The sequence below is a fragment of the Saccoglossus kowalevskii genome, chromosome 7, assembly GCF_978046115.1.
Source record: "Saccoglossus kowalevskii chromosome 7, keSacKowa6.1, whole genome shotgun sequence".
NCBI classification, from domain to species: domain Eukaryota; kingdom Metazoa; phylum Hemichordata; class Enteropneusta; family Harrimaniidae; genus Saccoglossus; species Saccoglossus kowalevskii.
In genome coordinates, this window is record NC_140647.1 from 8,544,118 (window position 1) to 8,616,206 (window position 72,089).

At 35.3% G+C, this 72,089-nt stretch overlaps 1 protein-coding gene across 1 annotated transcript; it reads left to right on the plus strand.

Annotated features, from left to right (window-relative positions):
• Positions 1 to 7,204: 7,204 nt before the first annotated feature.
• Positions 7,205 to 24,921, plus strand: LOC144344642 (G protein-coupled receptor 54-like). The gene is made up of 3 exons (XM_078006522.2): positions 7,205 to 7,795; positions 12,003 to 12,138; positions 24,131 to 24,921. Exons 1-3 carry the CDS (start codon positions 7,457 to 7,459, stop codon positions 24,919 to 24,921), a joined length of 1,266 nt encoding a protein of 421 aa, XP_077862648.1. The 5' UTR covers positions 7,205 to 7,456.
• The last annotated feature ends 47,168 nt before the right edge of the window (positions 24,922 to 72,089 follow it).

Genomic DNA, 72,089 nt, shown 5'->3' on the forward strand with positions numbered 1-72,089 from the left:
CTGAACTGTGCTCTCAAAAGTACGAGACATTTACAAACACATTGATCAATAGATGGTTTGGCGGTGGATTAAACTCAGATAAAACCGTCGTACTCGGATTCCTTTGCGGCCTTGACATTTAATCCCAGGTTGGTCCCATAAAAGTCGAGCTCGAGCTTTATCCTATCCATAACTTTCTGAATTTATTTCTAGTTGATTGCCGGAAATACAATTTTGTCCTGGAAGTATGGGGATCCGATTCATTATTTTTAATTGTTTTACCCTTGACATTTAAATGTCTGTTTTTGCGTATTCAAAACAGATCCATAGTTGAATCAATTTGGATTTCGCGGCCTGTGGTTATATGGCTATTACTATGGTAATCCTGTTCGTCAAACGCCAACGGATCGAACTCACAATTAACGTATCAAACCATTTAGTCTGGAAACTAACGAATCAATAAAGTTCAACATTTTAATTGTCCAATTTGTTGATGTGCTGTGGGTAACGGGTACAGAAATCTTTCATACTCTCATAAATATGCATGAATAAAATAGAAAAAAAATTAAATAATGAATAAAGAGACTAACAACTACGATGGTACCTTCTGTTATGACATTTCTAAGGGTAGTGGGTGCATTAGCTTGCAATGAATATTATGTTTCTATGTGTATGCATGCAATGTAAATTTACTATTATATACAACATACAAAAAAACTTAGATATTCCAAAACAAAACGGGGTATGTATATTAATTTCGTATTTACTCAATCTATCATGGTTTTTAATTATCATTTCATGTAAATAAATGACATGCATCGTTTAGGTTCATATCAGTTACAAGTTTTACAAGTTTTTACCGTCTACATTTTCATTGACCTTTGTAACGTAGAGATTGATTTTCATCTGTTACATTTTTACGACCACTACACAAAGAACTTTCGGAATGTATTCCTCATATTAATAAAGTTAGAAGTGTGCTTCTAGCCAGATTGAGGTTTATAAAACCGTATCTATCCACAGCTACCCGCATCAGATTTTATGTTATGTTTTTAACTTCCCTCATTTGACTACTGTGGCACAGTCTTGGGATCAATTAAACAGATTATATATAACCTTTTTCAAAAATTGATATAGATGACTGTGATGGATATGGCACGCTATCGTCACTCCGTCATGGCCCACAAATCATTAAATAATCTTGCTCCAAATTATATGAGACATGTTTTAATTGGACAATACTAGCATTACCAGCCTTTGTGTATATATTATATTATAATGTGTTTTTCTGTTCCAATGTGGTATTAATTCAAACAAGGATAGCTATGGGTGTTTTGTTCGTCACATCGTTTCAAACGTAAAATTATGTGTCGAGATGATAACAGACAAATTACAATAAAACTCGTTATTATGCGTGTTTTCATTCGTTCATGTAAGTTGCATTTCCTGAATGTCGTTTTTGAATGTGATTTTCTATTTTTAATGTGAAATAAAAATGCTTTTATCTTTCATTATTGATGTGAATTAAATGGCATAACCGGTATAAAATGTGAACATGATAGATTTTATACAATACAATCCTATGATATGTTTCCCCAGGTTGATGTCAGCAGACACGAATGATTTAATTGGTTATGATTTTTTTTAATTCCAACCTTTATTTTTGAGCGATCATGATCCATTTTTATGAAACTCCGTTGATCGAAGCGTATATAAACCCGGCATGTCGTAGCGCGAATAAATACAGCTAAGAACGCTGTGAAAATGCGCACGATATGCTTGTCATAATAAAACTTATACACTGGTGAATTTTAGATAAACATTTCAATCGTATACTTAGTATTTCTGCAACGTTCCACCGTTATTAGTTTGTCGTACTGGTACACTTCTCTATTATCATCGAACTAATTACATTAGGCCGACATTAATTGTAGCACCAAGGTAGTACACATTAGTGTGTGACAATTATTTAAAGTGTGTTTGTGAAAATCACTGAAACCTGCAGAGAAACTCTTCTCCTAAAAAATCATTTAGTTCGTTATTGCATGTGTTTTAACGTTATTTAGCTGCCCATTATATACTTCATACATTGGCATACGGATGTTTGACTGTGTTCTCTTAAATGGAATAGAAAGTGACGTGCTTCCGCCCATTATGTGTCCCGCTTCAGTTAACTCTCAAACGGATATTACTTTAGTTTTTTTTATGAAATAATTAAGAAATCTCGTCGTTTATTGAATATTTTTTTTATTTCATAGACTTGTAGGCTTGTCATTGTTGTGTGGCAGTTATTGCCTTACTTTTTGTATCGTTTGGTAATCCTAATCACAAGTAATTTTGATTAGAAGTGGAGTCCACTGAGAAATCCATTGATATTGTGTGTTTGATACGTATAGCAAAACCCTTTTTTAATCTCAAGGCACATAGCTTAAACATCACTGGCCTGGAGCAATGATTGAGCTAAACATAATGGGAAAGTAATGTATGTTGTTCTTAGATGTGACTCGAATGTAATGTCAGTGACGATCATCCCATTTATAAAATAGTTAAGAATTTTTTTATAATGAGTTTGCATACACATTCTTAATTGTTTATTCATTTACAAATCCAGTTACATCAAGTTTTTTACGGAATATTGTATCAAGGTTTTGTGAACAGTAACATGAAATTCAACCTGTAGCAGCGAAGGGGTGGGCCACAGTACTAACTTGTTTTAACTCCATTGTGACACTGCGGCAAATATGTATTGAATGAACGTAAGAACATTGCCCTGAATGTTGTAAATGAAGAATATACCTTGTCATTGTGTAGGACTATACTTTGAGAAAGAGAGAATAAGTTAGGAGGTTCACATTTCCGCCTGTGTTCTGTATTGATTTTTAAGTACATTACATATATATGGAATGAATTAACATCTATGCAATGTGGTGTAGACTTTGGTAATTTGGGGATTTTAAATAATTTTAGATAGTCTGGCTGAAATGGAATGTAATCTTAATTATGATAAGTGGTTATATTTGTTAATTAAAATATGTTGATAAAAAGACGGCATTAATTAATAGGAATAATGGCAAGCAGAAAAGTGAATTTAAATACAGTGGCTTTTCATTGATTACGCAACAACCTCTTGAATGACCTGTCCAATATGAGGTCGATGCGAAGAGCATGAACATATATCGAGCTTATGGGCCTTTGAATATTATTAGGTGTTTTAAACTTAAGAGTCTAGGCATTATATATATATAATATGGGTGTCGACTTTGAAAGGCGACGTGCCTGGCACCCGATCTGATTAAATGGGCGTGCGTATGTACGTTGGTACATTGGATGGTACGAGCAGATTATGTGGTTATCTGGGTGAACTGCAAATCTATATGGCTGTTGTGTTGAACTACGCTCAAAAGAAGGTGTGTGCTTGTGCTTGGCATCAACGCCCTTGTGTCTGCATGCGGCTGTGTAAGAATTTAAGGGCCACCATTTCGTACAAACTTTACCCCAGAATTTGCAATCAGTCTACGCCTACGTAACTCATTGAAAGACTGAAGAGCACCCGGTATTGTGACACTGCACACATACACATACACGCTGTGGGAGAACTATTTACAAGTTAATATAATTTAGTGCAAATTTAGCATTATTTTGAAATATATTTATCACCATTACGCTGTAACATGAGGTTGATACTAGGATACCGAAAAGTATGCACGAAGACAGTAGCGGGAGTATCGACTGACGCGCAGCGGAGGTCGACGCGACGGCGTACCGTCTGAGTGCATACTTTGCGGTATCTTCCTAATAACCTTATTAATATTATACATCGTCTCACGACAGTTGCGTTTATTCAGTGGACGCCTGACAGTAGTGTTTAACCAAGTGGACACCTGACAGTAGCGTTAACACCGCGGACGCTTTTTCCCGAGCAAATTTTTAGAGCTATTTGGATTATTATGTAGTGAAAGGTGAGAACGGTTAACATGGAATGAGATAAGAACGCGTCGTTGTAACTATGAAATCCTTTCTCGTTTCAACGATACATAAACCACTGTGACAAACGCACGTAGTCTATGGCAAAGATAGAATGAGGCAATGCTCGGTTGTGCTGTAAACTGAATGTAACCTTTAATGCAAAAAAACAAGCAAAGTGGTGGACACACAATTGACTGTAAAGTTTCCCATAAATTGTACGGTAATTAATTTATTTGTGAGCATAAAACCGTAACTGAAGAAAATTGGATTTGTGAACTCTAATTGTAAATGCACTCCAGACACTTTGTCTCCACGTATACTAAAAATTGGCATATTCGGGTAGAAATCTTTCGAAAGCAACACTTAAAATAATGTACTAAATGGTTGTAATCAATTAACCGCAATACTCGTAATACTTGTAATAGGTAATTTACAACGTTTATATTGTTTATTATATTATTCGTATTATAACGTTTATATTATAATATTCATTTTATAACGTTTATATTGTAATATTCATTGCATAACGTTTATATTGTATTATTAATTTTATAACGTTTATAGTGTAATATTCATTTTATAACGTTTATAGTGTAATATTCATTTTATAACGTTTATTTTGTACCTACCTAAAAGCCATCTATGACAGGTTCCCACTCATTTGAGTAGCAAAACAGGGAAATATAAGTAATTAACGGGAGCTCTGTCCAGTGATTGTAAGCACACGCACACACACTAGTTAGCCCTGGGCTTTTGGGTAACGTACTATGTTTGGATATTCGGTTTTACAATCAATGGTTTGTTAGCAGTTTTTTTTTTAATTCATGCAGCGTTAGTAATTTTGCTATAACGGCGGATAAGCCTTCTCTGTATCGATCAAGACGACACTATTTCTCTATGACCCTGGACTAGAGTTGGATAAGGGATATGTTTCTGTTGGGGAAAATGTCCGCGAATATACATGTAGAAGTACTGACAGGATATATTTAGATATAATTACATGAATGCAAAAGCGCTGTCTAGGTCATGTGATAGAATGCATAATTCATTTTTGTACAGGCCAGAATTGAAGTAAAGTTATAAGGCAATGGAGCCACCGAAAATAAAACTAAATCCTAAAATAGGCAGTGGTCAGTGGTATTTTTTATGCCAGAAATTATTAGATGGATTGGTCTGGCTACCAAATTGTCAATCACAACGATCCGAACAGATGTATATGATATATACATGAATACACTACTATAGAATCAGCATTGAATAGCGGGAATCAAGGTGAGAATTATAATATTAATCAAAAAATAATCTTCTATTTTATTTATGCTACTAAACCTCCAAGTAAGTAAAACAATTGACAAACTTTGTGGTTCCACAGTATGACACAATTTTACTACTACTATTACAATTTAAAATTGTTTGACAAACAAGAATGAAAGGTCGGATATCTAGATATCCCAAGGTTGGTCGTCTCTTTTCGCATTGCGCCAATGCCACGTGACTTCTAGTTTGCGCCGTTAGATGGCAGAGATAGCTTCACCACGTGTCTAATTTTACTAATTAATAAGCTGGTGATGGTATTGTTAATTACTCACCTGGCACTTTTAAATCCACTAGAAGATTATCCATGGATTTCAGAACGTGTAATAGAGGTTATCAGTTTCTCAACAAAAATAATGATTTTTATTTGGCCCAATAGATTCGATGGGTTCTAATTACTTAGAAATATTAAGAATATTGAATTTACTTCATTGGGTAGCATTAAATCTACGTGCATAACATAAGTGTCTACTTTTCACAAAAAGGTACAGCGCTGTCTATTTAAATCAAAGGTCTTATTATAAAAAATAATCACGTGCTAAAATCACTCCACAGTGATTCACAACACAGCTGCCGTTCCACCGACAATAGAGTAGCGTAATAGTATGAACACATTGCGTAAATGACGCGAATGCACTCTATACAAAATTGCAAACATCCGTGGGTTGTTTTAGCAAGTTGGGTTCGTCATGCGATAAAATTGTTAACCTCCTAATAGCATATATTTGGGGAAACTGCGTGTATTGGCACTGACGACGTACCTAGTCATGCGTGGGTGGATGTTTGACGAAACATCTCTCAACTGAGCCTAATTAATGAAGAAGGCGTCAGAAGAATAGGCTTATAATATCTAGAGTTGCGATTCACGCACATCATGTGCACATCACATCACATAATTACATCAAGGATGATATATTACATATATTTTTTTAAGTAGATATAATAATAATACTGGGATTATGTGCAATTTTACGGGACACTTCACCACAAAAGCTTATATCAGCCAGCCCACAACAAACTTCCACTAATTTATGAAATAAAATATTTGTTTTCAGTCTATCAATTGCGCCGGATTAAATTTGGAAATCCAAAACATTGCGACAGAATTTGCACTTACGTTATTAATGAATTATACAACAATAAAAACGTAAATCATACGAAGCATTGCGATCGATATTATGGGGGTACCGAGACATGCGCCATCTAGCTGTAAACGTTGCATTCTCACATACACCAACAATATAGGTTAGAGTTATCTGTGACGTAAAGACTAAATACAGATTACGCAGAATGTTTCATAAGATATCTTATGCTTCACATGGTTAACTAATTCGTAGTAATGGTGAAATGCAGATTTACCTCAGAAAACGGAATATGTTTGATTAAGTCTGTCGTCAACATTACAGTCGACAGTGCTTAGTCTGAATAATTTGTGTTTTGCTGTGTCTTATATTGCGATTGTGGTTTTCATGTATGATGATCGCGCATGAACGGATATGCTGCCTACTGAATAGTTTTGGCAAGTTGAGGGCGGCAGTCTCTCGTCCTGTTAAAACAACGTTAACGTACACAACATACTAGTATAGGCAGGTTGTTGGAACTCGTCTCTCCAGTGTAAACGTATTCGTATGATGCAGCTCATTGAAATATGTTCGTTTGTGAGGGAACGAGTTTATTGAATTTACATAATGAGTCAGGAAAATGAACCGCGTATATAGAATCACATTGAGTCAAAACTAAGTGGACTTGTGTCTAGTTGAGTCTACTGTGCAAAACCACGCAATGTGTTGGTATGGCATTTATACTACTTGTACTGTGTGACGGCTATCGGCTTTTGACAACACGCTGATGAAAGACTTGTGGATTTATCAGGAACGAGTAGACTGTTCATTCGCTGCTGATGTGACCATGTATGCTGTCCGTGCTGTGAATTCGGTTTGTTGAAACCTACTTGAAATGCCTGGAGTTACTAATGCGACTAAACCAAATCAACCAATGCAAGTTCAGAAGATAAACTGATGTAACAAGGTAAACGCAACGCCCCGAATTATCAGTTGTAGAAAGGAACGATATGAAGTGGAGTATTGTGAAGAGGCAGAGATCACGTTAAATCGCTGGTTACATCTAGTATGACATTTAACATACACGGGTGACTGCTGTAAGACTAGGATCGTTGGAGGATCAGTTGTGTGACGATATGGAGTACTATGCGGAATCGTTGTACCTGAATTGGACGTCAAACCATACGAATTTTACTTACAATGACTATGATAACAGTGGTGTTATGGTTGAACTGTGGCTAGTGCCAACGATATTCGCCCTTATTTGCCTGGTAGGCGTTATTGGCAACTCCCTCGTTATCGTGGTGATTATTCGACACAAACAAATGAAGACAACAACCAATTTTTACATTCTAAGCGTCGCCATTACTGATCTGGTTTTCCTGGTAATTTGCGTGCCTTTCACGGCGTTGTCGCTGGTTACAGAGTGGGTTGTTGGTGACTTCATGTGCAAGTTAACATTTTATCTCATATTTGTAAGTACCCTTCCCACATTATTTCGATGATGTTAAGTTATATGTTTTTACTGTTGTCTCCGGGCAATACAGAAACTATTTGCATTAAATGCCGCAGTAGTCTAGAGGCAAATTTATCACATATCAGTGTTTTGACGGTAATTTATGTTTTTCCACGCCGAAATTATTGATCGTATTCATTCTCCTAATTTTCTTCTATCTGTTTAGTATAATTCCATTATCTGTATATTCTCGAAGTGTGTAACTTAATTTTCATTCTCCCTATTCTCTGTAGCTTACAGCGGTTTGCTATATTAGCCATAATAAGTGTTAGTTCCCTTTGTATCTTCCCGCATATGGTAACACGTTGTGTTTTTTTATAATACACCAACGTAGCAAATGTACAGAGAATTGTAAGAATATTAGCATACATCTTGTGTTACATAACCGTTCACTTCACACTGCCAACTCCTAAATTGTGGACACTGAGAGAAATAATTAAATTAATAAAAATACATACATTATAGGATTTACTTTAGGATAATGCTCTCAAACCTGTTTCGATCAACTGCATTATTAATATTGATTTGTTTTTTAAAAAAAATTAATTAAAGCCTTTTAAAAACGTCCATGTCTACTATAAGCAGAGTACTATACTGTATAAGTAATACTACTTACTGTATATTACATCACGTCACGTCACGTCACGTCACGTCACGTGTCGTGTAATTTCATGTCATGGCATGTCAGTAAACAATTATGTTGATTGTTTATCATGTTATAATATTTAGTACACTTCAAGTTCTGTCAATGACGAACTGTGGCATGGAAAATTCATATTAATATATTTTCTGGATAAAAGCAACAATAGATGTGGCATAGTGTATAAAACATCGAATGTTTCATCTTTGAAAGTAAACATTCAGTACGCAGCGCGTTCATAAAGAATCTCGTCTACTTATATGCTTCATAGCGTTTTATCATTAATTTATACTTTTAATAAACTAATAAACTCATTATTATATTTGACTAACAGTTTAAAAATTATGTAAGGTTTCCGGCAATTGAGTGGCGCTAATTGACCTTCCTTGGCGCACTCTTCGTTCTATCTTTACTGCTATCTGACATATTTAATCATCATTAAACGATACAAGAAGCATATTCATGATTATGGAAAACATCGATTTTACTTCTTATGACATTCAAAGTGTGTTGAATTTCATTATATTATTATTAATATAGATATTGTCAGTAATGTAATTATTATTACTATCGTGATTTCTTTTAAAGCATATACAGTAACAAAAAACTAACATCGAAATGCAGTCTAAGTCAATCTCTGTACAAAGTACAGTTATACCCTATACAAAGAATTAATTACATGAAAGCAACGTATTTACGAAACTCTTTAAATTTGCCTATTTTCATTTTACTCAAGACACTCTATATGTAAGCACAATGTGAAACATCACGAATAATTGATGGCAGTTGATGTTAGCGAAAGACTGAAGTATTTATAAGTAATGACACAACTGAGAGTTCTTTAAATCGAATGTACAGGAAATTCATCAGTCAGCCTGCATGCAACGCGATTGAATTAACCTTCGTATATTCGTTTCCCCATTAACAGCGATGACTTATGAATGATAACACTGGCCAAATGTAGTCACAAACATTGTTTGATAACGTACCTAAATGAAACAATCTAAATCACCAGCATGTATTAAATTATTAATTCTAGACTTCATACGCAAGTTCTGAAATTTGTTAATTCACTTGATATGGATTATATTGTTTTATTCTAATAAGATTAAATTACACTAACAAACAAAATTATAAATCCTCACCGTAAAGTGGCGGTTTTATTTTTGCAAATAGTGAATTAATTTTTAATAACATTTTTAATATTATAATTTCACAAAGATTAGAAAATTGTCAAACGAACATTCAGACCCGAAAGACTAATTCTAGAACCAAATCGCTGTTATAAATTTATAACATAACTTGATAATTAGTTGTTTGTCGCCATTTTAAAATTAAACGTTCCTGAGACGTCGGGTAGGCATCGTTTGAACAATATATTCATAAAATACAATATTGAATATGACACTTTCGTAATTTCTAAATAGCACTTAAATGTATTCCCCGCCTGCATATCTTGGCACTATTATGTGCTATTCCTATAATAATTTAAAAGCTTTTCCCAATACAACAGTAGTGCTCAGATGAATGAATACTGCAACTGACGGGAAGAGACGCTTGACCACAAATACAATGTGGCAAATGTTTTCTTGCACGCAGTATATTGTTTTTCCTTAATTATTTCTAGGATCGGTTTCTAAAGTTCAGCGTTTATCACAAAGTGCATGCGCCTTCCAGCTGTGCGCAATCTTAGATGATATTTAGTGGATGCCATTAAATTGGTTTCCATTATCTATTTTTACGATGGTACCCCGAAAAATGTTTATTACTAGTGCACACGTAGACCATGGTGGACTGATAGTGTCATGTATTACAGTTAAACCAAATATTGTACTTTGTAGCTGTTGTTTTGGGAAATGTGAAACCCCATTCATTGACAAATCAAGTGATAATTTAAGTCTGATTTTGGTCATTGCACGGGGAGTGCTTCGAACTTACATCACGAAACATTTGAATTGCTTCATGCAAAGCGCTGAACGCTGGTAATTGACATACATACAAACATTTGTCAATTTCTCAGCATAATTGAATAAACACGGGACATCGAAATGACCATTCTAATGCGTGCATTGGATTGTTAAGTGCTCGAACCGCACATATTTGCTCTAATAGTTAAGGAGGAACTCGAGACGTTGCACCTTGACTGAAGGTTACACAGTTTAGCCAAAGTATAAGGTCGGATTTAAAGTAGTGGTTTACAAGTTATGTAAATATTCCAATGCCAATTGTGCACAGTTATTTGCAGCGTTTGCACTCTCTGTATATTAAAGTATAGATACAAGTTCGTGAAAATTTAAAACCCTAAAATTAAGTTTTTCCTACACACTGTTAACATTATGGAGCCCGACTTCAAGCAGAGTATAACTTTAAAATATCAAAACACTGTTTGACACATTGCTCCAAGTGAACAAAACACATTATCAGGAACTCCGGACTTTTTGTAGATAAATTGGAAAGTACGGGCTTGGATTTAAACTAATCTCATATGTTTACATATCGCATGGACATAATTGCGTCCCCGCACGGGGGGAAACAGTGGTTAGCCCGGTCTAAGGAATGCCTAAACTCATTAAGAATATACAAAAATCTTTAGTCATTTTAACTATAATTACTGATACAGTAACTAGGAAGGTATACTTATTAGCTATACGGTTATAAAAAAATACTAAAGTTAATTCAGAAAATGCAGATTGCATAATAATAAGTAGCACAGAGTCGCATCGTCGGTTCATTTTTTTTTTCGAGAACAATCTCTCCATGTGTGTTCGCATTGTTTGCCAAGTCGGAAATGGCATGCCGAAATAAATAGTTATGAATATAATAGTAAATATTCCAAATGAACATTGAATACAATAGCGTTTTGGGAGCTTAGCCTAAGCTAAGCGTCACCATTCGACGTCACCTTTTGACGTCACTTTCCACAGCAAAATTATTCATTTCATTGTTTAACCCAAGGCGGTCTAGATATAAAACGCAAAACAATATTTTTATGAAAGCGAGTGCCCACAAAAGTGCATCTATACCTTAATACAAATGTAACCGGTTTACAATAGACCATTTTCCGTTCACTGTGAGAATCCCGCGTTATGCGTGAAATCGAACGTGAAAACAGGACAAACAAAGGTCATAGCGTCGTATTTTGGGGGACATTTCCATGTCAATAATGTGCTGTACACATTTGATGATGGGCAATTTCGATTAAGTGAGGATATTCGAATGCAATATTCCTCTGTCAAAGATCGGCCGGTCGATGTGAGCTACGAAATAAAGAAATTCGAGTTCAAAATCAAATCGTTCGATTTTTGCGGCAGACGTTCGACGCGCGTCTTTCATGCATCCCGCGAGATCTCGAAGTTGTACGAAAAATCACCTATTATTCAATGTTAGCTGTACGCCCAGCATCAGGGAGAGTACGGGATCTACTCAGTGCGGCGTAAAGAAACTTATTGTCCAATTAAATAAATAAATAATTAATTAATAAATACATTCCTTCAATATACTAGTAGTGCGTTTTTTATCCAAACAGGTTGTGGTGGAGGCTAATTGTTTCACGTTGACGGCCATGACGATCGACAGATATTGTGTGATAGTGCATTCAATGGCGTCAATGGGTTGGCGAAGACCTAAAGTTGTTCTGGCTATAAGCTGCATCATATGGCTAGGTAAATATATGATTATCTGTATTATTTATGCTTATCAAACCAATGTGAATGCCTCATTGCTCATATCGAGAAGCCATATGAATTTCTAATTAAACTGTATTGCCATCATCTATACTATAGAAAGTGTTATCATAATTTGGTTTAAGTGGTAGTTCTTGAATGTGGTCTTTGTGTTGGTGGGCAATGCAAATTCATTAACCTGGCCACTAAGGCATCATGAGTCGGGACGGGAGTTAACAGATTGTTGACAAGTTGTATCTGATAACATGATGAATGTCCCTAACACCAACTAGTCTGAAAAGTCTACTGATAGTTAAAGTGAATTAAATGTTACGACCGTGAGCAATGTTTATGCAAGTAGAGAAAAACACTATAATAATAGTATAATTCCCGCACATGTGCAGTTCTTTGCGTATATTACAACGGGTATTCAGATTTCCATGATTATTACATTATGATTTTTTTTTCACGAAACTCACATAAACATTTGGTCACGGAAATAATTTTCACGTAAAAATGTCTTGAAAACATTGGTTCATATGGGGTATCGATCTCGCCACACCTGATAAAGTACGGCTACAAGCACATTTACGATAGTCGGGCTTCGAACGTTTGACAGAAACAAAAAAAGGGGGGGCCGAAGTATTACTGCGATTTTTTTCATTTTACTTGCCACCCCATCGCGGGTTGCACGCTGTCACAGTGTATAGAATTAAAATGGGCAATGACATGTACAAATGGCACCTCATTCATGTTAAGTAATATCATAGTAATCTGCATGTGAGTACTGACGGGAAGGTGCCTTTTACTTGTGTCCTATGGTAAACAACCAAATTCATCTCCTAGTAAATGAGAAGTGTTGAGAACAAAGAACCGAGTAAACTGTTTGAAACTAATGAGGGGAACCTTTCTTGCAAATGCTGAAAAGTAGTGTTCCTATAGTTTTCTTTGAATATGTGTTCATGTTGCTTCGCGCATGTGCACTAAATCTAATGCTTTTAATGAAAGATATTTGCCATGAGATGATCAACATGTAAGTATTCAGTACATAACATGAATAGTTCAGTACACAACATATAAATATTCAGTACACAACATATAAATATTCAGTACACAACATATAAATATTCAGTACACAACATATAAATATTCAGTACACTACATATAAATATTCAGTACACTAAATATAAATATTCAGTACACAACATATAAATATTCAATACACAACATATAAATATTCAGTACACAACATATAAATGTTCCAGTACACAACATATAAATATTCAGTACACAACATACAAATATTCAGTACACTACATATAAATATTCAGTACACAACATATAAATATTCAGTACACAACATATAAATATTCAGTACACAACATATAAATATTCAATACACAACATATAAATATTCAGTACACAACATATAAATATTCAGTATACAACATATAAATATTCAGTACACAATATATAAATATTCAGTACACAACATATAAATATTCAGTACACAATATATAAATATTCAGTACACAACATATAAATATTCAGTACACAACATATAAATATTCAATACACAACATATAAATATTCAGTACACAACATATAAATATTCAGTATACAACATATAAATATTCAGTACACAATATATAAATATTCAGTACACAACATATAAATATTCAGTACACAATATATAAATATTCAGTACACAACATATAAATATTCAGTACACAACATATAAATATTCAGTACACAACATATAAATATTCAGTACACAACATATAAATATTCAATACACAACATATAAATATTCAGTACACAACATATAAATATTCAGTATACAACATATAAATATTCAGTACACAACATATAAATATTCAGTACACAACATATAAATATTCAGTACACAACATATAAATATTTAATACACAACATATAAATATTCAGTACACAACATATAAATATTCAGTATACAACATATAAATATTCAGTACACAATATATAAATATTCAGTACACAACATATAAATATTCAATACACAACATATAAATATTCAGTACACAACATATAAATATTTAATACACAACATATAAATATTCAGTACACAACATATAAATATTCAGTATACAACATATAAATATTCAGTATACAACATATAAATATTCAGTACACAACATATAAATATTCAGTACACAACATATAAATATTCAGTACACAACATATAAATATTCAGTACACAACATATAAATATTCAGTACACAATATATAAATATTCAGTACACAACATATAAATATTCAATACACAACATATAAATATTCAGTACACTAAATATAAATATTTAATACACAACATATAAATATTCAGTACACAACATATAAATATTCAGTATACAACATATAAATATTCAGTACACAATATATAAATATTCAGTACACAACATATAAATATTCAGTACACAACATATACATATTCAGTACACAACATATAAATATTCAGTACACAACATATAAATATTCAGTACACAACATATAAATATTCAGTACACAACATATAAATATTCAGTACACAATATATAAATATTCAGTACACAACATATAAATATTCAGTACACAACATATAAATATTCAGTACATAACATATAAATATTCAGTACACAACATATAAATATTCAGTACAAAACATAAATATTCAATACACAACATATAAATATTCAGTACACAACATATAAATATTCAGTACACAACATATAAATATTCAGTACACAACATATAAATATTCAGTACACTAAATATAAATATTCAGTACACTAAATATAAATATTCAGTACACAACATATAAATATTCAATACACAACATATAAATATTCAGTACAAAACATATACATATTCAGTACACAACATATAAATATTCAGTACACAACATATAAATATTCAGTACACAACATATAAATATTCAGTACACAACATATAAATATTCAGTACACAACATATAAATATTCAATACACAACATATAAATATTCAGTACACAACATATAAATATTCAGTACACAACATATAAATATTCAGTACTCAGTATATAAATGTATATAACATATAATTATTCCTGTAAACAATATAATTAACTTTACTCATTTTACCTCTTTAAATAAGTTGATTTTTCCGACAGTGACAGAGTTAGATTATGCTAAAGATTTACACATAACTGATTGCTTTGATTGCAAGTAATTTGGACCGCCGCAGAAAGTTGTGATATCTAAACAACATTAGTTCAAGCATCAAAAATGTGATTCTTACATGGAAGCAACCTACATTTGCCTGGAGCAATGTACTCAGCAGAATATATATTTGTGTTAGTGTCACCATATAAAAAGCATCGATATAAATGGTGTAATAAATTCACCAAGCTCTGAACGACATGTTTATTGTTACATGCCAAAGTACGCACTAAATGTCTAGAATGACCTTTTGTTTCTCTGCAATTTCCTTCTCACGCGGGATGAGATTTGTGTTTGCTATATAATTTAAGACTTTATTTTCTGATATGAATTATCAATGAGTCAATTTGAATGAAATGTTTATTTAATTTAAGTTTAAATTGAAAGAAATGCCAAACCTTAAATTTGTGTAGCAACAAAATTGGGGTTGTTGTCGTTATGTTTACTGGCTATGAAAGCCTCACGATATTCAATACTTCAAAAACAACTCATACAAAATGTCTGATGGGTAACTTTCCGATTTAGAGTTTACAAAATGTCTGACCATTTCCGAACAGTTGTTTCACTAACTGGGTCATCGGACTTGGCCCGCAACTTTACGTATTTTGCCGACGATTCATTAGAAATTCCCCACACTTCTATACAATATATCGGGTGGTGGCTGACGATTTCCCAATTTAATTCATCAACAGAACGATGAAGTATTGGTTTTTAGTTGACAGTTTTTTTTAGCTACTGCAATGATACGATAAAGTGTCGAGATTGTGGATTACGAATTGCCGGCACTATAACGGAAACGCTTAAGCGTCGAGTTAACTATGATCTGCTCACCAACCTTGCGGCGAAACCGCAACCTTACTAGGGAGTCCGAAGCATGCTCCCCTTTTGAAATCTAGTCTCTCTGAAATGCTATTTCCTGCATTTTGAGGGCAAATTTAGCTGACATAAGGGGTTTCAGCTTGATTTTGGAGGGGCGGACACAACCCGAGTACAATACAGTATGGACACAACCCGAGTACAATACAGTATGGACACAACACGAGTACAATACAGTATGGACACAACCCGAGTACAATACAGTATGGACACAACCCGAGTACAATACAGTATAGATACAACACGAGTACAATACAGTATGGACACAACCCGAGAAAAATACAGTATGGATACAACACGAGTACAATACATTATGCACACAACACGAGTACAATACAATATGGAAACAACACAAGTACAATACAGTATAGATACAACACGAGTACAATACAGTATGGACACAACACGAGTACAATACAGTATGGATACAACACGTGTACAATACAGTATGGACACAACCCGAGTACAATACAGTATAGATACAACACGAGTACAATACAGTATGGACACAACCCGAGTACAATACATTATGGACACAACACGAGTACAAAACAGTATGGACACAACACGAGTACAATACAGTATGGACACAACACGAGTACAATACAGTATGGACACAACACGAGTACAATACAATATGGAAACAACACGGGTGCAATACAATATAGACACAACACGAATACAATACAGTATGGACACAACACGAGTAAAATACAGTATGGACAGAAAACGAATACAATACAGTATGGACACAATACGAATACAATATAGTATGAACACAACACGAATACAATACAGGATGGACACAATACGAGTACAATACAGTGTGGATACAACACGAATACAATACAGTATGGATACAACACGAGTACAATACAGTATGGATTCAACACGAGTACAATACAGTATGGATACAACAAGAGTACAATACAGTATGGATACAACACGAGTACAATACAGTATGGATTCAACACGAGTACAATACAGTATGGATACAACACGAGTACATTACAGTATGGAAACAACACGAGTACAATACAGTATAAATACAACATGAACACAATACAGTGTGGACACAACACGAATACAATACAGTAAGGATACAACACGAGTACAATACAGTATAAACACAACATGACTACAATACAGTGTGGACACAACACGAGTACAATACAGTATGAACACAACACGAGTACAATACAGCATGGACATAACACGGGTGCAATGCCGTATGGAAACAACATGAATTCAATACAGTTTGGATACAACACGCGTAAATACAGTATGGACACAACACGAATGCAATACAGTATGGACACAATACGAGTACAATACAGTATGGACACAACACGAATGCAATACAGTATGGACACAATACGAGTACAATACAGTGTGGACACAACACGAATACAATACAGTATGGATACAACTCGAGTACAATACAGTATAAACACAAAATGAATACAATACAGTGTGGACACAACACGAGTACAATACAGTATGGACACAACACGAGTACAATACAGTATGGACATAACACGGGTGCAATACAGTATGGAAACAACATGAATACAATACAGTTTGGATACAACACGAGTACAATACAGTATGGACACAACACGAGTACAATACAGTATGGACACAACACGAATACAATACAGCGTGGACACAACACGAATACAATACAGTAAGAATACAACACGAGTACAATACAGTATGAACACAACACGAGTACAATACAGTATGGACACAGTACGAGTACAATACAGTGTGGACACAACACGAATACAATACAGTATGGATACAACACGAGGACAATACAGTATGGATACAACACGAGTGCAATACAGTATAAACACAACACGAATACAATACAGTATGGATACAACACGAGTACAGTACAGTATAAACACAACATGAATACAATACAGTGTGGACACATCACGAATACAATACAGTATGGACACAATACGAGTATAATACAGTGTGGACACAACACGAATACAATACAGTATGAATACAACACGAGTACAATACAGTATGAACACAACATGAGTACAATACAGTATGGACACAATACGACTACAATATAGTGTGGACACAACACGAATAGAATACAGTGTGGACACAACACGAATACAATACTGTATGGATACAACACGAGTACAATACAGTATAAACACAACATGAATACAATACAGTGTGGACACAGCACGAATACAATACAGTATGGATATAACACGAGTACAATACAGTATAAACACAACATGAATACAATACAGTATGAACACAACATGAATACAATACAGTATGGATACAACACGAGTACAATTCAGTATGGATACAACACGAGTACAATACAGTATAAACACAACATGAATACAATGCAGTATGAACACAACATGAATACAATACAGTATGGATACAACACGAGTACAATACAGTATGGATACAACACAAGTACAATACAGTATAAACACAACATGAATACAATACAGTATGGATACAACACGAGTACAATAAAGTATGGACACAAAACGAGTACAATACAGTATGGACATAACACGGGTGCAATACAGTATGAACACAACACGAATACAATACAGTATGGACACAATACGAACACAATACAGTATGGATACAACACGAGTACAATACAGTATGGATTCAACACGAGTACAATACAGTATGGACACAACACGAGTACAATACAGTATGGACACAACACGAATACAATACAATGTGGACACAACACGAATACAATACAGCATGGATACAACACGAGTACAATACAGTATGGATACAACAAGAGTACAATACAGTATGGATTCAACACGAGTACAATACAGTATGGACACAACACGAATACAATACAGTATGGACCTAATACGAGTACAATACAGTGTGGACACAACACGAATACAATACAGTATGAATACATTACGAGTACAATACAGTATAAACACAACATGAATACAATACAGTGTTGACACATCACGAATACAATACAGTATGAACACAATACGAGTATAATACAGTGTGGACACAACACAAGTACAATACAGTATAAACACAACATGAATACAATACAGTATGAATACAACACGAGTACAATACAGTATGAATACAACACGAGTACAATACAGTATGAACACAACATGAGTACAATACAGTATGGACACAATACGAGTACAATACAGTGTGGACACAACACGAATAGAATACAGTGTGGACACAACACGAGTACAATACAGTATAAACACAACATAAATACAATACAGTGTGGACACATCACGAATACAATACAGTATGGACACAATACGAGTACAATACAGTGTGGACACAACACGAATACAGTACATTATGAATACAACACGAGTACAATACAGTATGAACACAACATGAGTACAATACAGGATGGACACAATACGAGTACAATACAGTGTGGACACAACACGAATAGAATACAGTGTGGACACAACACGAATACAATACAGTATGTATACAACACGAGTACAATACAGTATAAACATGACATGATTACAATACAGTGTGGACACAGCACGGATACAACACGAGTACAATACAGTATAAACACAACATGAATACAATACAGTATGAACACAACATGAATACAATACAGTATGGATACAACACGAGTACAATACAGTATAAACACAACATGAATACAATAGTGTGGACACAACACGAGTACAATACAGTATGGACACAACATGAATACATACTCATAACGTTGTATATAACACAATAAACCAACCTGTGCCAATCGGTGTATTGTAATCACATGCATCTCTATTCGGCGGAGTGCATTTATATACACACTGAGAATGCCTAATTCAGTTAGCAGCAATAACATGAGTGAATTTAATGTGCCATTAAAGGAGTAAGAAGACGTGATTCTCTACATGGATTGATGAGCGAAACAAAAGGTTTGTGATAAGTCAAACGATACTGGACATGAAAGAAGTCCGCGGCCATTGATGGCCTTTCCTTCACTGTTTACGAAATAAAGAATCACGATCGATGCAGCACATTTGTAGTTAAAATAAATCCCATTGGATGTATTCGCGTTATAATAGGTCTGAGCAATATTTATTGTAATGCATAGATGTGATGGAAGAACTTGCAACACCAACTAAAGATACTATCGTTCGTTAGTAAAAGACTGGGATGTAACAGAATAAGTGTATATCACGAACAAATGCGAAATCATGTCTGTATTTGCATTGTGTCATGTATCGATCACAAACATACAGGTGTGCTTAGCCCAATGGAGTGTTTGATATTATAAATTATATACTAATATCTTTGATTTTAATGGATGTTAAATTGGATGTAACGTCATTTTCATAAGACAAGATGCCATCACCTTTTCACGTCTCAGGCCTTTAACGTATATGTGCGTGTAATATGTGAAAGCTTTTAAAAGAGAATGTGACAACCGAGACGGAGTACTAATGCAATTTGTAATCATGGTAATTTTAAATCTCGTCACTACTATAAGTGATCATACGTAATAAAGTCATAATACCCCTTGAGAGATATCCAACAGTATACGATCACTGTGGGATTTTGTCCATCATTAAACGTCCATTGTGGAATTCACGCAATACAAAACAAATCAGTAATATTATTGTTTTAATTTTTATTCTAGGAGCGTACAACTCGGTAGTTATAACAAGCTAGTCACATGATAAAAAGCATGTCTCATTTTTTTTCTTCTGAGCTTGTGTTATAGAAGTAGGACAACATCTCAGATATGGAATCAGTGACTGTATTTTTGGGATCAATTCAGCTGTTTACATTTCTCGCTTGGCCGTTAGGTTAGTACATATGGTTAAACAAAACAACCAAAAACACGAGCACATCTTTTTTTGTGCGTAATATTTTCTATAAGAGATCCATCATGTATCATGGTTGACAGGTTACTTCGGCGTGGTATTTGCATGAAATATATTACTCGTGGTAAACTATTATCATTGCGAGTGATGACAAAACTCAACACTTTTACCTTTTAAAAATATACATTACCATTATTATTTTTATTATTGTACTCCATGCTACGACATTAGTTTACGTCTGAAAGTGTAATTCCCATGACCACAGCCCTTCGGAAAACTTCGGGTTATACCGGCATTACCATGCGGCTATCTGATTGGTTAATGGCACTATTGACCCATAGGTTCAAAGGTCACATGCCGGTCAACTTATGCGTCATGGTGGGTCTTCGTTTTAACCGAAGCAATGGGGTGATCAGAAACATTCGCTCATGATAAAACTGAGTAAAATTTTACTTAAATTTCATATCAAAACAAGAAGTAATTTGTTTGCATGGCATCATAACTGCGTAAGAGGCATCACGGTGTAAGCGGTGTATAACATCGCAAAGTAAGTTAAAAGTTACGTTGTAACTTCGATGATGAGCAAGTATTATTCGTTCCCAGCCACAAAAAAAAACCAACGGGTTTGGAGGCTTACTTCCAATAGATCGCAGCATTCTTGAACGCTATTATTAGCAATTCTATTTGCAATAACTATCAACCCTATTTGTATTACCAATGTAAATTGCATTAACAATCAACCGTGTAATATCGACATATTTGTACTAACAATCAACACGCACAAAGTTTGTCATTAATATAAAGATGCTCGAACTAGACTGTCCGCTTTGAGGTATCGTGGTTGGCTGAGCGTCACTTGGATCAGCCATAAAGTCGAGAACGTTGATGGAGAGAAGTTCTCAATATCATAAAGCTGAACCGTGCATGAATTCGTGATGAACTGACATTATATTATATATGCAATTGTTTGTATCGCCGTGGTATGATGATGATGTGCATGTCAACTTCTGTCAACTAATCAACTACGCGGTGTTTTAGTGATTCCACCGGTATGAGATATTAGTTATGCCAGACACATATGTTAAAGTTGACACGTGAGGGATACGTATTGCTTAGATAATGAATCGAGGTTTGGCCATTTTATATGTAATTGGTGGCTCCTCGCTTCGAGTACTGAAGCGCATTCCTGTAAAGTGTGCATGTAATCTTCTCTACGTGCGTGATCCACTTGAACTCAATCGCTCGTATGTTATGCTGTCTATATATTAAGTTATAATTGCATTTGTATGTAGATGAATAAATGTTGTAGCATTTTCGGGTCATTATTAGTTCCAAAGCCTGTTTCACGTGCTCACATTTAGTCCTTCGTTCTTATATTTACGTGGCTTCTGAAAAAAAACATAACAAGTAGCCTATCCAGGCCATAATCCCACAATGAGAGACTAAATAAGATGGAGTGTTTGCGTCTTAAGGTAGCAGGACTATTATTTGCATACTTGTTTTCATCTTCTAATTGTGACTAAATGACTACAAATAGACCCGGGAAAGTATATATTTTTAGAATCGCCAGACTTCAAGCTTTTCACAAGTGTATTTTGCATGCCCGTATCTGCAATCTACGACGCGTCACTCAATCAAAGGTGAAAAATTACTTTTTCTGTAAAAAAAATAATTACGCATTTATGCTGGCGATAAGAAGTATTTTTTTCGCTTTTCCTAGTTGTTCAATAGTCTGGTAAATTGAATGTGTCTGGTTAGTGTTATTCAAGCAACGCGTTTTAAAAAATAGTGTCCTGAATTTCAATTACTGTTTTAGTCGCATTGCCCCCAACTCAAACCACAACTCGTTGGTAAATAATCGATGAAATAGTTTGTCTGGACACATTCAAGTTCCTCTCATTGTCACCTTAAAGCTGTGAAAATTTGGTGTTAATCCGACGACAATAAGTATACGTTATTTTTTGTTAAAGACCTTGTATTTTGAAAAACATAAACTCCTAGAAAACGTCCATGAAGTAACAGCAAAGATTTTCAAGCTTGTTTATCGGCACAATCAATTTGTTTTCCCATCAAGGTCTGTTTTACCATGTGTAGGGACATCCAAATGTGTAAGGCTATTGGAAACCAAAAAATATAGGAATGGGATAGCTATAATTGGATAAATTCGGCATATGAAAACACCAAAATCAATGATTTTTTTTCAGTGGCTGTGTGACCTTGTGTCTGACACATTCATATGCAAATGACTAATCTGTGAAACAAACAGGGGCGGAGACAAACCACTCAAATGTTTGGAAACACTCATTGTGTGTCAGATAGCTACTGATAACACATCCTAACATTGCTTTGTCTTGAGTTTATCTTTGAAACTTATAGGCACACAGATTAAACCTGTGTTGTTGATTTTGGAAAACACTACTGAGGCTGCCTTGCTTCCCTTCTGAAAATCTATATTTTAACCAACTTACATGACATTCTATGTTATATTGACTTTATCATATGAAAGTTTATGGTGCATTTCATCAATTAATAAATAAATGTGAAAATCGTAATTTTCAACACAAATAATAGTCTCGCTACCTTAAATTTGTACGCCCTCTTTTATTCATTGTATAGTCAAAAATCATTGTGTACTTTAATCAATATTTGCAGTCGCTTTGTCCCAATCTGCCTGTGCGGTTTGGTTGTTCAATTAAATCGCGCGCTCAAGTTATGACCCCCAAGACGATACAGGAAGCGTAGTATGGGTATGTACGTTCAGCTGATGTCTCACCCGGGCGAAAAGGCGACCATGTTCGATGCGTTTGACTGTGGTCTCAATCGTATTTGATGGTCGACCATGAACAATTATGGTCGGCAAATTATGTCAAATACAACGGTGCTGACCATGGTATATGACCATGGTCGTCAAAAGTAGATCATTATTGCGATCGCCAGAACAGTGTTTATGAAACGTTGCGTTTGTCATTCTTGACCCCCCCCCCCTCCCCCCAAAAAAACACCTTCATCAAACTATATCACGTTGTTTGTAACTTCAGTTTCAGCTTCTGTGAATATACCTGTGGCGATGTTCAGAAGAGTAGAATATGTTCCGTGGTATATGGATGAGCCAATGCCTTACTGCATGGAAACATGGCCGAATGAAACAACGTGGCCGCTGGGATTCTTCCTCTTCGGATTAATTGCAACCTACTGTGTTCCGTTAGCTGTCATTGTGATTTGTAACTGCATGGTCGTGCGTCATATATGGAAGTCATCCCAGATCAAACAGTGTGCCTACTTGTCCGGTAGACAGCGGTTGTGGGAGAAACGGCGAGTGAGAACCACCAAAATGATATGCGTTGTCGCCATTTTATTCGGTGTCAGCTGGTTGCCTGTTCACATCCTAGCGATATGCAGTAGGATGGCACCGGCACACTTCACCAACAACGAGACTGCGTATTATGCGCAGTTGACCGCCAACTGTTTGGCATATTCAAACAGTTGTATGAACCCATTCGTCTACGCATTTATGGGGAGCAATTTCAAAAGATGTTTCAAGGAAGTATTTGCAAATCTTTTTTACAGGAGGCAGTATAAAGGTGCAAACATTGTTCTCTCTGAATGCCCAGATTCTGTCCATGCAGATTCTGGAGACCGAATGCATATGTCAAACATCAATAACCACCGGCAAACCCTTAATAGTCACCGACATACCATCAGTAGCCACAGGCACGCGAGTAATAGTCATCGGCAAGCCATTCACAATCACCGGAACACCCTCAATAGTCACCGACAGAATGGCCGAACGGTACAGGCTGCTCATCGAACATTGCATAACGACAATTGAACGTTCGTATGTCGCGGTTTTACGCTGATGGCGAAGTTCCTGAGTCGACCGTCGGTAATTTAAAACTCTTGGATTAAAATTGAATCTTAACTTGAATCTTGGTGGTCAACGAAATCGGTGTATTAGATATCTATGTCTTTAATATATACTGTATACGAAAAGTTGTGCACATACAAGTATTGTGTGTGGAAAACTGATGGATGCACTGTATATCGGATACACATGGATGAACCTGTTCAGACAGTTTTATTAGAACACCGTAAAATGTGACAAATGTTCGACCCTGATCTTCTCAAGTTTGTGTGATACCTTCAAATTGATTGAACATGGTTTCTATCTGTTTGTGTATTGTTACAGTGTTTATTTATTGTATCGAAATTACCCAAATGTGCTTAGACCCTAACAGTCGCAATTTCATTGTCGTTTATGGCAGAACTCCGTTGTGATTTAAAAGAGAATTATGCTATCACGGTCACGTGGTCACGCGAAATCTCCCGATGATGTACATAACTAATGAACCAAAAATATTCATAGATTATGTAATGTATAACTAATTACCAAACGTTATAGCACGGTTGCTATGATACGGAAAGCTACATATCAGTCATGTACAGTTTGTCAATCATGACAATGGTATCAGTACGTATATCCCATAATGATCCTGCCCAAAAGATGGCTAAATCAAATGAACATAACAAAGGTTATGCATGACACTTTTCTTAAGTCTTGACAGTCAGTCAAATTATACAACTGAAACTTTTACAGTCTCATTTGTAGTTAGGTATGGTATTTATTATTATAGTTGTCTCAGACAAAATAAACCGGATTTTCGCGGTGACTCGGCTTTCGCCATTTACATATTGTATTTCTAATCATTGAAAGAACACACAAAAATAAATATGAGACTGTATGCAAGTCTATAGTTGTCTGAGAATTTGTGTAAACACCGCATTCACCACACACTCTCGTCAAACGCCTCCTCGCTTATACTGGTGGATATTTATACCACAGGTAATATTATAATTTTGTAATTTATATCACTGGGAAGTGAGAGTAAAAGTGAGAATTAAGTTCATATAATGCTATAAATGTTCAACGAACCATGCAACGAGAACACTAAATTCTTGTTCGCCGCCGTGGTTACCGTTGATAATCTAATTTAAATTGCCGCCGAGATAACGACACTGCCTCTGGAAAGACTCGCACCATCCTGCATTCTAACTAAATAGGTGTTGCCCAGATTCCACGCTGCCAGCGTCTCGCTAACAGAATGATCTTCATTTAGAAATCTTGCCGTAGGAGTGACGGGTTTTGTTCAACTTCACTCATCTCGTCAGTTTCGGGAGCATTTGACACTCTACACGAATATTGATGTGTAATCACGTACTTTATTATGTCATGGCATTAAACTACTTGCTCTATCATTTTATTCATTCATGTAGAAGTTGGTCTTATTCTTGATCTTAGTTAATAATATCCCAATTGTGCATGATATTGAAACTATGAAAAATAAACAACACATTGAAAAAATGCACTGAATGTATTTTAAAGCGTACATTGAGCGCATCAGTTCGTGAAAATAAAGAAAGCGAACAGATATATGTGTGAGCACTGTTCGCATTGATCAAACCATGGAGGATAATTGCATTCGCCTGACGCCTGACAAATAAGTTTAATATCAAACCACTTAGTACGTTGAATACTCCAAAACCTCGTTGCTCGGGATATGCGTGGCACCTTCTCATTCATTGTGAATTGGTATCGACATCATTAAAATCGCGACTTATAAATTATAAATCCTATTATTGCAATCCTTGTATGTAACAGACATAGTAAATCATCCGGTATGTCAGACGAGATAACATATGATGTATGTATTAAAGGCTCTTTACACTAATTGTTCAAGCTTGGGAACACCGTAAATCACGCACAAATACAGTGCCGGTTTTCCCACGACTGTTAACCAATAGTTATCTCATTCCTGCTAACCAATGGTTCAAGTTGTCAAATTCGCGTTAAGACTTGTGAGAAACTACGCCATGTATTTTGTTGTTTGTCACATAATAAGAAGCTTTTGAAAATTTCTGATATTATATATTCTTGTTGTTGAATGCAATTAAAGCTACTGTATTGTGTCCATATTGTGTATGAAAACCACGTACGGTTTTGTAGGCATTGCATGTCTATATCGCACTCTACAAAGAAATTCAGGCATGTTTTGTTTTTTTTGAAAAGCCGCGGTAATCTCCACAGTATTAAATATCGCAAAGCATTATATTGGTGAACCTTACGAAAATAATGATGCTAACCTCACTTGTATTGATTCAACACTTTATACATGTGTCAGTAGTATTTCAATGTGTCATTTTGTATATGTATAGAATTATTATTATTATCATTATCATTATTATTATTATTATTATTATTATTATTATTATTATTATTATTATTATTATTATTATTATTATTATTATTATCAATCGTCATAAAAAGTTACACGAACTAAATAAGTAAACGTAAAAGGGCGGCAGTCGTCGCGACGCATCCTGTTTTTTCTGTGTTTAACTCGCTTATCAATAAACTCTGATTGCACTGAAAGTCGTTTTTAATATACGAAAATAAACGCTGCCGAAAATTGAAAGAATTGCCAAACACTTATCTGTCCCTGAATCCACGTGTACACAATTTTGTGATATCGAATAGCGCTCGTAGTTCGGTATACAAAGATGGTATTTGACTAGTGCTTCAACATTGCGCCAACTAGCAAGAGAAAAACCAAATACTCTGTTATCTATACGTACGTGCTCAGCTCATACAAGACTGGCTCACGTCGTGATAAAGAGCCTTTTACATTTTTTTTACAAAGAAAGTGAATGCTTGGTCGATAGAAAAGTAAAACTATTTTAGATAAGAATTCAATATGTGCGTTCGTCATGCGTTGAAAAATAGTCACTTAGCCGTAGAATATTGGCAGAAAACGAGTGTGTACAATCGATCTCTATCAACCAGTACGGTTGTTAAAATGCACCTGCGTTTTTCGTCGTAGATTATTTGCCAAATAAAGCGCATGGGTAAACATCAATCCGAACTGAAATGTCTGGGGTCATGGGAGTTAAATATAAGGCATGATGTATATAATTACTCAAAATGCACGTTTTCGAAATATATAGTGACGTTAGATTAACTGTGTGTGTTTGATGCGGTTTTCAATGGTACGTTTCAGGAAAACAGTATACAGTTTATATTGGCCATTCAGCGAGTCACTGTTTGTCTATCTATTACTAGATTCCTGCAAGACCTTATGGATTTCATCTAACTGTGCAATATGTTGTATTGATCAACTGTGTATTTGTAATTGAGGTTTCGTCATTTACAAAATACAGATAGACGTCATCGTTTTCATTATCCTGGATAGATTTAGCGGCATCCAGTGTTTCACGACATTGGTGTTGTGTATGCATTGCGTAACGCTCAGTGATATGCTACGCCGAGTCCGTGAGCTGCGAATGACCGGAATACATCTTTTATTTGGTAAAATTGAATTCCGTTTCTGTGGGTGGGCACTTCATATTGTTAGGAAGAGTGCGTGATTTAAGATAATTGACTTTGTTGTAGAACACGCATACACACATGTATATCAATTCTGATAAATTGTCGCCGTAAGCGTCAATAGCAATGTGTAATTTACATGGGGCCTTTATTTTATTATATGTCTGTTAGTTATATGTATGTGTAGTGTAGCTTTGGTTGTACTGCAGTGATTATCGAATGCACATGACATTTATAGTGCGTGTGCTTGCCAACTGAGCATTGTACACAAGTAGACAACACATAAATCATATCGTGCACACCAATGGAATAGTCACTACTGTATGATACCGACCAATAACAGGTAAATTATATGTTTTATGTAATAAACAACCAAAGTAAAAACTATTTAAATGTAACCTCATCCTCTAGGGTTGTCGATTATGAGAGTTTTTATAAGTGTATATGCCCTCATGCTGTGTGGATTCTAGTGTGTAGCTTGGGGTCAAAGTTCAACCAATAATATATCTGTGACGATATATAATCCTAATCCATCGATCATGGGCCAATAGTTATCAGTGTCAGTCGTTGGCCGACAATTGTGTAGCGTATATTGTTATGACAAGTCAGCCAATACCTAAACCACATGTGTTTGATGTTGAGTGCAGCGACGTCGTCGGGTAACACAGGAAGACGTCTGTGGTTTCTGTAGAATTGGCGTACAAAAAAGAAACGTATTTTCAGATATACTTTTGCACAGTAACCTTTCCCCGAGGTCTAGTGCGAAAATGTACGGCGTTGACTTATTTTCTGGTAAAGAATATATGCGCTTTTAGTCTTTTCCCACTAGATATACTTACAACATTCAGTCACATACATATATATATATATATAGATGTAGAAAGTCAGAAACAGATCGTATGATAACTTCACTTAGATTGATATCTGTAGACGTGCGTGATTTTTGTAATAATCCGAGCCGTAGGCGAAGTACAGACCGTCACGTCTAATAAATCATAACCGCGATGATGGATCGCATGGGATAGTTATGTGTACATCACAAATAAATTAAATACGCTTTCTATCACATCTTGGTTTATCTCGTATCATACGACCTGTTTCTGACATTCTACATTCTACAAATGTACACATTTCCCAATCAACAACATTAAACCATGGTTTTGTTGAGACACACTGTCATTGAAATTCCAATAATTGAATTCTTTCTAACATGAAAGCATAGCATTGTGTTGACATAGTGTCACTTGACTGTTGTGATGGTCGATTTCAAAGGCAAACCTACCAATATCACTACTGCATAGGTTTTCAAAACCGCCTGGTGTTTTTAAATTGTCAAGTTCATGATGAAAATGAAATGAAAGGTATCATACAACAAAGTGCATTGATGTAAAGCCACCCATTTTATTCGCCATAAGTCGTTTGTCATATATTCAGGTAGGCATACAGAATATCCCGTGATTACAAAAATCAGTTTTTAGTCCTACGAAGTTATGAGTTAGTATTATGAGTTAATGATCGACAAAAATCATATTTAGTTGTTTTTTTTCTTTTTCATCTTCTTGTCTTTATTCGTTGTTTATGTAATTGTAAACGTAACTTTACATCTTGCAATATATGTGTGTCCGTTGTTTCATGTAATTCTTAATTGCACATATCTTTACAAATTAAGGTGAAAATAACATTTTTTTCACAGCAAAAACGATCAACACAATTTGGCCGAATTCGTCGTTTTTGTGTGGAAAATCCCTTACATACTAACATAAAAAAAAATCGTTTACAACTTGTCTTTTAGTTTATTATCACGCGTACATCAACTGATTGAGCATTGGTGTTATGATTTGTGAAGCACCGCAAAGGTAAAACTAAACGCAACAGACGCGGAAGAACACAATCAGTGAGGTGGTTAATTCCGGTCATTTGAAACATCAGCACGATTCGAAATCGCATAATCGCTTTTTACACAAATTACGCAGATTATGAAGCGTTAACCCTAGGCTCTTGTAATTTTCTGGTTGCTATCTTAATTGAGCAAAGTGCCTACAGGGATATATTAATAATTTATAATTCAGGATGCATTCAAGTACTACACGTGGTGCATTTTATACCATGGTCCTTTTTAGAAAACATATATCAATTATGCATTTACATTTTTACACATGATCCACAATTCAACAGGAGAGAGGTTGTGCTTGGCGGCCTAGATCGAGATTTCAGGACCGTCGGCGCTGATAAACACTACGAATATACATCACGCATTGATATAGAGACAATGATGATATATATTTACGACAATACAAATAAATACGGTTAGTCAATGCTTGAACTGGCTCAGAAGCGAGAACGTAAGAAAATATGCAGGGACTTGAAGTACTCAGGAATGGGATAGGATGTGAGTGTCCGTTGATGCCTGTAGAATTGGTACGTTGGTTTCACGTCCGTTCCTTGCCGGAGTTGAAGAGTATGCCTTCTCTCCTTACTAAGGTGAACATTGGTAGTCAGCTGTTTCAAATGATTCTTTGTTATATAATGACAATGTGTTTCCGATGATATTAATTAAAAAACAATGACTATGTATGTTTATGCGCAAAAAATGCCATCATTCTGCTAATCATTAGTGTTTGTACAAATTAATTGCTTGATACGGGTATCGTGAATAGGATGCTGACGTTTTAAAACAATTAATTTTATCACCATGTACGTGTGACATAGATAGTATAATCAAAATGAACACATGCACAGCCGGTGATGTGTCGTTACGTGAGAGCGAACTAAACTGACAACCCATGAGAAAGCTTTTGTGTCAAATAAAATATATATAATCTTAATATCAATCTCCTAACAGTTTGTAATATCATCCAACTTGAGATTAAACAATATATGTATTTGTATAACTAACTATATTCTGGTGAAGTCATACTTCCAATATATAAATTCCAATATAGCCACTTAAAAACAGGTCGGTAACCCCAAATATTACGTGACATGGTAAGACTTAAAATAAATAAAAAATAACCTAACGAGCTGAGTGCGAGTTCTTCGTTCCATTCCAGAAATACGACCAAATTGATGTCATAGATACAGACTTTACTTCTGTTATCACTACTTTACAGACTTTCGGGTTTCGTATCGTGTGTTGTATTTCACAAAGTTTGTCCTTCGTTGTATCGCCGTTAAATAACCGGCTTGTCTAAAATTGAAGGTTATGACTGATTTGCGAATAGTATAATTTGCCTTTAATCCTAATACAAACAATGGAATTGATTCTGCCAGCCATTGTTTTTGATATGTATCATTAGGAGTTGAATAAGTTTATCGTGCATGAATTGCATAATTAATTACACGAAATGTCTGCAGATGCAAGTACAAACATTAGGACTTGCTGTAATACCGCGTGTATGTTCCAACTGTGACGACCAACCAGGTTAGACCTAGTGTAATGAGAGAAACGTGGGTAAATTCCATCACACATTAAACGAGAACGCGGTCAAAGCTGATTAACACGATGGTTGGGAGAAATGTATTAAGAACCTAAGGCATGCAGTCATCCAATCTTTTTACGGGAACTCTGCCGATAGAAAGAGTGAGTATTGAATTAAAAATGGTTTTAGTCTAAAAAATCCCTGAATCGAAACGAAATTTTCATAAAATAACTTAAAAAGCATACACAGTGATGTGTTATAACAGATTTTTATTTTTATATTTCTCCATGATATGCCCTTTTCACGGTGGTTTAACTGCACTCTCGCTCAAGTTACGGTTAATGGGGCATCACAATCCGAGGATATTTGTTATAATAACCTGAAACTATTTGAGTTACTGCTAATACGCTCTCTACCAACGCTAGCAGTTGTGTGGTCGCTGATTTATCTTTTAAAGATGTAACAAGGAGAAGTGAGCAGTGTTGTCATATTTCTATTAATGGAAATAGCTACTGGCTACGAACTGCCCTAACAAATGTATTCTGTGACATAAAACACACTCACAAAGCATATGACAAAAACGTGGCATTTTTTTGAACGTGTCGATCGTCGTTGTTAATAATAAAACAAAGTTGCATAACTCTTGCATCTATTTTGCTTGCTTGCTAGTCATACATAACCGTCGACATGTGCTTCATTCTTGTGCGCATGTGCAACAACAACATTATTAAACTGTACATACAATTTAAAGATTTCACCGAACGAATGTGTTGGGCATTGATAAATCATTTGCCAATTTATATATTTACATATATTTACATATATTCAAATATATTGCTAATTAATAATTTAGCTAGCATACATTTCTCATACTGATGAATTTACGCTGTGATAGAGGGTCTCACTATAACAATTTAGTTGGCATACATACCTTATACTAATGAATTCATACAATGATAGAAGATTTTAACTTGTCAATTTAGCTCGAACACATTCCTGATACTACTGAATTCACCCTATGATAGAGGGTCTTAACTTTTTGCCAAGAGCCTATAATATGATTGCACTACGATCCACGAATCAAAAATCAGTACTGTACAACACCAATTTTACACTGACTTCCGATAGTGTGGGCGATTATAGATGACATCAATCTTTTCAAATGTGCCTAATTCCCAGAAACCACAGTAAAAAAACAGCGATACACTACACATAGATTGACGTTATAACTAGCCAAGTGTTGCTCATTATTTGACCGTAACACAACCTTTGGTAAATATGAATCGTGTTTATGTGTTTATTCAGATATATTTGCTATGAAATTAAAACAAAGTTTACATCTTATCTGCAAAAAATAATTGAAAAGTAAGAAGAATCACTTCAAGTATTGAATGAATCCACATAACGTCCAGCTGTCCTTCATATAACAATTAATTTGTATTGAGAAGACAAATCGGATTACAGAAATCAACAGAAATAATCAGAAACCTTACAAGATTATTTCAGTGTGTTATCCAATTATGGTATTAGGTAATTATTACGCTGTGTTCTTAATAATATAAATTTCATTTAAATATTTTAGTTATACGGCTATATATGTAAAAACTGAATGATGGCATTAGTTCGGGCACTGCGGTATTCAAAACAACCTTACACACTGACATGTCAATCTGTTTTCGATTCATCATGTAATCAACCAATTTACGGCAATTTTCACCAGAGCATATCGAAAAACGTAATGTGACTTAATAATGATGATTGTTGTCTGCTATTAGGACAATAGGTGCATACTTTATATTGAACGTAGAAGGTTTATTTTGGCTGTCGTTCTATCTTCCATTTCCGTTCGAGGTCTATCAACCTAATGACAAATCAGCAGTATCGTTGTATATTAGGAATTTGTATATACAATAAGGCAGTCATTTTATATCATTGGTGAGTGTTTCTGAATGACAAAATTGTGTTCTTATCCTGAGATTATGATGTATGCATTTGATAATATAATAACGTGACCAATTCCCTTTAAATATATATATAACTCGATTATTCGACTAGCGTTGCATGAACAACGCCAGGAGAGACAAAATTGACTCTAACTGTTTTCTTGCATAAGACATTAAAACTAATCGATCGACCACGTCATGAAGCATTGTTGAATACTAACACGTATAAGAGTGTCAGTGTGTCATGGTCACCTGTCTACACATAGACGTATACTATGACCACGGCCGATAATCCCCGGAAAATCGTACATTATCAACGTAAACGAGACGAATATTAATGATCCACTGCTTCGTGATTTACTGTACAGTATTATTATATCAGATCTCATTTCATAACAGATTATTGGTACACATGACGTAACTGTACGCACTTGTAAAGCAATTCAACCCACTTATACATTTAATATTGGGTTTATGTGTTCCCTTCAAAAAGAACAACCATCTAAATTTGTCATCATTCCTTCTCATATAAGTATCTTAATGAGTAGTATTTAGGCTTATTACAAAAATCTGGAGTTGGAAACAGTTTGTATATTACTCTTATACATGTAATAATGTTACACATTAATTTATCATGTATGTATAGATTCATTGGGAATGTTTCAAAATTACAAAAGCAAATGAAATGTTAATTGAACACATTAAACAACAATCAACTTTCTATTTTGGATAAGTAATAATAATGAAACATATTTATGTGCAAAATAGTCGCTTTAATCATTCGTTTTTTTAAATTGATATTATTTTCTTATATACACAAATAGATCGACGAACAAGAATAAATATGATTATCAATAATGACGATGATAATTATAGCATTGATTGCCTGTATATCAATGGCAGTGAACACATTGTCTGCCTACATCCAAACGAAAATAATAACTAAAATACAAATTAAAGGAGATACAAACAGTTGACTTTCTAAGCCATCTAAGACATGTTACATCGTAATGAAAAAGTGATGAAACGCTATAAACACAGATTGAACTTTGAGAGTGCAATTTATTTATTTTGTGATTTTGCAAACAGTATTTAAATCAAATGTTATTTAATTCATCGGCATACGAAATCTTTTGAACCAATTACACAATTATCTTCTGCAGTTTTAGTATGTCATAGTATACAATATAAACTGTTGGCAACAACATCGAAGCCAGCTACGACCATAGGTTTATTCCCATAACTCAGTGTGTGTGGATAGAACAAAATTGGCTTGTACTTCAGGATACAGCAAATAAATAGATATATCGATATGTCCAATTTCTAGATTTTACTGTTCTTGATCATCAATGTGGTAAATAATTTACAGATGAATTCTGTGCCCATAATGCAAATTGATATTCCCTATAAAGGTCAATCGACTCAGTTATTGATCGGCTTTTAACGGGTTGTTGTGATGACTTATTGTCAAATTGCATGCAAAGACATGTAATTAGGTTAGACGACACTCTTAGTGTGTGCATGTTTCTATTCAACCTTCCTTCCCTCTTAAGAATAATTACATGTATTTAATTATATTCACAAACGTCTATGACGGTTTAATACATATCGATTTGCAAATAAATATAAGCAATTAGCTGATTCTAAAAAACTGTTATTACATAGAACACGACACGGCACTCAAGCATATACTAAGTTTTAGAAAACCAAAGTAAGAATTAGAAATGGGAACAAAAAGTAGCAATTTATTGTATGGTAAACTGATACGTAAATCAATTATCACTTCTAAGATTGACTGAGATTTTAATACATTTTTTCTAAACATTGATCTTACGAGGTAACATTTTCACTCAGCGATTGTATGATACAATAATTGCTCCAATCACAGTTTGTAATGGTTCTTGTGTAATTTGTTGTATGTGAATTATTAAGCAATTTGTGATCATATTTCAGTAATCAGTGTAGGAGACGTCTCTGAGAACTATGATGTAGCCAACGTTAATGCAATAGCACGTGGTCCACCAAATGGTAATTATTATTTTACCTACATGTGCATGCTGCCTCTTGTATTACAGAACCATGGCTAGGAATATGCGGGATAGAGCGGAAAATATCCTGTAGCCAGTCAGTCAGTCAGTCAGTCAGTTAGTCAGTCAGTAGAATGTTATTACACAATGTGGCGTTGATATGACTGGAGGGATTATTCCCAGACATGGCAAACCCCAGAGATGTGAAGTATAATCAAGAAACTGACATATAGTGAATTTTACGTCAAGACTTTGACATGTTATTTGTCAGTATATGCTTTGTACGTGACCCTTACGCTGTGCGTTCCGGCTTAACTGCCAGATAACTGAAACGTTTCGGAAATAGTAGAACAATATGTAATTTACAATTTACATATCATGGCTAATGCGTTTTCAGTGGCCTGATCATAATATATTTCCAAAATGTTTATTAACATCCATAGCGTATGTTCAATAAGGGATTCGCAGTTAGTGCGCGACAAAAAATTTAAATATCAATTTTGTCCAGTTTTTAAAATTATATCATAAGAAGTTCTTTTCTCTTATTTCCTTTGCAATGCGCGAAATTCCTTCGTTTAGGTCAAATCGTTAGAATATATTACAGATCAGGTTAAGGTTAGACGACTTTAATTATATTCAAAAGAACATCTGGGAGAATGTTCTCTTTCAATCTTGTTAAATGACTCTACGATGGTTTTTCTATTTGTATTTACATGAACGTGTAGAACAGGTGTTTCACATCAATGAAATATTCTAGCGGGATGTGCTTAGAGATTGTTTTATTCTTCTATTCACTGACTTTTAAATTCGATGTTGCGGGGTCAGTAAGTGGACTTTCCGAAATAACAAAATAATTGACAGTTTGCTTACATGAATTGCCGCAACGGATTAAATGGTAATTTTCCATTATATACGATTGTGAATAGAAACTGGTGGGAAAGTGAAAAGTTCATTTGGTCATTTATGTCCATGATTCGAGTCTGTTCCACGTTGTCGTTTGTTTGTTTGTTCGTTAAATTAACCCTGCTACTCGGATCCATGCTGCGCCTCAAAATATGCATTTGGAGTTGTTTTCGGTAACACATTTTATATAAATAACTAAAATGATTTAATAAAAAAATGGACTAGGTTATTTACTGCCTGCTCCCGCGAAACCTCACGAGACTGTACTGGTACCATTGATTTGGGTAGGTCATGTGATCACATTGCATGCAAACTAATATTTTTATATATTGCCGCAGCGCATTTATAAAACAAGATAGTTTTCATATTTAAAACAAAAACTTTGTGCAATTCTAAATATTACAAACTTTTGGAATAACTCCAATAGCTGGAATAACTGATCAAAAACAAATTTACAAACAAAATGTCCCAGCCCATCCCCATGAGTGAGTTCGGGTTTTATCAATAACTTCTCTTCATTTTACCGCCATTATAAAGACACAATATTTTGAATATTTTTCCATCAGGTATACCACTATACCACATGAAAAATTGAAGTTACGCATTGAGACAATTATCCATAAAGCATTTTAAATTTAGTCTTCACAAATATATATTAGTTGGATGAGTCTGCCTCCATATAGCCTGACGCTGACCTTGCTCATCGGAGCGTCTTTGACAACTTAACCATAGCTTTCATAGCTGTCTCCCGCTCTGTTGTACTGCATTGACTGCAGACCGCTGCCTCTGTATAAATACGCATAAGTAACAAACATGTAGTTAGTCCACCATTGTGGTGGTACATTGAGTAATCAATTAGATGTTGGTTTGACCATTCAACTCAGTACACTCAATGCCCATGAGATCACAATTTCTCCTTCATAAAAAGGCAATTTAACAGTTTCTAGAGCTGAAACCATAAATACAATATGAGACCTGCATAATGCCTCGATTTAAGTATCATATGTTGGATACATGTGCTTCAGTAACAGAAAATTGTCATTGCAGACTGAGCTAGTAGTAAGCACGCTGGAATCACAGTTACAGAAATAGGAGTGAGAAACACTTACTTATTTTATAAAATTTGTTGGGCAAAATTGCAACCAACGTTTTATTTCCTCCCACATCATCGCACATACCTCCTGGATGTGAGTAAAAGCTGAATTGGAATCCAGAGTGGGTTTTTAGTCTGAATTCCGAGTGCGAACACTTGGAAGAGTCTTTAATGATTTATAATCAGCGTCCCTGCTGAGAACAACATTAATTTCCAATTGAAGTATATGTATCATTTAGATTAATTGTAGATTAATCACTTCCCCCCGTGTAGCACATTCATTTCTGGACTACTGTACACTTTGACCTATGTGTGTGTGTGTGTGTGTGTGTGTGTGTGTGTGTAAATTTACTTAGTTCTATGAATCTTTTTATTGTTTTATTACTATTCTGCTATTAAAGTAGATGATGGGTGAAGAGATACTGACAAACTGCAAATTGAAAACTGTGTGAACACTAGTGTGCTTTTGCAACACTGTGTAGAATGATTACATAATACGATGCAGGACAATTTGCAAAAGCTGTAAGATACTCTTTATATATATATTAAAATGTGATCTACTTTAAGAAGTGTACATTGAGCGAGTCAAACAAGATTGTTACTGGATATAATTAAATTACTTTGATTTTTAGATTAGATACAACACTGCGTTCAAAGTAGACGAGTGCTACATCGAGTTAACAGCAAGCACTTACATCATTGAACTCTTAGTGGCTATTCGTGCAAGAAGATAAGGCAAGGACATTAATGAGTATTCATGGCTATGTATGGTGCAAAGATATACTGATATAAGCGAACGTGCAAGAATTCAAAGATAAATCAAGTACGATGGTGAACTGTGTATGCAAAGAAGTCAATGTAGCCAACCTAAAATTGCTAAACTAATGGTATCCTAATTCAGAATAAAAAAAAAATTTACAAATTTTGATGCCAGGTGTTTTTGGGATTCTTTGTATTTTCAGTTTGTCCTTGTTTGTCATTCCATCGACGTGTATTTGAATATAGATGTATGTATGTATGTACGTAAACAGAATGACAACAAACATACTAGTTTTAAATGAAATGACATGTAGATTACAATTATTCAACATTTAAAGACGCTAATTATCACACTGTGGCATAATTCAATTCGATAATTTCGAATACAAACTAGGTTGTCACCATGACAAAAAAGATAATTTGTTGTATGAATAATGGTAAAAAGGCTACGACGCTGCATGTAAAATCAATTAACATTTAATACTTTTCGTGAACACGCTCAACCATGTGAAATGGATGTAATATGTATTGGTTTGTATGGCTAATTGTTTTTTCTTCTATTCCCCTTACTTGAGGTATAACTAATCGACGATTGGAAACACAGCTGTGTGTGTTTTAATCTTACACCTATACACATTTTCAATAGTATATACCATACGTTCGTCATGGCAAGCATGTTTTAAAATTGCGGGAAAACATGAATGATGTCAAAGGGATCCTTATATTTGTAATCATCGGTGCCATTAGTGTGGCTGAGAGAGGAATGTGTCTGCTTACCGTGGCGAATATTTCGCCATATACACCACTACGATTCACGCGTGTTGCGAGTTTATGTTATTCATATTCCCGTAGTAAACGTGTTTTTGATCCAATGTATGATGTGAAGTTTTGTGATGACATGATGGTTTCGATCCAATTGTCAGGTATACATATCATATAAGTAAAGTTTTATTATTTATTAAACTTTGTATTACACTATCAGTGGAACGAAACGCTATTGTAACAATATAATGATTGCGACCAAAACAAATTATATTTAACATGATTCTACTCTTTCTTAGCAGTGGATGTTATATAAGATTGAAGCCTTCAGTCGTAAACAGCTTTCGCGTACATTGTAGCACAACATGATATCATCCGTCAATCTCGATCATGATAGATACTGCTAAAAAAAAGCTGTGAAAGTCGTTAATGTAGTGAACATAAAAAGATTTACCAAGTTGAAATGGGGACATACAGCAGAAATTTATTTTCACCAGGAAATATCCACGTCCGGGGACTCTAATAATGCAGTGTGATGTATAAGGCATACTTGAAAGCGATGCACTTTACCATTAACAGAACGAAGCTCAATGTTTTTTATCAGGCATGGGCATAATTGACGTTTGATGAGTGTCTACAAACACCTGCTATTAGTTTGTGGAAGAATTAATTGTATGTACGCCTTTAATATATGGTATTCCCAATCTATATGGTCTTACCAATCTAAAAGTACCTCGTTGCCTAACGGTTGTAGTTTCAATCACAGCTGAGCACTTTCACATGTGATTTAAAAAAAATTCTAAAAACTGTTTGAAAAACTCCAGACAAAAAATGGTTCGAAAAGTGTTAATGTATAAGGCACATTTGTGTTCATGAGATTAGCTAAAACACTTTTTTTCTAAATTGTTTTATCTTGAAGCACTTCCTAAAACAACCACACATGTAATGTTTCAATGTAAAACACCCGACTATACATGTTTTATATGTGATTATGTTTATGACATGTATACACATTTGTGTTCCTAAGAGTAACTAAAACAGTTTTCTTTCAAACTGTTTTCTCCTGAAGCACCTTCTAAAACAAACACGTACACATGAAATGTTTCAAGGGAAAACACCTGAAAACATGTTTATATACAGGAATAGACGCAATACTTATTATCGACTAACTGTATGCATCATGTTTTTGGAACCAATGCTCACACACGCATGCACATGCACATTGTTGTCATTTTCCATATAGCTATTATTCAATTGATGTAGACCTGGTATTGGATTCCAATATGGTGATTATCACACACCTGCGCAAATGTGAGTCTAATTTAAATAAGCTCCTCTAAGTCTTAAATAATATAAAACCATTATTTATAATTTCATTAATATACTAAATACAACATGAAAACAAATATTGAACAATAATTTAGTTTGCTTCTTCTTTGCAAACATTTCGAGATACCTTTTGTACAGGACGGTATTTACGGTGAACACTATTATATGTTGCATGTTCAACTTACTGATAACTTGTGTCGTGCGCACGCTCATTCAGTGATTGAATTATACTATAGGAAGTGTGTGGACAGGTGGCAACAACAACTTGGACTGAATGATGCCTTTTTTAGATTTCCTGAGTAAAGAAGGGGACCGGAAGTCATCTTAATCAGACCTGAAGGTATGATGATATTGTTATTTCGTTACGAAACGAGTGGAAAGTGTAATTGATAGAGTCAGTGGCGTCGGTCGAGTACTACATTGCTATTTGCAGCGGCCTCCATTCATTTTATTATTTGTTGGATAACTGATTAAACTCAAGTTCATTTACAGACCAGAGAATCCCATACTGCATAACGTTCATGCCGAAATCCCCCCAGAAACAAGATCTGAGTTACCAAATAAAATCATAGAAATTTTTAATATTTAACAGGAAAATACAGTTAGTGTTAATGGTGTGTCATATTTTTGGTTTCACATTACATGTGCGTTATTTAAAACAAAAACATTTTTAATCACGTATTGTTTATTAGATTATCGCATTGCTTTGAAACAATAATGATAATTAATTGAACATTATTCACTGGATTTTAATAATTATATATTTTTCAGATTTTATAAGAAAATATTGAAGTTGACAAGATGATATAACTAATATTCGGAATTATTTTTTTCCTGTTAACATGGGTTATTGTTTGTTCAGTGCCCTCGTCCTCTATGCCAGAACTCTAGTTTTAAAACACCACAATTCCCGTTTTAGGGGTGATTTTAAAAGTTGTGAAAATAAGCAATCACAACTTTTGATGGATAGAAAAGGGAAAGATGAATGAAATAGAATAAATTTAGAGCGTATTGTAATGTATAGCACTCAAACTATGGTAGTATGAAAGACACCTGAACGCAAGATGGCTGCCATGTGAACAACTTACTTCCTTTATTACGCATGTGCACAGTGGCATGGCAATAACAAATCTGATTTACTACACTATCCTTTCCTAAATAGAAGGTTCAATCAGAAAATATAAAAAAATCAGAGACAAAATTTCTTAACACCAAAATTTCAACAGTTAAATGTTTCCAACATAAGTCCAACAAAACTTTTGGTTTCCTCATTCTCAATGCGTGACGTCGTTCAACAGTTTCTGCCGGTTTAGTTGTGCAACTATCACTCTCTTTTACCACAGACTCTGAAGTTTGAACAGGAGTAGGTTGAGATTTTGTCATACCTGAAATCTCACTAGATTTAGAAGCCAAGTCTGAGATAATAGGAATGATAGAGCTATTATAGATTGTAGACTTGTAGTGCTCTTCCGAGGAATCTGAAACAGATTTTGAATGGTTAGGTTGAGTGACACCAAATTCAGCAGTATTTACGTCTGAGGTACATGCCCGAATATGTTCCATGTGAATCAATTTTGTGATACCAGGAACCCATTTTCTATCACAATTTCTCCGAAATTTTTTTACATACACCTTTCCCCCACCTTAAATTGACGCATTTATTCCCCTGACTTATCATGATATTGAACCTGTTTTTCATTTACGGTCAAGATTAGGTTTTTAGAGGGTAAATCGGTTTCAAATTTCCCTTTGCAATATAAAGATGCTGAAGTTTGACCAGTAACTGAATGAGGTGTACACCTATATATGAGATAAACTCAAAGAACTTTTGCTGGGGTCTGACACTTTCTTAGTTTGGACACTTTTCTCTGCTGCTCCGTTGGATGCGGGATGGTAAACAGATACCAACTGGTGTTGAATTCCATTGTTTCTCTGGAAGTCCGAAATAAGCAAACACTACGCATAATTTCTCTATAGTCTCGGCTGAAGTGGTAGTTGTCATTGGTATTGCATCAATCTACTTAGAATATGAATCATATACAATTAGTAAATATTTACCATTTTTCTAGGCAAAGTGTGAATGAATGCTTATGAAGGGCGACTGGTCCACTGTCAAAATATAAGGATGCTTTAGGTGGATTCTTTTGTACTGTCATACATGAATCACATGATTTTACCATAAATTCTAGATCTTCGTCTAGTCTAGGCCACCAGAGATAGCTTCTGGCAAAGGCTTTGGATCGGACAATTCCAAAATGTCCTTCGTGCAATTCATTCAAAAGTCTTTTGCATAACACCGTACTCGTACCGTTTCATCGGTAAGGGTAGACGTGATAAAGCATCTGCATTGCCGTTGCATTCATGGGGTTGCAATTGGTGGAATGCCTGATTTTGAACCAAGAATTGTAGTCAGTGTTTTATTATCTGTTACTAGGGTAAACTTCCGTTCATATAAGTAATTGCGAAACTTTTTCACACCAAATATAATAGCCAAAGCTTTCCGTTCGATTTGAGCATAATTTCTTTTACTCACTGACAATGCTCTTGGTCAATAAGCCTTTCAGATCCATCTTCCATCACATGGGCAATGACTGACCCAACTGTAGGAGAATGCATCACAAGATAACTTAACTGATCATAATGAACTAGTTCATCGGAACTAATTAAGACTTCCTTACATTTAGTCATGGCTGCTTCACAGCTCTCACTCCAGTTCCAGGCAACACCTTTCTGTAACAAGGAAACGCGAATAGAACTGAATCATTCCCAAACAAGCTCTCAATTCTCTTTGATTGGTTGGGTTGGGTTCTTTCACAATGGCTTCTACTTTCGCACTCGGAATTCAGACACAAAACCTACTCTGAATTCCAATTCAGCTCTTACTCACATCCAGTTGATGTCCAAGGAAAGTTAAACTCGGCTCACGGCTACATTCAAACTTACTTTATGTTTCTCCAAGAGTCTTAGTACTTGATGCAATATAGTTTCATGTTCCTGGTCGTCACGTGCGGAGGTTAAATATCATCCATGCGATAAATAACTTGAGGAATGCCACTTGCAATTATATAAATTCAATCTGTTATAACGATATAAGCCATGGTGAGTATTTATGGTTAAATATTGCTGGGACAGGCTTGTTCTAAATCTCCCACCTGACAATTGTGAAAAACAATCTGCAAGTGAAGGAAGTGGGTACTGATCTACCTCTAGTACTCTATTTACAAACATTATTTACAGTAGGACTGGCCCAATCACTATACGACACTTTGTATATTTTGCCTTCTATCTCTAGGTGATCTAATTGCCTTTCAATTGCATCATTCAACGCATAAGGCACAGGTCGTGCTTTACAAAAAAATAGGATTAGTGTCCTCTTTCAAGTTTACCGACGCTGTAAATCCTTTAATAAGATCGGAACTAACTTCCTTGTTTAAACCAAAGACAGACGGAAATTCCCTCTTAATACTCTGTGGAAAAGCACCAGATTCTGAATATGAACAAGTATTACAACTTGAATTAGTTTTATCCCTAGACACACAGTTGACTTTAAATAGGATAGACCAGTTCAGTCTGATTACTTTTAGCCAATTTCTACCTTCTAATAAAGCTGGTCTATCTAGGTGTTTCTTATCCTCAACTACTAACAATAGAAGTTGGAAACCCTGCCCATTATAACAAACATTCACCTTAACCCCTAATACTTTTAGAGGATTGCCCCCAGTCCTTCAGGGTAACTGAAGTTTTAAGGGTAAATGTTTCAAGTGATCAATGTAAAACTGACTGGATACAACAGATACACTAGATCCGGTGTCAACTTCCATATCTACCATTACAAGTTTATTTTCTAATTGTTCATGCATACTGTGAATTTCTTCTTTTCCCTTACAGACTGTATATACTGTGTAAATTCCCAATTGTTCGTCATCAGAACTTGTTTCATCTCTGTCACCGGTGGTACAGGTTTCTCAGACCGGTACATTTTCTTAGTATGGCCAATTTCCGAACATCAGAAGCCCTGGGAATTCTTAAATCCACAAGAAGTTGCATCATGATTAGTGAATCCACATCTCCAACATGGTTTATGGGTAAAATGCTGGCTGGGATGACATTTGACCTGTGTAGGTTGACTCTTTTTGAACCCGCCATTTCTTGGTTTACCCCTATCACGATTTCTGCGTCTGTATTTAATTTCACTACCTAACATTTTTGTTTACACTACTGCCCGGTTCCCCTTGAAACTGTCTGGAATCTTTCAGCGGCAACAGCAATCTCACAGAAGCTCTTTCTGAACTGAGTTACTGCTAAGACCACAAACTAATCGATCTTGGAGTGCTGATTCGAGGAAATCACTAAATTGACATTTGCTACTCAACTGTTTCAAGGCCACCACATAACCGGCAATATTCTGTTCACGTTTAGGAAACTTGAATCGCTCGGCGGTTACCACTGTTTCAGGTGAAAAAATGTCCCTTTAACGTATCCATAAGCTGTGCATACGTTTTCTCACTGGGTTTCATTGGAGCTACTAAATTCCTGAGTATACCATAACTCTTTGCTGAGACAACTGAGTAAGACCGCCCGTTTCTTGTAATCATCAGTGACTCCATTGGCTACATAGAACTGCTCTAGGTGTTCGAGGTAACATTCTAAACTTTCTACGTTATCATCAAAAACGCCAATTCTCCCGAGTAACGCCATCTCTGTACAGTCTCTGACAGTTTCTGGTTCAGTGTCTCAATGTTACGATCGACGCCATCTGTAATGTATTGCACTCAAACTATGGCAGTAAGAAAGACACCTGAACGCAAGATGGCTGCCATGTGAACAACTTACTTTCTTTATTACGCATGCGCACAGTAGCATAACAATAACAACTCTGATTTACTACACGTATATGTAGATTCGAGGATTGAGTGTGAGTGGGGTCGCAATAAATGAATTAATGTTTTTTGTATTTGTTCCAGGAATTTGATGTGCCCGGATAGACTTTCACTTTCGTCGTCAATGAGGAAAGTGGTTAAAGATGTTATTGTTCGTTTCAGTTCATTAATCATCTGTTTTGAAGTGTCAATGTTCCCAATTATTTGGTATTGCATATACAGTTTCATGAAAGGTTTGAATTTCAGTGAACACATTTACTCAGCTGCACATAAGGCAATGACACTTCTTCATGCGATTGATAATATTTTTACAACAATTTTTGTTATGTTATACTCGAACATACCTTATTTATATTTAGAAATAACTACTTACTTGATTATGTGATTTGTTTATCGTATCTTATGATTACTGTACAATAGTGCAAAGTGCATTTTATATATTTTGTTTTCACCATATTTTTATCCTACCATATTATCAGTGTAAATACATTTTAAACATGTCTCTGTAACAAACACTTGTCAATATTCAGTTTGTTTTGCGTGAATGCACTTTTGTGCATATTTCTAATTAAAACACTTTACAAAATGTGTGTTTAGTGAAACCACTTTGTACAAAAACATCCCTGAAATGTTGCAATAAAAACACTGAGTGCAAGTGTTTTCATGATATACACTTCTCGCAATTATGCACATTATACAGATTTTAAGAGTAAAATTGTTTTATTTTAAAACAGTAATGTTGTAAAATAACTCATTTGCGATTTTAAGAAAAAACACTTAATTATGAAACACTTAAAATGTGTCATATTTTAAAATCCCTAGATTTACAGTGCACTGCATTGTACGTGTCGATTGCATGTTATTAAGCAATATTCACGACATATATGTACGAGCTACATGCGAGTGCATACATAGAGTGAATTGTGCAATATCGAGTGGTGTGCCCGACTCGGGGAGTTATTTTAATTATATCAACATATGAAATGGATTAGAATTAGAACTTTGATTATGATAGTTGGCTTTGAGAAAGTACCAACAAGTTTATTACCAATTCGGTCTATGACACTTTTATGAATGAATTAATACATTTATAAAGATGTTAGTATGGCCAAACCCCAACAACATTGTTAAATATTTGGTTATTTAGTATTTTCCTCTGCATTATTTAGCAACTGGTCACGTTTTCATCACCGTGGATCTATCTCATGTGTTTTATATGCCACTGTTGAAGACCTTATAACCAAGATTTCTAACCTACGACAGCAATTACCACATATTAAATTTGACAATTGGTATACTACCGATAGCCGCATTCCGAATATATATAAATATATATACCCTATACATATACAGATATATTTAATAAGTATGTTGTTTATGTCCGTTTTTATATGTTATAATGACGAATACCGGGTCTCCTTGATAAATAAAAACATTTACGAATGTCAGGAAATAAAATATCTAATACCTGTAGACAATTGTTAGATTGTCGACATATGTTCACAGCAATCAGTTTTTCAATTATACGGGGAGGTGACGTTTGAGTATGTTTGAATGAGGTGACCTCAACTCCACTGTAATTCATAGTACAATAGGTGAGTATGGTGATTTGTTATACCGTGATTTCATCTACATAAAATAAACATTTTAGGTCATGTGTGACATTAACACCAAAGCTCTCGTAACTTATTCATCGCGCCTATAAACAGTATTGACATAAACATAAAATATAGTGTACAACTGACCTAAGGTTGGCTAGACAGTCACTGTCATGACAACGAATGTAATTAAATTATCTTCAAACACGTGCTAGATGACATAGGCACAAAAGCATTAAAGAAGGTTGCACGCGTGAAAAGAACTTATATGTAGTCATACAAGAATCACTTCAGAGCGATGTCACGTCATCACCTATAATGCCAAATGTGATTTGTAAGATGTCTTAATTAAATAGGAGATGATATGAATATATAATGTTCAGTCGTAATGGCTTGCGTTGGATAATTGGCTTATGTCACCTTATTGGAGTAAACAGTTCTGAAAACAAACACTGACGCTGTTTCGTAGAATTGACAAAGGCGGTATCATTGCTGTTACATATCTCATTGAGATGCACGCTTATTACTATATTTTGCGAAAAATATCAGACTTTACATGATGATGTGAATGTTGATTGAAATGAAAACATTACGTTTTCACATAATTAAAACAAATCACAGCACAGAGCATCGCATCTTTTTGCGACAAGATTTGAAAATTGAATGGCGAATTATGCTGCTATACCTGTGTGTGGCAAACAAATATGATATAAAACGAGAGCAGTGCGTATAGCATGACACAGGTTTCGACAGTACGACCGGAAAACTAATTACAGATAAAAAATTGGTATGGAAACCAAATCAATATTATTTACTCAGTCGATAACTCAATATATTCTGCACTCGGTGAGTCCTAAAACAATTGCTTTCAAGCAATCACATGAATTACTTTTCACCGGACTACAATCACAACAACAAAATGCACCATATAGCATGACATAGTTATACAACAAGCATCATTACACATCAGGCATTTCGTATATAGGTGTTAAATGAATCAGTGAACTTTGAGTTGTAGAATATACAAACATATGTCTAGATATAACATATATCACAGTCAATTGGTAAACTGATGATTGACTTAATAATGTTTTGAAGAGTATCATGTACCATGAAATCATTAGTTGTAACAAGAGCAATACATTCATGATTTGCCAAAATTGAATAAAAATTACAGAGACAAGTGTTTTTGGTATAGGAATATGAAATTTTGGGAAAGAGAAACACGTACATGCTGCATACATAATGCATGGATTAATGTAAATGTATGAAAATACATTTGTTTACAAAATAAATATATCTTTCTAACCTCTGAAGCTTAATGTTCAAAATGATTGCAGGGTAACTTGGAGAATATTCTAATGGGCGATGTATCACACAGTATCGGGCATAAGGAGCTCCAGTACAGTAGTTAAGGATCAACTCACATTATTCCAGTGCACTGTGAGAGATGGAGTTCATTTAGATTTCACTGTTCAAGAGAGAAAACTCTAGTAATATTATAATATCCGTCTTAGTCGTTGGCAGCATGTAAATCAATATTATATGTACAAGGAATAGTATATATCTACCATGGCTAATCACTCATGACATGAAACGACTAATATCAAGGCCATACACACAATTGGTCTAAATACAAATTACTAATCAATCAAACAAGCATGTTCAATACCGACTCTCCTTGTAATATGAAGACGAATGCCATTCAGTATTTTACATCTCTTATTAAATGTCATGACAGTGCAGGCGTCAGTAATAATGGCTCGTTACTTGTTATTGTGTGGAATTTATGTTTAACTTATTGCGTATGTTATTAGCGTCATTCTATCACCGCTCACGTTTCCTACCTGAATAATTTTAAAGGAATACTTTTTGTCTGGAAGAAATTCATGAAGGACACACTTATAACAAAGTCATAGATTCACCATCCTTTCATTTTTGTATATGGAATAAAACTACTGAAAAACATCACAGAGCAGCAAATACATGTTGTCATCTAACAACATAATGAGGAATTCTGAAAAATACAGACAAATGCAGAAGGCTAAACTTAATGACCCTCATATATCAAAAGTAACTGACAACTTCTAACCGAAGTGATCTTTAATTGCAAAGTTTGAAGGGTATTTCAGCGTTACATATGATGGCATAACATGCGATTGTCATTGTAATTGACGTGTGGTAGATAGATAGAAGGTGACATAATACAATACATAATCAAGACCATTCACTATTGGCAGTTCTTAATATAAACGTGAGTAAAATTAAGAGGTTTTGAAATGAATAAAAGCTGGTAACAGGAAATGCAATACTCATATGAGAAGATTAAATCAATATAATTAGCGAGGAAGCTAATGTCTGGAATGCTGAGGACTACCTTGAGTCCTAGTGTGTGTCACCTCTCTAAACAGTAAACCAAGCAAATGTACTTAACATAATATCATATGTTACGTCAGCTCAAAGTTTGAACAAGTTGAGTAACATTCATGTGACTCTCCTCGAGTATTTCCATATAATGTGACTGTATTTCATATCCTGTTTGATTCGAACGTTTCCAATATGATGCGAAATATTAATATGTGCCCATAAAAATATACGTGATAGATGACTAATTTTAAAAAAAATCACACATTATAAAATTAATTGAGAAACATGTTTGTTTATGCACTGATTAATTACATTTTGACATTGAATATGTGCAAGAGAGATGCATGGGCCTTCGTGATAATATAGATAGAACAAATAATGTAATTTGAGGAGTGTCATCTGTCATCTCCTGTCACGTGGTGCTTTTTCAGCTAGTACATCGTGTTCAATCTATTATTTACATGGTATATGTGACATCCACTCAACTGCTAAAATAAATCGAAACTACAAAATAATTAATCTGTTGAAGATGCCAAATCACATCAACTGAATGGTTTTTACGTGACGTGCTTTATCGTCTATTTTGATACACAGGATTTCTATTCAGAAGTTAGACTAATAACATCAAGGAATCGCAAGTACAACCGAAAATCTGGATTCAATTATTTGGTTCGACATTATTAATATTCCAACATACGCAATTCATGACATTCAATTAAACTCACTATTTATGTCCGCTTGGTTTACGTTGTCTGTTTAATTCTTTCAGTATTATTGTATGTTCGATCTCATTTATCTGCAATTCGGGTTTTTATATCATAAATATTAGTTTCATTCCCGATGATCTGCATTTCGTATTTCATCAGTGTCGTGATTTCTGACAACTGACCATATCTGATAAGTCTGAAATCAACGACCAAGCACTATTAAATTGCCAACTCTATTTAAACATTGTCCAGTTAATTGCGTAATTATATATTTTTGCGTTCAAGTTGACTTATTCTATCGTTTTGTTTCATTCACATCTTTGCAGAGTATGCATACTTTATCGTTCAGATTGTCATTTTTTGCATTCTTTTAACATATTATATCGTTGCTACACCTCTCGGATTTGCACAACGACCACAGCGTGGTTGCGTGGATTGCGAATCATTCGTTAGTATTCCACTTGTTCTTAGTATCACGTCCCGGGTTTGACTCAACTGCACGGAACAATCTGTAATCATAAACACACATCATATTACGTGATACTTGGTCATTATTTCAAATATGTTTATCTTTATTTAAAGCTTACTAGTGATATATATATGTGCCTCATTAATGCTTCTATCCAGATGTTCAGCCTTATTAGACCTTGTTTGACGAGCCGCTGTCATAGCTGTGTTTGACTCCTGTTACATTTTCTGCATCTCATCACTGGGATACTTGCGCTGTTGACGGATTATTATTGTCTCCTCGATAGATAGTCAGGCTCAGCGTGTATGTTTTTCCTAAAGGCAGATTCAATAATTACAATATACTAGTATGCACAAACTATGATATGTTTGTCTCCATTTTCTCCATGGTAATTTCTCGAATCGCTCAAGACATATTAGTTTATTTGGTTTGGTTTTGAGATAATTCGTACTAACATTTTTTTGTTTTTTGGATTATTTGCTTGAGAGAGCGTGTATATTCTGTCAATATGATAATAATATTCTTGTTAAATTCTCTGCTACGTATAAATAGTGAGAGATAGGATGGGATAGGACCAATCACTGCACACGAGAAATTGTTTCTAACACTTAACAAATACATCGTAACATTTTTCGTTTAAGATATATTTATGTCATAGATGTTGGCAGCCGCCATATGTCTATCTAATTCATATCCTCGGGAGCGGAGCCACGTCACAGACGTTCCACGTTGCTAAGACGCGTACCACTGTACCATGCATTTCTATGGCCTCTGTGCGCGCTGCTGTGGAACGCCGGTCGAACCGGTGAAAATTCGAGAAAACAACACAAACTCAACTTTGAAGTAATCCTGAACAACAGAATTTATATAAGTTACACTAGTAGGGATAATCTTGTTACACTGTTCAGGGGATTCTCAGCAATCACCCCAAAGTACCGTTTTCTGCGAGTTTTTGGCCTTTGTTTTCACCGCGATGGTTGCCAGGCGGTGAAAATGCCCGGATGTCAGCCCCGAGGATTCATGAAATATGGTGCACGCCAGACAGGTGACATTAGGACTTTCTGACTATTAGCCTAGTTATTGTCAAGTTCGTGACATCTGCAAATACAACTTGGATAATGAAGGCAGGACTTGATTTTATAGTTTGAAAACAATGTCCCTTTGAAATTCCGACTCATGTACCACATGCCTTGGCATAATGAGGAGATAGATAATAGACAACATGATTCAATATATGATATCAATACGTTTGCACTCACGCAAGTACAATCTAGAGTCTCCGAAATGCCCGGCTTATTCGAGACTTCTATAAAATAAACGTATAGCATAGACGGAAAATTTCAGATTACCCATTTCGTCCATTCTGGAAAATTAAATCATCCATAGTTCATAGGCCGCCATTTACCATTGATAGGTACATGACCGGAGGATATTTGCCATAAATGGTGTTTTGAATATAAACTGAATTTAGGGCCAATGTTAAATAAAGAATGCATTGTAATGTTACATGTTACAATTTATTTTTAAAAGATATTATGATGTTGAATTAGCCTGTAATAATATTCTACAGCAGTGCACACAGAAGTGAGGACTAACAGTGAACACAGAAAAAAATAGTTATGATTTTCGCCAGAAATGTGTGCAAATCAGGAGATATGCTATTCCCTTTGGAAACATGACACTGACCAAAATCACATACCTGTAAATAGCATTTAACTCAGATAGAACTTTGATAAAGACAATAGAAGATATATACAATAGAAAATACAACAATATAAAATTAAAGACAAAAACTCTTACAGCTTCCAGCTTTCAGAGATATGAAGAATAAGCAATCAAATTGAACAGTGGAACCGTGCATGTGTTGAAAAAATATAATCTGAAATTCTCTCGTGATTTACTGAATGTCAATAATGCATGCAGAAACATTGGTAGCAGAATGAAAACTGGTAGATTAGCGTTGTTAACAATTATTCAGTACTGAGCAACTTCGCTATCACCAAAATCCAATAAATAATAGGGCAATAGCAATTGCATATGATGCTTGTGATTATTATTATTTTTCTTTTGTAGTCCTTGTGTAACATCCTGTAGATCCGGCGTCATTCCATGGACCTTGGGCGGTAGAAGTAAAATGTTATGTTGATAGTACTCTTTTTAGTATGTAGGCCGTTCCAAGGATGCAGGTCTTTTTAAGTTCCAAGATGTTTATATCTCCCGGAATTTTGCTGGTGTATATTTCCAGGCCCTTCTTTACAATCTATTGTGCCCGATCACTACTGGCACTGTTCTAGTTCAATTTCAAGGTTTTTGTACTTGGACAACTTTTCAGCCAGTTTCACAGATGTTTCTATCCGATGGTACTGTCATGTCAATGCACATTTTGTGTTTCTTGTCCTTGATAACTATGTCTGGTCTGTTTGTTGGCATATCCCAAAGGACTGTTACTTTCAACTCCCATTTACTGTATCGGGTTGGTGTTCATACCACTTGTCTGCAGTCTTGATCATATAATGTCTGCAGATCTTCCAGTGCACGTATGCAGCTGCCCTGTTGTGTCTTTAAATTTATTCTGTCTTTGCTAATTCAGGACAACCAGATACAATATGATCGATGCTGTCCTCATATTATTATCATCATCATCACATTTACGTTTTGGTGTAGCATATACTTCAGTACTCGACCCATTATATTTACACTCTATATAGATATACTCACGAGAGTCCATACAAGCAACCTACAATTCTACAGTACGTAGATAATAATCTTCAGCCGATTCTTCAATTGAGGCGTGTACTGATGATATCGAGGACTAGATGACAATCTTCAGCTCAATGAATATAAACATGAAGTCTTACTCATTCGATCTAAGCGTAACAATTTTCTTAATGCCATTAATTAGGTAAATATTGATTCCAGTTATTTATAACATTTTATCTGCAAAACTAGAAAATGGCAAATTTTACTATACAGACTTCTGCACGGATAACTCGGCATATTCATTGGTTGCAGGATTCACAACAAAATCGTTCTAATTATAAAGCCTCAAATGATATAACCTCAAAATCCAGAATCCCATTCAGTCGTGGTCTTAGATCTGCCGTCAAAAAGACCTTTAAGAATTAACATGTAAAAACAAATACCGTATGGTGGACCTTCATTCTCTTAAGCTATGTCCTAACCCTGCAACTCTCTACCACTGGAAGTTCATATTTTAAGAACAGATTTTGATGTTGCTTAGCTACATCGCCTTTGAGTGTCGTGGCGTTACAGTCACGGTTTGAATTGATTGATTGGTCGATTGATTGATCAAAATTGTATGGTGTAAATAGTATTGTGTAAGCAACACTTCTAATGCGTACATTTAGCTTAGAAAATAAAACTACTAGATATGCAGTGTGAGATGTACAGTTTGCGTACACTGCCCAGCATATTTACCCAGCATCGCGTTCTAGTAAATAACTCATTTGCATATCAGGGGTATATTACATTACTTTATAAACAGAACATACTACATAACTGCCCGAAATATCTCCCAAATATTGATTTCCAATAACTCGTTTGCATACCAAAGCTATACAACACTCCAAATCAAATAACACATGACTAGATACACAGTACATATTACATATCTACCCAACATTGCTTTCTAGTGAATAAATCATTTGCAGACTAGCTTTTTAAAAAATCCTTAAATTATATGCGACACTTCATAAGAACCAGCTGGCAATTTACTGAAAGCCATACATAAGGCAGTAAATATATGTAATATTAATTTTCTCAAGTTGTAACTGGAAATAAATGTATACATTATACGTAAGTAATGTGGGATCGACTGCTTTAAAGGTGCAAACCAAATGCTAAATATCATGTCAGCGTTTTGCTACTGAATCAGTGACATTGAGATTCACTATCACTGAAGACATTCGCATGGAATGCTTTTAGTGTCTAGGAAGTGTGTGGTGTCTCTTTGGGACACTCGAATAAATACTGAACATGTAACGACTGTAGTGATGGAAATGGATCAATGGCGCTGTTGTTTGTAACCTCAATCACGCTTTCAAGAATAAATGTATACAACATTTTTGGATGAAATACGTTTTTTTCTAACAGAAATGTAAAATTGGGTCGAAGCATTGTGTGGTAAATTCTGTAGAATAAAATGTGTATATGTGTGTGGGGGTGCGTTGTGCGTCTGTGTGTGCCCGTGTGTATACGTATGTGCTGTCATTGCTGTGACGACATTTAACTTTACACCTACCAAGTGACTACCCTCACTATTTTCATAATTTATATTCATATTTAAGTCAAGTTTGCTTAGCTTAGGTTTAGTAAGGTATGATACACTTTATATGAATATAATTGTACCACCCTACCTACCTAAACCTTACTTTTGCAATCACTTCTATGTTAAATCACAGGATATTATTATTAAATCACAGGATATTCAACTTTTATTTAATCAAACCCCAATTAAAAATTTTATCTTGAATTGCATTGCAATTAAACTCCAATTAATCGAGTTAATATCGCAATTATATTAAGTTAATTTAACTATATAAAGTTAATCTAATGTGTGTAGTTACAGCGAGGGTAATAAGACGTGTGCTCGTTTGTGTTGGGAACTGTCATTACAATACACTCCTACAAGTGACTGTTTTTGAAATGTTGGTCGATTGTAAGGCTTGATTGCCAGATTTAGTGTTTTAAAGTTTGTATTAACCTTGCTTAGTAAAAACTGAAATTTTGCCCGAAATTGTTCTACGGGCAATAGGTCAACGTTCCAGCAACCTAATATCATGACGATCCTAGAGAGTACAATTACTCCATAAGAATACTTTCATCTATCTCCAGACTCTTTGATAAATGTTTACACTGTGCCTTCCTCTGTAGCATTAGCTCTATTTAGATAGAAGACCTTTTGATTTAATGATCTATGCTGGTAGTACAAGCTGTGAACTACTAGGTTTTTCTTCGATCATCCTACCAGTGAAGCTATTTTAGGGTGATGTCCTACCAATTCGTTTTGTCTATAACTTACAGGTCGGTTGCAGCCTTTATCTCACGCTTTGCCAAACTGCAATATTACAATTAAAGCGGTTACGCGCTATTAACGATTGCTTTTCCTCATTCTATGAATATATGATTTACTAATAGTAGGTAGCTTGCGAGAGTGATGAGAAGTTCAAACCGTTATAAAGACAGGAATGGCAGACAAAAAAGAATCCATCACTCACATGTTCAATGCTCCAGTAAACTTGGCGCACTACATGCCCGGGGTTTTATTCCTGGTTTCACAAGGTCTTGAGTCATTTGCTTTTGCTGTGTGGCACTTTATAAGTGTCAACAGGATTAGATAATCTAATTTCGGGAGTAATGCCGTTGGTTGTAATTACATCAGTATATTTTTTAATGATGAATAATGTTCACTCTATTGTTATACATTTACATAATAGTAATTAGTATTTTCTCGTCCTCATTACCCAGAATAAATATTAGATTTTTGTTTTGAGGAATTTTAAGCTTGTTTTTACAAATATTTCTTTCAAGCTTGATAAGATTGCATTTGAGCAAAGAATGTGCCTCGTCATTGATGTAATGATTGATGTACTTTTAAGAGTAATGATTTTTGTGATTTGCTCCCTTGCCAACATTTAACGCTTCTGTATTAATTTCATGGAATTTAATTCAATTTATCGAATACTATTATAATGAGAGCATTTCTTTCTTCAGATTTTACCACACCTACAAACCCGCGTGTGACAACGCTCAAATACACCGTTAGGAATACTACAGACTGAATTTAGCTTTCTTTTTCTTGAACACCTATCCAGTGAACTGAATGAACTGTTCACAGGTACACAAAGTAATTTTGTTTTATATCATTAGATTTAAGGATATGCAGAGTAGAATATGTCCAATCATTATTAAAAAAAAGTATAGTACTTTTCTAGTTTGGTTTAATATTTCTTTCCAGGTTTATCAGCCAAATTTAGTCAATTTATTGGATTGGTACGTGTATTCTGTGTTACAGTGTACAACATATGGCGAAGATTTGCCATCATCAGAATTGTTCGATCACGAGTTACATAGGTTGGAGTGGCCCTTGCAACCCACAATCAGTGTCAACAATTTACACCAGTGTTTTGCTTCAATGAAAGTATGCGATTAACTTTCCCAACATATTTCTTTTACTACAAATAGCTGCGACCATTCCAGTGACAAGCTGTGAGTGTGAGCGCAGTTTATCTGCTCTGAGAAGTTCTAATACATATAATCATTCTTGCATGGGGCAAGAAAGTTTGACATCTCTATCATCCTTATTCAAAAATCGATATTGATTGTGTTGTCGATACTTTCGAAAGTTACATCCAAGGAGTATGGATCTTGAAAATGTGTTGTGTTTTATGGCATAACTTATGTAATGCATTGTGTGATGTGTCCGCATTAATAATGTAGAATGCTACACAAACGTAAAACTATTGCCATTTTCTTTATTTTTACATATATGATATATTATGTTACAAGGATGTCACCATACTCAGTGAAAATAGATCAATAAAATACAGTGAAGCTAGCATATTACTATTGTTTTTTAAGTCAAGAACATATCCCAATATCTAAACATTTTGCTCGGTCACAAATAGTGAAAAATAGGGTATAAAAAATATAGTGTTTTACACATAACTTTTTGATGTCTAAAAGTATTGACAATATATTTAGTGGGTTCTCAAAAAGATATGTGTTTTTATTGTACTCTAAGGAGGCCACTGCTAAAATACCATTTTATGCATATTATTTTAAAGTTTTTCCCAAAAAATATGCGCCAAAATCAGCGAAGAGCGAACAACTTGAGAGTGGCATTCTCCCTTAAAATGCTTAGAAAATTATGCTAGTGTGTGTTTGTGTGTATTCGTTTGTAAAAATAGTAAAATAGTTCAAAGATGTGACGTGAAATAACTTAATAACGTAACACAAAGTAAGCCAATTGAAACTGACATTTAAAACTGACAAAATAAAAATGTCTGTAACAGATCTCTAAGATACTAAAGAATTCGCTCTTTTTTTCTTTTAAAATTCAAAGCTTCGCACGTTTCACAACAAATATATTAGTGTTTTCAAAACCCCTATTTTAAAGTGCTGGCCTGGTCTTCCTCTCTACGATAATTTTGGCTAGTATTCAAGCTACAACTTCACGTGTTGAAGCGATTTGCAAAATATGACCAAATCGAGATGCAGTACAGGGACACCCGGGGGATCATTGGTAAAAACTTTTCAACGGTTTGCATGGCATCAAAGAGAATTTTAAATTATGTTTTAAAATGGCAAAGAGTCCATTTTTTAACATTTTCAAGAATCAAAGTGGTCGTATTTTTGCTGTGCTGATTGAACGTGTGATAACTGGCAAAGATCCATTTTACCATAATTTTGAGTATATTGTTTATGTGGGTTTTTCTTGTAAATTTGTTTCAAGGGATGATTTTTTTCATGAATTTAATTAACTGATTGAAGATGTGAGAAACTCTTTATAATTTCTTAACTTAGAATATATCCAATCAGCTAGGTGGGGCTTAGTACTCATCGGGTGACCAGCTAAAACTACTTCTAAAACATTCCTTTAGCACCTAACAGCAACAATAAAACATAGTATGAATGGTCATCATCCATATGCCATCCTGTTAATTGTCTCATTCAATATACTTTGACGATTGGCAGGGTGGTAAAGCTGCTGGTTCTATTTTGGTGGATTCTATCGTGAGAAATTCACTTCAGACATATTCTTTCTATACAAGTCATGCACTATCATTTTGAAGACATCAAATGTATCTTTTGAAACATTGCAGCTTTGTCAAAACTCTTTCAAATTGAAGACTACTGTTTACTTCTCCTGAGATGCATGATTGGCATGGAGAATCATTCTGGTGTTCGCCTCTTCGTGTGTTAACTTTACCACTTCTGTCTTATTTGAAGAGTGAAGTAGAAAGTTTTGCCACAACTTTATTGGATAGCCCAAAATAATGGTCTTCTTTATAGTACTAGATGTTTCTTCCTGCAACTCTGTCTTCATTGCTTATGAATATGCCATGGTAGATAAATACAAATATCAACCCTGCTACATAGATTGCTCATCACGATGTCAAAGATCTTATATTCAATACATTGAATGTTGCACATGTCATTATATACACTTACAGCATTCTATGAATAATTCTCCATTATGGGTACACATTTCTCCACAAGGATTCACAAGTTGAGCTTTTTTTGTTTTCCTTGATAGACCTTATGCATCATCAAGGGACCAAGGCAATAAATGGCCTAGATGGATATGTGAAGACTGTTTTAAGATCACGGTACGGTATTGAACCAAAAGTGCCGTTCGAACAAATAGATTGCGTTCCAATTTCAAAGGAAACCTTGTGTGTTAAATCTCTGAATGTCTTCAATTTCAACCATCAAAGCCAGTAAAAAAAATCTACTTGAGGATCAGATGTACGCCTGGTATTTACCAATGTTTTGCATACTTCCTTGCATTGAACAAATGGTCAAGAACATCGCCTGATTTTTTGATTGCAGTAGACAGACTTTTTAGCTCTGCACCTGCCCATAGATTTGATAACACGCTCTCCAGTATATTTACGACTTACTTCACAGCTTTTATATCATGCTGGATATGTGAAGAAACAAGTTCCTTATGAACACATGTTTCCTCTCTGTGTTGCATTGAGCACTCATCACTGTGTTGCAGAAAAGTTGATGCTGAAACCAATATATCCAACACTTGCCTTGCACTCTCGCTTGATTGTTTTGTCAGCCTCATTGGAACAGCACATTTCCCTTTCTTAAAGCATTGTTGACTGTTGGCATTACAACTGACAATTCCTTCATATCATTCAAAAATGGGATCATATACCTGGCATAATTGTGTCTGTCATTCTGTCATATGCAAACGCCCAGGGTAGAACATAATGCATGATAAGTACAGATTCCAATCACCAGTCAGTGTTGCATATATCAGGTTGAGTGTCAGCTCAGATATGAAATCCGAAATCTGACAAGATCCCAACCGTTTTGTTCCATGGCCACAAGGTGTTCCTGAAGTAGATTTTGACGTCTCCTGTTCCTTGTATATATTTAGCTTCAATTCTGCTATAACATTATTAGTCAATAATTTATATATATATAAAATATACTAAAAATGGTAGTATATAAAATGTTGTTACTATTGGTATCGTTATTTACTATTAGTCCTAAAATGTTTTTTTGTTTTTTGTTTTTTTTTTGCATACATCACCATAAGTTTGTCACAATTAAATGACCGAATTTAGTTTGAAAAGGTGTCGGCCGTTTTTGAATGAATTTAAAACTGACCGCCAGACAACAGTACAATAATTTGAAACATGTTAGTTTATTGCTGAATAATTGGTTATAAATGAAACCTTGCATTGTACCTACCACACAACAATATATGTCATAATAATTTTATAATCTGCTGTACTGGGTGAAAGCATGTCCATCATGCTGAAACACAATGTCCTTGACCTATTAAAAATAATTTGTTGATTTATTTTAGTAATACACAGATAAAGGTAACCCTGCAATCATAACACCAGCAGTTCATTTGCCAAAATCTTGCATACGAAATGTAGGTTGAATAATAATGCATTTCATCAGCAAACTTTTTCCTATCATAGCAATTTACTGTGGAATAATCTAAATGTTCACGTACACTCTGTGTTAAGGATCTGAACCGGTCCTGATTTAATCCGTACTAATTTCCTTTAGGAATTTATTGACTCGTGATTTGCGATTCGTGATTCACGATTCGTTTGTTCATGATTCGTGGTTAGTTGATTCGCGAATTGTCCTTACCCCATGTTGGTCTAAATTTGTTCTGTTCTGCAGGACATTGTCTATATAAAACACATTATTAATATTTGTTCTGCTTACCAGGGCGTTAAAAAGTTAATTAAAAATCAAACTTTACAATCTATCAGATAACTGATAAAAACAGATGTCGAACCTCAGCATAATGCAATACATTTGAATACTAACCAGTAGTCTGAGTACTCTCACATACGTATATATAGAATGTAGATAGACTCCCTAGTTCAATCTATTGTATTAAAATTGCAATTATCGGACCTTTATTCTGACAGAATATATACTGATTGTTTCGGTGTTTATGCTAAATATCGGGTATGTCTTGGTTGTATTATTAAGTATAAGAACTAATTTAAGAGTACCATAAATTAAATTTAAATTAAATTAATATTGCAATTCAATTTAATTGAATAGAAAATATTCCAATGGTTATGCAAATTGGCCAATCATATATGAAGACAGGACGTGGATAGATCCTTTGTTTGTTCTATCAGTTATTCGAACACGAAATACGCAGTATATACACAGTCCACATACTTAAGGGCGAAATGAATTATTAACGCTTTAATTAAGTTGGGCAATATCATACGATAGTAGCACTGGGAGGATTAAGACAGCATGTGTTCCCCATATTTGTTGTCATATCATGATATTCCAACAAAGCTGGCACATGTCTACATACAAATTAATAACGCTTTAATTGAGTTAAGAAATATTGGCATGATTAGGACAGCATGTCGGTTTTCATATCACGATATCCAAACAAAGCTGACACAGCACGAATACTAACCATTGTAACTAAATTAGTTATGCTTATATACTGCATATGGCAGCCCAGGCAGACTGGTAACGAACTATAACTAATATATATTAGTAAATTTAATCAGTGAGTTATAACTACTTATGTATTGCTACTTGACATTGTCAGATACACACTGTCCTGGGCTTCAGAAAACATTAACATATCGTGCACACCGAACAATTTATCGGGTTTATCTACATTAAAATAACTAAATTAAGTACTGAATATAAAATAATATAATTTATCATCTACGGGAACCAGGTCAAGTGATGTGATTTTATTATTTTTAATGTGACGTTTTAATTTACCACAATATGTTGTTTGCTTACTAGGGACGGCTTTGAATTAGTAATGCACAATCTTATCAGAGTAAAACTATGTGGGTTCTCAAGTTGATCTGGTCAGCTCATACAAGAAGACTGCTTGCATCTGAAAAATGTGCTTTTAATTATGGCAGAAATCATACATTTGGCTGATAATTGAAAACTCTGAATAATGTCAGTAAATGCCTCAGACTCAAAACTGGGTTATACAAAGTTAGGTCACATTGACATCAATGCATAACAAAGTAGTATTCTTAGTCATATATATACTACATATATATATGGCAAAAAAGGCCAAAGAATTGTGTAAGATTTATACACACTTGCTACGTGACCAAACCTAACAAATATTTCGGTACAATAATAAAAATATTACCCCATCCTCAGTCAACAATGTTCTCTTTGGATCTTCAAATTTATATATTGACCATGGCCCTGGTCATTATTTCTATAATATCAAACACCATACTCTTTTCTGAATTCAAATATTGCCCAGTGTGTATTATTTTTTATTTTAGCATATGTTTTCTTAGCGGAGCTTAATGCTATTATTATGTATTATAATCCACCAATATGACGTCAGACGAAACCTGCCATTACCCGCCTAGTGTGTGTCGACATCAACAGTGTTATCTGTCTATATAAAAATATATACGTCACCAGATGGTGAATTCAACCGCAGTCCATGACGTTTTGAAATAAACTTTTGCGAAATGACGGAAACCCACTTTCAATTGTCAATGAACATACACAATCCGAAGAGCGAGTGTATGTGTGTATGTGTGAGTGAGTGAGTGAGTGTATTTCATAAGGGACAATTATATTCATTTATACGCGCATAGTCATGACAATTCATTCAATACGTCGTATCCTGGCAACCAAGCAGAACAAATTCATATTTCATTTTCAATCCCATTTCAGTCACATTAATGTAATATAAAGTGTTGTCGGTTCGCGGAACGCTCGGTTACGTGCTGAGGCCAAGGATCCTCGCAGACGACGTAATTGGACCCAAATTGGCAGAAGGACGTCAGTTCTTCAACGATGTAAATTAATATTTTGACGGCGCCACAATTCGCTTGAACAGACCTAAACCTATTTCGAAAATCAATGAAGATTTTGTTGTTTGTTGAATGAATAGTAATAAAAAGGTTGCATTGCAAGATCTCTTCTGCCCATTTTTTTAAAGACGACAACCAGAATGCTCTGCCTTCACGAGTAGCTGTTTCTTCACACTTCCAATGGTTCGTAGGTATTTATATTCAATGATCCGTTTCAAAATTACTTTCACTTTTAAAGCGTATGGGAGTCGTCACTTGCGCACGCGCTGGAATGGCGACGATAACGTTACAAATCGAAAAGGCTCATGGGTAGACGCTTATTTGTTAACGACACACTATGGCCATCTGCTGCATTCGCTGGTGACGACTTCCCTGCTTTAATAACGATTTAACAAAAACAGCACACTGCACTAGGGTCACTCGGACTTTAAAAAAAACGCAACATGACAATATATTTCCGGGTGAATTGACACTTTAATAAAACCCACATTAATGTACGATACACAACGCGTAATAAAATAACCTTGATGAAATAAAGTTACAAGTATTCCCATAGACCAATGCAAGATACCTTGTTGAGAAGAAAATGTTACAGTTATTTGACCTGTTCACAAATTAAATGTGATTTTCCGAGAAAACGTCGACAAACATCAACGGTGAAGCAGCATTTTTCAGATCTATCTGCGCATAAGGATATGAGGTATATTGGGGATTTAAAAACCTCTTATGAGATATATAGCATACTAGTATTATAAAGCCACACCAAGGGGCCGGGGTTATCTAGCTTGAACCACATGCACACACCCACCCAAAACAATACGCTACTCGTTTGATATTTAGCCCATCTTATTGCAAACACATATAAAAGTAAAAGTCTGAAGTAAATGTCACCAGTACACGGGCATCTATGGATATACTTATGTGGATATGCATTCTAAAAACCTACCTCTGAATACATTGATGTGTTCCAATACTAGTAGTGGTTCCCAGCACCAGGTTGTGTCTTTGAAAGGAAGAAACAAAGAAATATTAATAATAGCTGCCAGCTTATGGAGGCAATTACTTATGTCGGTGATTATATTCCTCATTGACAGCATTTTTAGCATGTATAATAATTGGAAATCTGATTAAAATCAGATGTAGTTAGGAGGCTCTAATTTTTGTTATGACCCTTTAAATAATATTTATTAGTGTTTTGTTTGAATATGTCGATTTCTTGGTTTTAATCAGTTCTTAGAAAATCATTGGGCATTCTGGGTAATGTATAATGCTGTCTACTAGTAGATACTCGAACCACCGCTCTTTGTTTGAATAATCAATACTCATTTACATATTAGGCTCCACACGTGTTAAAGGGCGGTAGTCGTCGCGCCACGCATGTGCGAGATATATGGGTCTCATATAAACAAAGATGGCGACTGACTTTTGAGCAGATCAACGAGTACAAACTGAGACCTTACCAAGGTAATTTTCAGGTGGTTGGAAGGTATCGAAGGAGTCACCGGTGGTAATTAGTGCAAGTCGCACATAGGTCAAACCTCGTACTTGTGATTCCCTTTAGAAGAGCGCATTGGGGTATGGAAAAATAAATGTTTATCAACACAAATATCGCACATGCGCAGTCCGACGACCACCGCTCTTTAAGCATAGAATGGTGAGTATCACAAAAATACCCAGATGTGCATGGCATGAGCACACCTGAAACGCATTTATTTACCACTGGTCACTCATCACATACCCCCATCAATCACCTGCTTAGCCCAGTGGGTAGAGCCACCACCTTACTATACGACGACCTAACATGTCCTCGCCTCACTTCCATAGATATTAATAGTGTAACGGCATGGGCTCCACATGGGCTCTGGGCATGGGCTCTGGCCTGGAGTTGACGTGTTGTCACATAAAGGCGAACGTCATATTATATTTCAATTAATGACTAAACTAGCAGTGATTCAAATCAAGATACTGGGTAATACTTCTAATAATTAGAAATGACTTAATTGTTCGTTGTAACCGTGTACCTAGAAAAAGGCATACTCCATTAGCGAACATCTGATTGCATCTAATGGCGGCGGATATATGAAACACACATAAGAAAGGCCAACATTTGGGAGGTAAAACTAATTTGTAGGTTCAATAAAATCCTGCTGTTGTTTTTATATATTGAATTATTATATCGGTTTCTTTAGATTGCTGTTTTATTTAGTCGAGTTTCATCAAAGTAAATTTGTTTTGTGAATCTTATCAGTTTGTACTTGCTGTTATCTCAAGTCTGTATTGTTATTGTATGAATGTTATCATTACACCAAAGAGCGGTGTTTTTTTCATGTGTATATACCCAAGATATGAAGGTCTAATGCACCGAGGAGTCATTGTGCCATTCCGTTACATACACGCATATGTCGGTCAGTGATTGATGCAGAAATAAAAAAAAAAAAAACTAATAGAATTCGCTATTTGTAGACTCTAAATATAATGTTACTACATAAAACAGTTTATGGCTACAATCAATAAATCATGTTAATATCATATTGAAAGGTTTTTCGACTGGCTGCGAAAATATGAATATTTTGTTTCCAATCACGCGTCAACAATATGCTTACAATATACGATAACTAATCATCATTATTCCTTAGCCTATAGCGATACGTCACTTAAAATTGGACAACTTCCTAATATAACCTTGCAGTTTGATAAATGTAGCGGTTTGTCAAATCACATCCCATTTGTGACATGTAATTAAAAAAAATGAAGTTTTCATGTATTTGTGCATATTTCCATATTCCATGCTTGATAAACTATCACCATACCCAAAAGTCGAAGACAGCAAAGCAATTGACAATACAGTATATGTGACATTATGGGCCTCATTTTTGACCTGAAAGGGAACAACCAATTGCAAGACGTGCATAGAAAACATGCAATATGCATGCACTCACTACTTGTGAAAAACGTTATGTTTTTTTTAAAAATATCAAGACTGAGCCTGCTTGAAGCGCGGTGGTCGTCGCGCAGCGCGTGTTCGAATTTCATGTAAATAAACTATGTATTTTACACGCGTTGCATACGTCGCTATGAGTCCCATATCGAACAGGACGCGGCGCGACAACTGCCGCCCTTTATCTGATGAAATAAATGACGAAATTGAAAGTTGTGACCTCAATGTAAATAAGGTCACAGATGCAAATACAACAATACTCCAAATTGAAATTAGTAAATAAAAATAGTTGGTATTTTCACTATTACCAAAATCAAACATCAAAATCAACAGAATCAAATTCTTCGGTTTAACCTTATAATTTATCTTATTCTTTGGTAATCAAAACAGATTACCATTTTTCTTATCGGCGAGACGATGGTATGCATCACATGGATATCATTATTCAAAAATAGTGCACGCTAAACACCGAAAGAAAACAAAATGATATTGTAGGAACAATTGTGGCAAAATTCAAGAAAAAAATTGGACTGGCCACACTCTTCCATTCGTAGCATTAACTCAATGTAAATCTCATTGTCATGATGTAATGACGCAGATTAGTCGATGTGGCGCTGAGATTTCCCGAATGTACCTTTAAAATAAATATAACTGCAATATAAGTCACTGTGAGTATTGATGCCCGAGGCTTCAGACAAGCTGTTCACTCACTCATCGAACAACTGTCTGCCTAAAATAGCTTCATTAGGTCGCTCGTCACACTATTAACCTTGCCAAGCGATGCGATGTATAGAGAAGAAATTACATACCCAACCGTAGATCTTAGTACAAAGGCCGCACATTTACAATCTAAGAAAACAAAACAAATGACTGATAAAAATCGCCAAAACAATCCACAAGAAAATGAATGATTGTTCAATTACTCATATCAATGTTAGTAGACTTACTCGGAAGGTAATAATCTGGTCACCAGAATGTAATAATGTGGATGCCAGAATGTATCACTGTGGTCGTCAGAATGTATTACTGTGGTCGCCAGATTGTATTACCTTGGTTGCCAGAATGTACCACTGTGGTCGCCAGAATATATAATACTGTGGTCGTCAAAATGTAACACTGTGGTCGCCAGAATGTATAACTGTGGTCGCCAAAATATAATACTGTGGTCGCCAGAATGTATTACTGTGGTTGTCAGAATGTAATACTGTGGTCGCAAGAATGTAATACTGTGGTTGTCAGAATGTAATACTGTGGTCGCAAGAATGTAATACTGTGGTTGTCAGAATGTATTACTGTGGTCGTCAGAATGTATTAATGTGGTCATCAGAATGCAATTATGTGGTGATCAGAATGTATTACTGTGGTCGTCAGAATGTAATAATGTGGATGCCAGAATGTATTACTGTGGTCGCAAGAATGTAATACTGTAGTCGCTAGAATGTATTACTGTGGTCATTAGAATGTATTTCTGTGGTCATCAGAATGTAATAATGTGGATGCCAGAATGTATTATAATGGTCGCCAGAATGTACCACTGTGGTCGTCAGAATGTAATAATGTGGATGCCAGAATGTATTATTGTGGTCGCAAGAATGTAATACTGTGATCGCCAGAATGTATTACTATGGTTATTAGAATGTATTTCTGTGGTCATCAGAATGTAATAATGTGGATACCGGAATGCATTACAGTGGTCGCCAGAATGTACCACTGTGGTCGCCAGAATGTATTACTGTGGTCATCAGAATGTAATAATGTGGATGTCAGAATGTATTACTGTGGTCGCCAGAATGTACTACTATGGACATCAGAATGTAATAATGTGGATGTCAGAATGTATTACTGTGGTCGCCAGAATGTACTACTATGGACATCAGAATATAATAATGTGGATGCCAGAATGTATTACTGTGGTCGCCAGAATGTACCACTGTGGTCCCCAGAATATATACTGTGGTCGCCAGAATGTATTACTATGGTCGCCAGAATGTATTACTGTGGTCGCCAGAATGTAATAATGTGGATGCCAGAATGTATTGCAGTGGGCGCCAGAATGTACCACTGTGGTCGCCAGAATATAAGTCTGTGGTCGTCAGAATGTATTAAAGTGGTTGCCAGAATGTGCCGCTGTTGTCGCCAGAATGTAACACTGTCGTCGCCAGAATGTATTATTGTGGTCGCCACAATGTATCACTGTGGTCGCCAGAATGTAATAATGTGGATGTCAGAATGTATTAAAGTGGTTGCCAGAATGTGCCGCTGTTGTCGCCAGAATGTAACACTGTCGTCGCCAGAATGTATTATTGTGGTCGCCAGAATGTATCACTGTGGTCGCCATAATGTAATAATGTGGATGCCAGAATGCACTACTGTGGTAGCTAGAATGTATTACTGTGGACATCAGAATGTAATAATGTGGATGCCAGAATGTAATAATGTGGATGCCAGAATGTAATGCGGTGGTCGCCAGAATGCACTACTGTGGTAGCCAGAATGTAATACTGTGGTCGCCAGAATGCACTACTGTGGTCACGAGAAGGTATAACTGTGGTTACCAGAGTGTACTACTGTGGTCACCAGAATATACTAATGTGGTTGCCAGAATGTATCACTGTGATCGCCACATTGTAGTACTGTGGTTGCAGGAATGTAAATACTGTGGTCGCCAAAACGTACTACTGTGGTTGCCAGAATGTACTATCCTGGTCGCCAGAATGTAATACTGTGGTTGCCAGAAAAGATGTATTTGCAATATATTAACCATTATAATTTATGGTAACGTACTAGTAGTTTCGTTGTGATTCTTGTATGTACAGTGACGTAGTTCTGTTGTCAACCACGTGACACTATTTTTCCGCATTAGAGATTCCGACCTGTTATCAATGCATGCGCAACCTTTTGAATGGCGTAATGAGGTACTCATCCGGAAAGAGGTCGGTAAGTTATGAAAATCATACAATATATGTCGTTCTCTGATGTACCGAAGATCCTGAGAGAGTGCATGTATGCTTTGACCTTCGACCTCGGAACCAGCCGTGACGTCGTTGATAAGCCTAATGTCCCTAAAGAGGGACTTTATATAGAGATTGTCTCGTTATGTATACAATGCAACTGTGCATGTAATAATGTATTATAAGTTGACTTTACAAAGGAAAGTGTTTTCTCATTTTCTAATAAATTGTCATCAGAATTTCAACTTATTGTATCTCTTAGCGTATCAACTTTTGTATTTCTAAGATTTTAAATTGTGTAGAAAGTTTCTTTATCTTGTCATTTAAACGTGTCTCTTTCTTTCAAGATCATTTGTATCACATAACTTGGCCGAGCTCTGTATACCACAATTTTCCTTGTCAAGGAATATTGTGTGCAATTAATCTGGGACACCGCTATGATAACTTTTTGCGGCAAGCAGTATGCATCGGCGGTGTCGAGGCATCTCTCGGATTTTTTAGGCATTGTAAGTGGATTTTTTACACACTGTTGTTTAGAAAATTACTCACGAAGACTGAGTACAGTCGATGATCGGATCAATGCCTTGATTAATGCTTATATACTGCCCTGACCGATCTGCAACAGAATCACGTCTCCTTGCTGGCGTCTTTTAAGCAGGTTATTGCATGCAACCAAGCCAACGATTAGGCAGCTGTCTATACTCGCTTATTATGATTGGTAATTAGCTTGTTATTTGCCATAATGCTGTACACTACCTACACTCAAAGTTAGCGGTTATATTCCCTCGTTGCTCCCTTCTTGTCGATTGTTTGACATCATACTACTCTCGGGGTAGTTTTTACCGCCACTGCTAGTAGTGTCGGGGACGTTTAGGAAAAAGAACGACGAAATCATTAGGTAATTGTTTAGGCATTTTTTTTTTTCAAACATAAAATGCAACTGGGTGTGTTTTTAAAATAAATTGTATACGTTTTACACGAGTTGCATAGCAACAGACCAATACAATCACGTGGCGCTACTTCGTGTTCGTGTGAACTACTTTCTCGGGAAACTCGTTCTTCTGTCCAATATGACGTAATACTAGCCGATTTAGGCTAAAATAGCGCTCCGTCGCCTTTTTTGTTTATACACGGAATATGATACTTTTAATCACATATTTTAGTGAAATATGGTTTAGTGAGTGAAATATCAATGCCATACACCAAAAACTAACGCATTACGATAATAATTTATGTTTGAAGTTCGAAATTAACTTAAAATACAACGTCCTTGAACGCAATAATTCACCCGTAGAACGCCTTCCGAACCACGAACCAGCACGTTAACACATTCCAAATTTACGCATTTTTGTGGCCAAGTTTCATTATTTAGTAAAGAAATCACTGAAACGATTTACTATATCCATAAAATACGTGCCGACCGACGATTGGCTTCCAAACGCACAGTTTCGCACAAACTCCCGGCAGTCCTTGCGCGACATGCGTCTGATCGGTGTAGAGAGAACGCCGCCGAACTGCAGAGTCAATGGTGTGTGTCCTCTAATGGCAACATCCCATCTATCCAAGATGGTCACGTCAACAAACAATCATCAGTTGTGGCAACTTAGTTTTTTCAATAGTCCTCTGGCAGTCGCCCTGACCACTCAATGGCTTGCATGTGTATTCCTAACGGGGCAATTTATTATCAAATAAATCTTGTTCACAGTCATTCTAGAGAAACAATAAATTTATTTGACTTTTATGGCTAGACTCTCTCCTGTATTCATTGTCAGATCTTCACAACCTTGATAACAAGCAACACCTTCCAGCCTCTCTCCTTCACGTTTCTGCACTCCATAATCACATAATCAGCCCACATTTTAGTCTGTGTCCCAAATACATTACAAATACATTTTCTGCTTGGTTGCAATCGCTTGCTTTACCTTATGATGTATGTGCCTTATCTTGATTCATTGAAGGGGAGTGGTCCTTGATGTTCCTGTCCCAGTGTTGCTTTTCTTTTTGAACGAGGGCAGTTTGGTGATATGTGGTCTTTCTCTCTACAATTATAACAGATTACTGGTCGCTTACTTCGGATTCCATCGGTAGAGCAAAATTGTATTCTACAATTGTATTCTCATCAACAGCAGCAACCTTGCTTCCAGTTAACAATCACTTGTCACCTTCAAGGGCAATGATGTTGAGCACCAATATCATCCTGGCATAGTCTCTCAACCCGATTCCTCTCTCTGTCCTGTCCCAACAAGTCCTGGAATCGCAGCTCAGCCTCCTGTTTTTGTGGAACAAAACATATATGATCGCCACCACACGTTATACGGCCATACGTAAATAATTAACTTCCATGAAAACACAAACTCCACTATATAAATCCTTCACCACAAAATCAACGCAACAACCAATGCGGAAATAAAAGCTTTACCATAAAAACACGTAATGCCGTTTCAGTTAGCACACACTAGAATATTCTTTTAACTTATTTATGGTACCTTATATTATTTAATTTTGTAAACAATAACATGGACCGTGTTATATAAACAATGAATAAGTACCCAAATTATCATTGCTATACTCGCTGTGTGTCTCAGATACGTTGTGTACCCTTAGTTTTAAAATGCTGTTCGGGCTTCACCTTAGCTTTCACACAAGGATTAACATCTCTCGTTTGGCATTACACTTGCCCACTCGACCGATGAATGTGCCGACGCCTGCCATCACTGGTCTCTCGTTCACACTAGAAGTTTCGGATTTACAAATGTGATCTTTCCTCAACTTTGGAAAAATTCGTACGTTTTTCTCCACGAAATCTTGTTTGACAACACTTGTTTGACATTCATTCACGTAGGAATATTTCATCTTCGACGTTTACAGCTTAACGTAAAACCAGTCCGTACAATTTGAATGATGGAATACTATATTCGCATTGGACTCTAGGTAAATTAGAGCAATGATCTCTGTTGTCACGAGATAAATTGTATGGTGGGCACCATTCGGCAACTGCAAGACTCTTTGCTATGGCCAAGCAGAATGAGATGCAGTGCATCGGAAGAAGTGTGTACCCACGGCTATGCCCCATCTGGCAGTCAGTCTTTCCACCACAAGACCCCCCCCCCCCCGCTGCTACAACGGCAACCCTCAGCTACCAGACCCTGTGGTGAGGCAGTTTCAGAATTAAAAACCTCAAGGTGTAACAGGTGTTCCACCTACCTGTTCAAGGTAAGTTTAAACATACTTAAACAATTTTGATTCAATGGTAAATCCAAATATGCTTTATTGCAGTGGTCGACCGAATACATCAGCAAATCACGTCTTATGTCAAACCAATAGAAACAATTCAAATTACACTCGGCAAATATCTTCTGAAAGTCAATAATAAAGCAAGTGATATTGCAAGCCTGCTAGAGATGGG

Coding starts and splice junctions, on each gene's coding strand:
- LOC144344642 (XM_078006522.2), top strand. CDS start 7,457: ATGGAGTACTATGCGGAATCGTTGTACCTGAATTGGACGTCAAACCAT. Junction 7,796..12,002: donor TAACATTTTATCTCATATTT/GTAAGTACCCTT, acceptor TTATCCAAACAG/GTTGTGGTGGAGGCTAATTG. Junction 12,139..24,130: donor AAGCTGCATCATATGGCTAG/GTAAATATATGA, acceptor TTGTAACTTCAG/TTTCAGCTTCTGTGAATATA.